At 42.7% G+C, this 72,089-nt stretch overlaps 1 protein-coding gene across 1 annotated transcript; it reads left to right on the forward strand.

The window, feature by feature from the left end:
* Positions 1 to 10,718: 10,718 nt before the first annotated feature.
* TNFSF11 (TNF superfamily member 11) lies at positions 10,719 to 47,239 on the forward strand. Its single transcript, XM_066235645.1, has 5 exons — positions 10,719 to 11,065; positions 19,463 to 19,630; positions 39,940 to 39,985; positions 40,066 to 40,164; positions 45,795 to 47,239. The coding sequence occupies exons 1-5, from the start codon at positions 10,844 to 10,846 to the stop codon at positions 46,214 to 46,216; spliced, it is 957 nt and encodes a 318-aa protein (XP_066091742.1). The 5' UTR covers positions 10,719 to 10,843; the 3' UTR covers positions 46,217 to 47,239.
* The last annotated feature ends 24,850 nt before the right edge of the window (positions 47,240 to 72,089 follow it).

Consider the following 72,089-nt stretch of genomic DNA (forward strand, 5'->3'; position numbering starts at 1 on the left):
GTATGGGTATGTGAGTATATATATATATATATAATATTAAATATTTCTTTACTTCAAAGATAGCACACACACACACACACACACACACACTTAAGTAATGCAATAAAAAGAAGGAAGAATAGGCCCTGGCTAGTTAGGTCAGTGGTAGAGCATTGGCCCGGTATGTGGAAGTTTGGGGTTCAATTCCCAGTCAGGGCACACAGGAGAAGTGCCCATCTGCTTCTCCACCCTTCCACCTCTCCTTCTTCTCTCTCTCTTCCCCTCCTTCAGCCAAGGCTCCATTGGAGCAAAGTTGGCCTGGGCACTGAGGATGGCTCCATGGCCTCTGCCTCAGGTGCTAGAAGGGCTCCTGTTGCAATGGAGCAATACCCCAGATGGGCAGAGAATTGCCCTGTGGTGCACATGCCAGGTGGATCCTGGTTGAGTGCATGAGGTAGTCTGTCTGATTGCCTCCCCCTTCTAACTTTAGAAAAAATACAAAAAAAAAAAAAGAGAAGAAGGAAGAGCAAAGACTTTTAAAAATAAATAAATATACAGAGGTAGTAAGATAAATAGATTAAACTACAAGTAAGGTGACATTTGAAATAGCAAGTTCAACTCTGATCTTTTTTTTCTTGTGACAGAGACAGAGAGAGACAAAGAGAGGGACAGACATGCAGGGAAGGAGAGAGATGAGAAGCATCAATTCTTCGTTGCAGTTCCTTAATCCCCTTAGTTGTTCATTGATTGCTTTCTCATATGTACCTTGACTGGGGGCTACAGCAAGGGGAGCAAGTCACATCTTGCTCAAGCAGTGACCTCAGACTCAAGCCAGCATCCTTGGGCTTCAAGCCAGCAACCTTGGGCTCAAGCCAGTGACCATGGGGTCATGTTTATGATACCAGCTCAAGCCAGTGACCCTGCGCTCAAGCTGGTGAGCCTGCACTCAAGTTGGATGAGCCCGCACTCAAGATGAGCCTGCACTCAAACCGGATGAGCCCATGCTCAAGCCAGCGACATCAGGGTTTTGAACCTGGGTCCTCCACATCCCAGTCTGATGCTCTATCCACTGCGCCACCATCTGGTCAGGCAAATGTGATCTTGATTCACAATGACTTCATCCTCTGTGGCATCAACAAAACCTTCCATGTTCTTTATCTGGATTCATGGTACCATCATCCACCCAGTCACTAAGCTGGAGGTTTGGGCATTAATTCTTCCACTAGCCACCTCTTATGTCCAGTCATCATTTCTATCTATTTTATCTCTTAAATATTTAAAAAAAAATAACCAATAATATAGTGTCCACTGTCTGTTAAGTACTATTCTAAATACTTTATCTAGATTAACTTATTTAACCCTACCCATAACCTTATAGTGTGGGCACTCCTAGTATCATTCTTATTTTATAAATGAGTGTTTAGAGAGGCCAGGTAAATTGCTCGTGGTTGCACAAACAGGAAGTAGTTTGTGTTACTGAGAGTTACTGTTTGAACTCAGACAAATTAGCTCAAGTCAGTGTGCTTAACTAACTCAGCACTTAACTGTGTCCTCTTAGGCCTCCCGCAAGCAGTCAGAAAAAGCTCTTCCCTCCCTACCTAGCACTCACCACCCCTCACTTAGGTGCCTACACCTTCTTCTCACAGGTCTACCTGCCTGCAGTCAGTCACATCGCAACTCCAACCTCAACTAAACCCCCAGAACCAGATATTTAAATTTTCCATCTAATACCACTTCCATACTTAAAATCCAACAGTGGCTTCCTATTTTTTTACTTTTGCTGTTACTGGAAATAGTATGCTTGTTGACTTTAACCATAGAACTGTTTCTTTGAGTGAAAGTTTTTCAGAAAACAATAAAATACTTAACTCGACCAGTTCCAATTGAAGCTCAAGCCTTGCGATGATCTGATGGTTCAAGAAGGGGCTCTAAGGAACCTCTTGGTAGAGATTTGGAAGCAGCATGAGAGATGTCCGAGAAAGCCACAGCTCTAGTCCCACATCAGCCAGCCGTGTGAGAAACAGTCCTGGAGGCCCAGGTGGCTAACAGAAGAGGTTGCTGAAGTGTGTGGGGCTGGGCATGTTGGGATCCCTAGTACTGTCCCAAAACTCAGTGTTTTTCCATTTGAGGATCCCTCCTTTCCTTTCTCTGGGTCATAGGACTTTCTTCCTTGCATCATGATTCTTAGAAATGTCCCCAGATCTTCTTTTGAAGATCTTCATTTGCCATGCCCAGTGGAATCAGGGTGCACTATGTAGAGCCTTGCCAATCCAATAGACAGTGGTTCTCAGAAAGTGGTCCTTGAGCCCTGGGTGGTTGGCTCAGTGGTAGAGCATTGGCCTGGTGTGTGGAAGTCCTGGGTTCAATTCCTGGTCAGGGCACAGAGGAGAAGCGCCCATCTACTTCTCCACCCTTCCCACTCTCCTTCCTCTCTGTCTCTCTCTTCCCCTCCTGCATCCAAAGCTCCATTGGTGCAAAGTTGGCTCGGGCTCTGAGGATGGCTTGATAGCCTCTGCCTCAGGCATGAGAATGGCTCCGGTTGCAGTGGAGCAACGCCCCAGATGGGCAGAGGATCGCCCCTAGTGCGCATGCCGGGTGGATCCCGGTTGGGTACATGTGAGATTCTGTCTCTCTACCTCCAAGCTTCTCATTTCAGAAAAATACAAAAAAAAAGGGATCTTTGGACCCAGGGGTCTCTGAGACCAGTTCAAAGAGATCCTCAAGATGGACTCTATATAATAATATTAATATTACAATCTTTTTTTTTTTTTATTGTGTAGACATTAGCACCAATGGGTAAAATCCTGGGACCATAGCACAGCTGGCACCAAATCAAATATAGTTGATATGAAAACCATGTTGGTAGTCATTTTATTTTTCACAGTTACACACGTCATGGTTTAAAAAAAAGTCAGTTTCACTTAAGAATATCCTCAATGAAACAGTAAAAATTATTATTTAAAATAATTTAACACTACAGTGTACATCCTTTTAGTATTATGTGAAGCACCTCTGCTACTTAACTAAGTCGCGAGGAAAAGCACACACGAAGGGAGAGCAAGATGAACACATGCAGACAGATGATGCTTTTCAGACCTGGGTGTTCGGGGAACAGCGTCTGGGAAACGAACAAAGCGAGCCTGTCTATTTGAGGAAAACAATTGGTAGCTTTTGTTGCCAATGATATAATTCAAGCTTTCGAGGAAAAAAATAGAATTTTTCAAAACTCCTGACACCGTGAACTTAGCTTCCCAATTAAAAACTTTCCTGATAAAATCAGTGGGGATCCTAACAAATGCAGGTTTTTCTTGTTATGTAATAAATACTGTCAACATCTGGAAGATCTGTGAAACTCAGTGGAAAAAAATTTTTTTAAGTGACCAATGCCTGATGCTAGATGATCTCTGAGTAAGAGATCCATTCAAAGAAAATAACAGACCAATGAGTATTCTTATGATAGAGAAGGAAAACTTCCCTGATGGTTTTAGATTCCACAGGACAGCTAATGGTTAAGAAACGACCACTTGCTGTGCTTTGGTGTAATAGAAAAGGAGAACTCCACCATTATCCGGAAAGGCTACTGAACTATTCCGTCCTTCTCAAACCATAGAGTTATGTGAGGCTAGATTTTCTTCACAAAACTCAAGAAAAAAGCAATGTCTAACATCAGAGAGCATACAGAGCAGAGAAAACAACTGTCTATTCAAGAAATTTGCAAAAAAACCCAGTGCAACTCTTACCACTAATATTTTTATTTTTATTGTTTTTCATAAACTGTATTACATTATCTCAAGTGAGTAAAAAATGTTAAGTTTGAATATCTAATATGGTAAATATTTGATTGGTATAGTCCACAATTAAAAAGCTTTGGGGGGGGGTCTTTGATTTTTAAGAGTACATAAAGGTCCTGTGACTAAAATGTTTGAGAACTGCTGATACATAGATAATTATATAAGGTCTGAAAATTCACTTAAGTTCAAGGTTTTTTAAGTTCTATAAGCTTGATATTAAAATTCTATAATATTAGTATTAAAAGTACATATATTTGGCCCTGGCTGGCTGACTCAGTGGATAGAGCATCAGCTCGGAATACAGACGTCCCAAAGTAGAGTTTTGAAAGATTCTATTTTTTTTCCTTGAAAGCTTGAGTTATGTCATTGGCAACTCATGGTCAGGGCACACATAAGAAGCAACTATCTGCTTCTCTTTCCCTTTTCTCTCACTCTTTTTCTTCTCATAGTCAGTGGCTCGATTGGTCCTAGCGTCAGCCCCAGATGCTAAGGATAGTTTGGTTGGTCTGAGTATCAGCCCCAGACGGGTTGCTGGGTGAATCCTGGTTGGGGTGCAAGTGGGAGTCTATCTCTTCCTCTAACTTAAAAAGTAAAATAAAATAAAATAAAATAAAATAAATACATATATTTATTTCTCCAAATTGTTTGGGTATATTATGCCCTTAAGTTTGCTGTCTGCTTTCTTAGTTTAATTAGGCTATTGCTATATTTCAAGAGTGATATTATTTGGGGTCCTTTCCTCTCTAACACTTAGCTTTCTACTCAGCTCAGCTCCCTATTACTAGAATGCCAGAAATATGTGAATATTCTTTTCTTTTACTTGTTTATTTTAAAAACATTCATTAAGGCAGTAGTGCAAAGGTAACGACTTTCTTCAGGGAGCTTACTGTCCAGTAGGTGAGACAGAGAAGTACATTAAAAACTGTAAATAGAAGTTTCCAAGCTATGATCAACATAAGCACATGGTGTAATAAGAATCATAAAGCCCAACCTAGGGAGCATAAGGACTTGGGGCTTTAACTGAATAAAGGTAAGCCAGTGATCAGGTGAAAAAGTCAAGGAAGGCCAATCCTGGCAGAAGAGTTTGGATGACCAAAGGTATAGAGGTAAAAAAAAGTGGGAGGATGCAAGTAGTTTTGTGTTGCTGGGGCATAAAGTGTGAGGCTGGAGGGGGAAAATGAGGTCATAAAGGAAGTAGGAACCAGAAGATGATATAAGACATGATAAAGGAGGTTGAGAGTAACCTGGTCAATCGGTGCAGTTTAAGGGATCTTCATGAAGCCCTAGCCAGGACTGAACACTGCAGGTCTGTGGAAATGCTTTGTATGGCCAAGCAAGATGCTTAAAATGGATTTGACTGCATTTCCCCAGTTTGCCACAGTGTTAAACATGTTCCATGGTCTTGTCTCTTCTCTTCCAGTTCCTTCAGTCCCCGTTATGTCCCTTGGTTACTATTTTACTGACAAGCCATCTGTATTGAACTATCCATTGTGTTTTTCAGGTGTCTCTCATCTAGTTTACCAAATCTTGTTGCTTAACCCTTGATATGTATAGTCTGTCTCCCCCAGGCCCCCCCAATTTTTTTTTCAGAAAACAGTGAATACCAAATCTCTTTTCAGGAGATTTACAATATATATTTGTAATTAATGTCACTGATAAGGTCTGCATTAAACATAAAACAACTAATGTTCCTTAACACAGTATTGTTCAAGCTGGTCTGACCAGGGGATTAGCCCTTCTATTAAGTGAATGTCAAATAAAATCTTGAATAGCCATGTTCAGTGTGGTCTGGGAATGCCTAAGAGTGTCTGAGATCCTCATAGGGCTTCTGTGAAGTCAAAGTATCTCATAATGCTAAGGAATGATTTCCTCTTTTCATTCTCAACCTTTCAAGAGTCTACAGGGGAGAATTCCAGAGGCTTCACGATATGTAATGTTATAACATTAAATGCAGAAGTGGATATGAGAATGTATTAAGGCAGATAGTAAAGAGATTTTAAAAAATATAAAACAGTGTCACTTTTCTTCCTACTTTAAAAAATGTGTTTTAAAAAAATAAATCTGTACTATGTTAACACGCTAGTCAATTAGAAAAGCTCTTAGCTTAGATTTTTAATACCCCAAATATTTACAAATACTACTTACATAAACAAAAGCTCTTTGGAGTCCTCATTACTTTTAAGACTGCAAAGAAGTCCTGAGACCACAGTTTGAACACAGCTGACTTAGCAGAATCGCCAGCAGCACAACATCAGCTCCTTATCTTTCTGATATTTGCACTTTAATTTTCCTTTGGGAATAATCTCTTCCCTCCTTTCAGCCTGTACAGTTCAGATTGGGTTAACTCAGTCCTCTGTCTGGCTAAGGGAAAGACATATGATTTAGGCCTGTATCCAGCTATGCTTGAATCTATACCTAACCTCACATTTTTCAAATGCATGAACCAATCGTCACTTGAATCTGAAAGAATCCTGTCTTAATACACGAGGGTACCAGGAAATATAGTTTGAGAAATGTTAATCTAATTATGTGTTGTCTGTAGCTGAGTAGTGAAATAAATTTGAATCTTCAATTGTGTTCTTGGTCTTGGCATCTCATATATTAATTTACTAAGACCTTTACTGAATTATTTTGATTTTAACAAGTTAACTGATTAATTTACATATAATATAATGATAAATACATTAATGAATTCACAGTAAGACATACAAGTCCAACAGGGAAGATATATTAAACAAATAATTACAATAACACAATCATTCTCTGTTTAAGATAGCCCCCTGGTCATTTTCTTCTTGGTTAGCTATTACTTAGAGAATAATTTTAATCATTATCTTTGCCCAAAATGCCTTTGCTGACTCTCCAGAATAAGTTAGGCCCATTATTATTAAAATGTTTTCATTGTTCTTGTACTGGCCTTCAAAATAGTTGTTGTGGTTTAAGTTATTTATTTGTTAAGTGATTTGTTCAACATAACTTTTTCCCCCACTAGAGTGTAACCCTCCTGTTCTATTTTGACTAGCACTCTGTCGCAAGGGTCCAGCTTGGGGCTTGAATATAGTAGGTCCCACTAATGTAGCTGTATAGTGAATAAATGAATGCATGAATGTCATAATAGCAGAGGTTAAGGTTGCTATGAGTGCATAAAACAGAGGGAGCCAACTGGGCTGGGAGAACAGAGAGGGACTTCTGGAGGAAGGATGTGAGCTGAGAGAGGAGGGACGGTAGGGGAGTCACCCAGGCATGGGGAGATGGGAGAGAAGTATACTTTAGCTCAGGGTGTGGTATTTGAAGCTGATGTAGAAAAGGAGTCTTGAGCCACATTTGTGAAGGACTACTTGAGGTTTCTATCTCAAGAGTTTAGACTTTATACTTAGAAGTCATTGAAAGTTTGGAAATAGGAAAATGATAGATCTTTTTGCCTTAAAAGGAAATCATAATCCCTGTGTACAAAATGGTTCAGGAGCAAACAAGACTGGAGGTAGAGGGGCCAGTTAGGCAATGTGATTAATTCAGGTAAAAAGCAGTGTGGCTTTGACTGGGATAGTGGCAGAGGCTCTGTGGATCCCTTCAGTCACTTTTTTTTTTTTTTTTGCATTTTTCTAAAGCTGGAAACAGGGAGAGACAGTCAGACAGACTCCCGCAAGCGCCCGACCGGGATCCACCCGGCACGCCCACCAGGGGGCGATGCTCTGCCCACCAGGGGGCGATGCTCTGCCCATCCTGGGCGTCGCCATGTTGCGACCCTCCTGGGCGTCGCCATGTTGCGACCAGAGCCACTCTAGCGCCTGGGGCAGAGGCCACAGAGCCATCCCCAGCGCCCGGGCCATCTTTGCTCCAATGGAGCCTTGGCTGCGGGAGGGGAAGAGAGAGACAGAGAGGAAGGCGCGGCAGAGGGGTGGAGAAGCAAATGGGCGCTTCTCCTATGTGCCCTGGCCGGGAATTGAACCCGGGTCCTCCGCACGCTAGGCCGACGCTCTACCACTGAGCCAACCGGCCAGGGCTCCTTCAGTCACTTTTCATTCAACACATCTTTACTTTGTACTACCACATACCAGGCAACAATCTGGGACATGAGGATATAGTGGTGAGTAATAAAGGTAAAATCCTTGAAAATATGGCATTTATATATTAATTGGGGAATAGACTATTGACAAATGAGTATGCAAATAAATAGGCAGAAAGGCTTTTTTCCTTTGAAGGAGCAACAAATAGAGAAAGTGTAGCTTCCAATTTAGCCTCTGGATACTGGAATGCAATGGGAGGACGTCTTCAGGGAAGTAAAGGAAAATAATTGCTAAGCGGTAGGAGAGTCACCAGAAGAACTCTGTAGAAATCTAATATATAAATACAGTCCTAGAGATGAAGTTACTGGATCAAACATACACGAACATGACTCTTAGAGATCTGGGGAGCGTTCCTGCAACATCAGTATCAAGATGTCAGGGAGTAAAAACCATGTAGCGTCACACACTGGGGAAAATGGAAGGGGCTGCAGTAGTCATTGTGGGTTAGCTGCTACAACACATTCGATACTTTATCTAGAGATTTAGAAAAAGTTCAAAATATAGAATTCTTTCCCAAAGGAAGAAGGACAAGAAGGAGGAGGAAAACAACCCCTATTTCCCAAAGTTAACAAGCAGAAAGTAGGAGGAGGCCCAGGACTGCAGGCAGGGGTCCCCAAACTTTTTACACAGAGGGCCAGTTCACTGTCCCTCAGACCATTGGAGGGCTGCCACATACAGTGCTCCTCTCACTGACCACCAATGAAAGAGGTGACCTTCCGGAAGTGCGGTGGGGGGGCCGGATAAATGGCCTCAGGGGGCTGCATGCGGCCCGCGGGGCCGTAGTTTGAATTATTTCTGTTACTAGAGTTAGAAGTTCCTTCCCATCTTTCCCTATCAAACTGCTATACATATAAGTGCTAAAAGCACTTTTAAATTTGAATAAGTAATTTAATTTGTACAGGTGCTTTTTTTTTTTTTAATGATTTCAGTGAGAGAGGAAGAGAGAGAGATAGGAACATTGAACTGTTTCTGTACACGCCTTGATTGAGGATCAAACCTGTGTGCTTCTGGACGATGCTCTAACCTACAGAGCTATATGGCCAGGGCTTTACTGTTGCCTTTTCATCCACCCTGGTTGCTCCTCCTCACTGTGTGCTGAGTTCTGAGTGTTCAATTAAGGTCACCAGCTTTAATAACTTAAGAGACGCAGTGGATAAAGCGTTAACCTGGAAATGATGAGGTCGTCGGTTCGAAACCCTGGGCTTGCCTGGTCAAGGCACATATGGGAGTTGATGCTTCCAGCTCCTCCCCTCCTTCTCTCTCTCTCTCTCCTCTCTCTCTCTCTGTCTGTCTCTTCTCTAAAATGAATTAAAAAATAAAAAAAATAACAAGAGATGTGTAATTTGTGATAAATCTTGCCTATAGAAGTGTCCATTAGAAAACTATGCAGAGGCCCTGGCTGGTTGGCTTAGCGGTAGAGCATCGGCCTGGCATGCGGGGGACCCGGGTTCGATTCCCAGCCAGGGCACATAGGAGAAGCGCCCATTTGCTTCTCCACCGCCCCCCTCCCCTCCCACAGCCAAGGCTCCAATGGAGCAAAGATGGCCCGGGCGCTGGGGATGGCTCCTTGGCCTCTGCCTCAGGTGCTAGAGTGGCTCTGGTCTCGGCAAAGCGACCCCCCGGAGGGGCAGAGCATCGCCCCCTGGTGGGCAGAGCATCGCCCCTGGTGGGCGTGCCGGGTGGATCCCTGTCCAGCGCATGTGGGAGTCTGTCTGACTGTCTCTCCCCGTTTCTAGCTTCAGAAAAATACAAAAAAAAAAGAAAAAAGAAAAGAAAACTATGCAGAAAGAGCACACAACATTAAAAATCATTAATAGAAAGTGGAAATATCCTAAGTTTCGTAGGTGTTTAATTTGATCAGAACCTCCTTTATTTCCTACTGAAGATGTATCAGCAATGTTCATATTTTCATTTTTCTCACCAAGGGGCACAATTCTGAATAGAGGCTTTTAAAAGCTCCGAAAAGTGTTCTTCAGCAACGAAATGAACATTTAACCACACCACCAGCTTTGTGTAATGTCCCTCTTCTTTGGTTGCCAGTTGGATGAGCCCTCCTGTGGAGGCCTACCCCGGTGGCCATACATTAGAGGTGGCATGTGACCGGCTTTGTAAGAACATAACATGATTCCATATATGAAGCTACTGGGTCCTACCCCTCTCCCTGTACCCTTTCCCTTTTTAAAGTTAAGAGTTGGTGCCGATAGGCTCTCTGCTGCCACATTCAAAACCTGCCCCACTCAAAGCCACTTTGGGGGTGTGGAAGCAGGGATTTGGGAAGGAGGGTTCTGGTTGTTAAGTCTCCCAAAAGACTAAGGGCCTATGTTTGGAACCATGATAGAGACTGCACTCTCGGACCCTGAGGTGGTCCTTGCTGACTTTTTCTGGGGGCTGGGGAGGTCAGAGAGGAGACACAGGTGGGAAGGGCCTGCAGAGATCAAGTCTAACCTTCTAAATCCCATAGGGGAGACTGGAGCTCAGGAATGCAAACTACCTGAGGAAGGTTCATGACCCTTAAACAAGACATGTATTTGCATCCACGCCTCGTCCACCCCGGGCTGCCTCGTCCACCCCGGGCCACCCCCATCTTCTGGACTTCCAAAACGCAGCTAAGGATGGATAAGTGGTGTCTGTAACTGCTGGAGCAACCCACAGTCTCCTCCTCTGAGGGCCCGATGGGGAGGAGGCTGTGAGTGGGAGAGTGAGAAAGAGAGGGCAAAAGGAAGGAAGGGGAGCCAGAGGTGGGAGTGGAAGAGGCAGCCTGGCCCAGGGCTGATTGGCTCGCGAGGCCAGCCTTCTCGAAGCGGTTTATAAGAGTTGGGGTGGCCAAGCGCCCTGCCCGCTCGCCCGCGCGCCCAGGAGCAGCGCCCGGCTCTGTGCGCCCCACGTCGAGGACCGCCTGGTCCCGCGCCGGCTTCGACTTCACGCTACCTTTGGACTTGGCAGTGGGCAGATCAGCAAGGGAAAAGCTCGAAGGAGGCGTGCGCCCGGGAGAGCGGGCGGAGTGCCATGCGCCGGGCCAGCCGAGACTACACCAAGTACCTGCGCGGCGCGGAGGAGATGGGCAGCGGCGGCTCCGGCGCCCCGCACGAGGGCCCCCTGCACGCTCCACCGCCGCCCGCGCCGCCTGCGCCCGCCGCCACCTCCCGTTTCATGTTCGTGGCCCTGCTGGGGCTGGGGCTGGGCCAGGTCGTCTGCAGCGTCGCCCTGTTCCTCTACTTCCGAGCGCAGGTGAGTGCTCGCCTCCCGGGGGGCGCGCAGGCCGAGCACACTCACTGTTCCCACTTCTCGCACTGGTGGGAAACTGAGTCTGGCTGCCCGGCTCGGTTCCCCAGATCGTGAATATTCAGGAGGAGACAGTGACTAACGAGGGAGCGTGTCGCTGGGGGGTAGTCTCTCGCGGGCCGGACTCGCGGGGCTCCGGGTCAGCGTACGCACCGCCTCGCAGCGCGCGGAGCCTGGGCTCGCCTAGCCCGGTGCGTTTGAATTTCCCCCGGCGAGACCGCATTGGCCGCTCACCTCTTCTGGAAATGACTGCACGCTTCCCCTTCTATTTTTCACTGATAACTTAGAATTACCTTATGAACATTTAGGGAAAAAACGAGACCCTTTACTTATCTATCGAGCTTTTTTCCCCTGCCCACCCACCGGAGGGTTTGGGTGGCCGGGGCGGGCTGCTGTGTAAGTGTGTTCGGCTGCGGGCAGCCCCTGGAGCCTCAGCTGGTGCTGCCCGAGCCACCAGAAGGGCCGAATGACAGCGCAACCAGACAAGTCTTGTCTCGCTACCAAGGATCCGCTTGCTCGGGGTTTGAAAAAGAGGGAAGGACCCACGTGCCTCCCCACTAAGGTGAGCAGAGAAGGAAGCAAGGTGTGTGTGTTGGCGGTGAAGTTCTCTCCCCTGACACAGCCTTGCTACAATCTAGCAAATGACCGACCTTTTACAAGATGAGGATGACGGCTTGGAACTGCAGAGAGATAGAAAGGAAAGGGTAGATTTGTAATAGTATGCTTTCTGGTGGTTTATGCGCTTGTGTTTTCTTGGAAATTGCAGTGCAGATGGTTGGATTCATTCAAATATTCTTGTCTGGTGTTATGAACTCTTTCTCAGAGGAAGTGGAGGGCTGACTGTGCATTTTTTTTTTTATGGGAAAAGAGAGTTGGTTTTGGACTTCATTGGTTTTCAGATTCAAAGGTGATTACTAAACCCAACTGGATGTATTGGAACGTGGCGTTGCTTGGGCTGTATGGGTTTTGACATGTCCAGAGTCTTGAACCCCATTACTTGGTATCATATGCTTTTTGTTGTTTTCATTATCCACTAGTTTACATTTTATGGAACTAGTTTCACTATGTACTAAAGCAAAAGTAGAAATAATATGAGCAATACTTTAGAAAATTTGTATTTGTATAGTAATAAAAATACTCTGTTGATAGAACTCTTTTCTAAAAAACAATTTTGAGTGGTTTGTTTGCAACACAAATCTATATAAAAGTGATGAAATGTTTTTATTTTTAAAAAAGTTTTATTTATTAATTTGAGGGGGGTGGGAGAGAAAGAGAGTGAGAGACAGAGACAGGAACATCGATCTGTTCCTGTATGTACCCTGACCAGGGATCAAACTGGCAACCTCTGAGCCTCAGGATTACGCTAAGCTATGTGGCCAGGGCTGAGATGTTTTTCTTTCATTGGAGTAGGCTGCAGTCAAGAATGAGTGGTTTACCCGCTTTCCCATCCGGCATGTTGTGCCCCGCCCCCCATTTAATGCTTGTGTATGCAGTGCCTGTATTGCACATGGCACTAGTAAGTGCTGTGGAATATTAGTTAAAAATCATTTATTCAACATACAGTGCCCACCGACTATGTGCATGGCATGGCGCCCAGTACTGGAGAAGCCTACAACAAGAGACTTAAGATTCTTAGACAAGAGAGCAGCATTCAGAAGAGGGTCAGAAAGTACACTAGTTCTCAACCTGTATCTTTTGTAACACCTTTACAATTTTTTTCTTAATTTATTAATTTTTAGAGAGAGAAAGGGACAGAAAGAGAGAGAGAGAGAAACATAGATTTGTTTTTCGACTTATTTATGCATTCATTGGTTGATTCCTGTATGTGCCCTGACTGGAATCTAACCTGCAACCTTGGCGTATGGGAACAAGGCTGTAAGCAACTGAGCTATTGGGCCAGGGCTGGTATAGGACGTCTTCACAACTGTAATGGTGAAGTAAGTTTTCAGCGTTGAAAGAGCAGTAGGGAATAAAGGATTTCTAGGGACCATGAGCAACTTAGATGGGCAGGAACCGTAGAAATTGGTGTGGCCACATAAGAAAGAGTGATCTGCTGGGCTCTTGTTACAGTTCAGCTTTTTGGTAGCAGTTGTCAATGTTAGTGGTTTGGTGGGATGATGGGTATTTTCTTCTGATGATCACCTGTCATAACTTAGCAGTCTTAATGTCACATGGATAAGAGTGAAACTCTCAAACCCTTTTCCAAAGTAAGCATATAAGTTAGTCGGACTAGCTAGAAATTTTTTGTTTGGAGAATGTAATGTCATGGTATTTCTGGGTACAGTTTTGCTAAATGGCATGAAAAATGTTTTTTTCCAAGACTTATGCAAAATATATTAGCCATTATTCTGAACCCAATTTTGTACTTTTTAAAAGATCATCTCCTTCAGTAAAGAAATAATATTAGGAGCAATGTGTTCATAAGAATACACCACTAGACCTGGTTGCATTTTGTTGAAAATGCTATCTAAGTTTGATACCTACAGTAGGCCTAATCATTTAGAGATTCGTTTTGAAGTAGTTACAAATGAAATGCCACGCTGTCTGGCGCTTGTTTCAGAACAGTGGCAGCGATGGTGGGGGAAGGGAAGTGGTTATTTAGAGGGGAAACAAGATTGGCCATGCAGTTGCTGAAGCTCAGGATGGGTATGTGGGAGTTCACTCTACAGTTTTTTCCACTTTTGTATATGCTGGAGGCCTTCTTTCAAAGCTCTAGTTAAGAGAATAAACTCAATTTGTCCTGTCAATGATCTAACATTTTCACTTGTATCGGCATGTTTGAATTAGAACCTGGTACCAAAGAAGAGGTAGATTTTTGACTTCCATAAAAGTTGTGGGTCAACTACTTGGGGTTTCTGAAAGCATTTGAATTATAATGAAATAATCTAGTATCGGGTAACATTGCAGTTTACAGTATAAAAAAATGAGAAAAAGGGGCCAGTTTTATTGCTTTTGTTTAAAAGGGAGGGGGAGGAGAAGCCATACAAATCCTTAACAAAATAGTTTAATTTAGTTTAAATACATTTAGAAGAATGCCCAGAATAGTGTAAAAATTATAGTGACTTAAAAAGTTTTTTTTTCTTCTCAACTCATATTTGAATAGTTAAAAATGAATCAGCTTCCTTAATATTTGCGGATCGCCAGTTCATAGATGAAGAAAAAAGAGTTCGAGATTCAGTGTAGATTGGCTTTTCCCCTACCAGCCTTGCCAAAGAAAAAATAGCGTGTGGCTTGTGCTATATACTTACCACATAGTATTCATACTTTGGTTTACCAAAAAAATAAAAAAAGAGGCTTTCAAAACGTTGTTTGTAAAATGTATGTGCACTTTTGAAACATCCCTACAAACCGTATTCAAAGTTTAGAGATAAGCTTTTCAGAAAACTCAATCTCTGTTGCCCTTTCAACTCCTTCGCCCCAGTCCCCCAATCTGCACACCATCCTCTCTTGCTATTTGCTACCCAAACAGGAGAGCAGTCACTACTGAGAATCTGATGTAGAGGTGTGCAGCTGACTGTAGAAACAGATAACGAAGTAGTTCAAATGTCAAGCATCCTGCCTCATTTAACCCTACAGATGATTAAATTTCAGGGAAGTGTTGTTTTTTTTTTTTGTTTTTTTTTTGAAACAATTTGAGTTCATTTCATATGAACATATCTGATAAATGCATTTTAAAAATCCATTTTAAATCAGATAGTCAAGATTTATTTAATCTTTTTAGACGTTTCTACATAAAATGAATTCTTTGGTAGCTAAGTTTACTGTGATTTTTTTTTATTAATTTCTGTGTTTCTCTGTCGAGAATAAGTTTCATGAGGGAAAGCACTGTCTGTTTTGCTCACTACTTTATTGTCACCGTCTAGCACAGTATCTGGCATGTTTAATTTACTGAACAAGCTTTTCTTTCTTTCTTTTTTAAAATTTATTTAAAAATTTAAATTTAACAGGGTGACATTGATCAACAAGAGTACATAGATTTTGGGTAATTTCCCTTCTCCACATCATTTGAACAGTTGATTATGTTTGTATACCTATCACCCAAAGTCAAGTCATCCTCTGTCACCTTATACTTGTCCCTTTTTATACCCTTCCCCAAACCCTTCCTGCCTCCCCCACATCCCCTCTCTCTGGTACACTGCACTTTTATCTATGTCCATGAACCTCAGTTTTATATCCTATCTGTGTGGAATCATACAGTTTTTAGCTTTTTCTGATTTACTTATTTCACTCAGTATAATGTTATCAAGGTCCATTCATGTTGTCGTAAATGATACTATGTCATTGTTTCTTATGGCTGAGTAGTATTCCATTAATATATGTACCACATCTTCTTTATACAATCTTTTATCAAAGGGCACTTTAGTTGTTTCCATGTCTTGGCCACTGTGAACAATGCTGCGATGATCATGGGGCTGCATGTGTCTTTATGTACCAATGTTTTCAGGTTTTGGGCGTATATACTCAGTTGAGGGATTGCTGGGTCATATGGTAATTCTATTCTTAATATTTGATGAACCACCATACTTTCTTCCATAATGGCTGTACTAATTTCATTCCCACCAGCAGTGAATGAGGGAGCAAGCTTTTCAGATGATTTGCAACACTGGAAATATATTCATTTCTAATTTGCAATATGTAGATTATCTAATTAGTGACTGAAATTGATTCAAAAGTATTATTTTTAGTTATGTAAATTTTCTTTATTTCTTTTTTTATTAATTAATTTATTTATTCTTAAGTGAGAAGCAGGAAGACAGAGAGATAGATTCTTGCATGCACCCCAACTAGGATCCACCTGGCAAGCCCCCTGTGGGGTGATGCTTTGCCCATCTGGGGCCATTGCTCTATTGCTTGACAACTGAGCCACTGTAGTGCCTGAGACAAGACCATGGAGCCAATCCTTAGTGCCCAGGACCAACTTGCTCAGTTGAGTCATGACTGAAGAAGGGGAAGAGAGAGATAGAGTGAGAGAGAGAGATGGGAGAGAGTGAGGGGTGGAGAAGCAGATGGTCGCTTCTCCTGTGTGCCCCGAGCAGAATCAAACCCTGGACATGCACGCAAGGGGTAGTGCTCTACCACTGAGCCAACAGGCCAGGGCCAAGCACAGATTTTCTATCAAGACTGCTTTGTTAGGTGATTGCTTGCGGGGTAGGAGATACATTCTGAAATCTGAACTGCACATTTGAAACACTTGTGGAGGGATTCCGTTGACCCCTACCCTTAGAGATGTTGATTAAATTGGAGGGGCATCTGGACATGGAGATCTTTTATTAGAGAGAAGACAAAGTCTTTGCATTATATTTCTTTGCATCAAATCATTAACTATTATTAAGTGCTGCAGTATTTTGATACTAATTGATTTTACTTGTGAAAACATTTTAAAATTGATGTTCAAGGAAATTTGAAGTCACTTTAATAGCAGAAAGACCTATATTTGTATACTTGATATTTAAAAGCATTACTTGTTAAACTTTAATGTGCATCCGAATCACCTGGGATGTAGTTAGAATGCAGATTTCCAGGCAGTGAGCTGAGGGGGAGGGATGACTGTGAGATTCTGCATTTCTAACAAGCTCCCCCTGAGCCCTTGATGCTGCAGGCCTTTGGGTTCTCCTTTCAGTAGTAAGGTATTGGGGACTGCTGTCTCTGTTAGATGATGCTTAGCTTGTTGGCGGGACTTTAGCTGAACCAATTTTAAGGTGACTAGGCATTTCCCTGTTGACATCATATTGTTCCTTCAGCTCAGCAGTTTTCTGGTGGTGAGCCTCCCCAGATCCTTGACTGTTTCTTCTTTCCCGAGGTCTGAACTCAATGACCCTTCATATCAGTTGCCCAAGGCTTTCTGGTTTTGTGGGAAACTTATTGGCATAAGTGAGCTTTTTGTTTTATTTATTTATTTATCTATCTATTTATTTATTTATTTGAGAGAAAGAGGAAGGGTGAGAGATGAGAAGCATCAACTCATAATTGCATCACTTTAGTTGTTCATTGATTGGTTCTCATACGTGTTTTTTTTTTTCTTCTTTTTTTTATACAGGGACAGAGATAGAGTCAGAGAAAGGGATAGATAGAGACAGATAGACAAGAATGGAGAGATGAGAAGCATGAATCATCAGTTTTTCGTTTTTGACACCTTAGTTGTTCATTGATTGCTTTCTCATATGTGCCTTGACCACGGGCCTTCAGCAGACTGAGTAACCCCTTGCTCGAGCCAGAGACCTTGGGTCCAAGCTGGTGAGCTTTTGCTCAAGCCAGATGAGCCCACACTCAAGCTGGCGACCTTGGGGTCTCGAACCTGGGTCCTCGGCATCCCAGTCCGATGCTCTATCCACTGCGCCACCGCCTGGTCAGGCTCTCATACATGTTTTGACTGGGGTCTCCAGCTGAGCCAGTGACCCCTTGCTCAAGCCAGAGGCCTTTGGTCTGAGGCCAGCAACCATGAGATCATGTTGATGATCCCCTTCTCAAGCTGGTGACCCTGCACTCAATCTGGTGACCCTGGAATTTCAAACTTGGGACTTCAATGTCCCAGGTCGGTGCTCTATCCACTATGCCACCACCAGTCAAGCCTTCTTTTTTTTTAGAGAGAGAGAGAGAGGGAGAGAGAGAGAGAGATAAAGATAAAAGTGAGCCTTCTTGCCTGACCAGGCAGTGTCACAGTAGATAGAGCGACGACCTTGGATGCAGAGGACCCAGGTTCGAAACGCTGAGGTCCCCGGCTTGAGCGCGGACTCATCTGGTTTGAGCAAGGCTCACCAGCTTTGAGCCCAAGGTCTCTGGCTCGAGCAAGGGGTCACTCGGTCTGCTGTAGCCCCACGGTCAAGGCACATATGAGAAAGCAATCAATGAACAACTAAGGTGTGCAACGAAGAATTGATACTTCTTATCTCTCCCCCTTCCTGTCTGTCTGTCCTTATCTGTCCCTCTCTCTGACTCTCTGTCACAAAAAAAGTGAGCCCTCCCTTTTTTTCTTTTTTTTAAAGCATGTGATTGAAATCTTTCCTTATATAAAAACTGACATATTCTGATTTGTACTAATTATTTTAAAGAAAATGTAAAAGTAAATATGGATTGCAAATAGTTTTGCTTTATGAGTGATATATTTCCACTGATTATAGAGAAAAGCTATATTTTGCTAGACTGGAATAATAAAATTCGTATTTGTGGATGCACATTGTTGAAAGACTATCATTTCATCTTGAAAATTTTAGATATGTATAGGGAAATTTTCAGTTTATATTTGATGGTTCATTAATAAATTTGAATATCTCTTTGATTCCTTTTAAAAAAATAATTAAACCTGGGAGTGGAGACTTGGTATTATTGGCTAAGCTTTGGTTACTGTAAACTTATGTAATTTTTTTCTCTCCTCTCCCCTTTTTTTTTTTTTATCTAGTCTGTACCTACTAATAAGTAAATGAACATGAAGCATTTTGAATTTTTTAAATAAAAGGACAATTTAAAGTATTGCTATTATAAACATTGAAAGCTGATTTTCTCTACACTTGGCAGTTGAAACCACTGCAAAGGCTTGTCAGAGCCCTGGAAGGAGTGGGCAGAGAATTTTAAGAAAAGAGCAATACTTAAATGCTTATGCTGCTACAAACTAGTAACTCTATGAGGATATTTTGGATGGGCCAATCCCTTACATTACAAGAGTGTTAGCATCCCCTCAGTACATACCCACATAGCCTGCTGGCCCCTCGCAGCCCTCCGCCTCCCCAACGATGCCAAGTCTGACCCGCACACAGTCCCAGGCACCCCTAACAGCCGAGCCACTCCCGGCTGAGAAATACTGGTAAGAGGTGGAAGAAGAAGGAAATTTATGCTCTGGCTTCAGGTTTTCTTTGGGACTAGGAAATGTATTTCTCTTGCCCTATTTTTGCTGATTAGATTACATGTTATTTTAGGAAAGAGGCCAGGCAATCATTGTGGCTAAAGATGATGTTAAATTTCACCTGATTTATGTAGGCTTCGTGCTTTGAATGTCTAAGTGGGCTTCATAATTCCCCTCTAGCATACTACATATGACTTAAAGACAAAAAGCTTTCTCCACCTGCACTGACCACTGATTTCCTCTATGAGGACTTCTACCTATCAGCCTGTTTTGACAATTCCCTAATAACACGTGTATACACTTGTGTTGAGGATAATAGTCAGCTATTCATAAAAATGAATTAGAAATCGATGTTTTTACCAATTTGAGGGTAATTGTGTTAACTATTAATTATTGGGACATAAAACTCTTGCAAAAATGAAATTTTTGTTCTCAAGTCACACTTTATTAAATAGCAGAATGATTAATGGCAAACACTTTAATGTCCTTACCCTTTTGTTTCTCAGATGGATCCCAATAGAATATCAGAAGATGACACTCACTGCATTAATAGAATTTTCAAACTCCATGAAAACACAGATTTGCAAGACACAGGTCTGGAGAGTCAAGACACAAAATTAATACCTGATTCATGTAAGAGAATTAAACAGGCTTTTCAAGCAGCTGTGGAAAAGGTGAGTCCACGTCAAGGTTATAAGTCAAGGGCTCTCGTTGAGTCTACTAATACTGAAATTAGAACTGGCTGAGTGCTGTTGACTTCGTTCCTTTTTATTTTAATCATTTGTAAAAGAGCTAAAGAGAATTGTTTCCAGGGATTAACTGAATTGTTTTGAAGTTGTTGGTTGAATTTGGTGATCAGAGACATTCATATTCATGGAAATATATATATATATGTTTAGAGGAGAGGTTTAAATTCATACTTCAAAGGAGGACTAAAGTGGTTTGTGGCAGTCAGTGGGTCAGTTTGCTAGTTTGAATTCCCCGCCCTATAGCCATTCCCTCAGTTCACAGGACTCTGCTAGCTATTTCCTTTGCATTTTGTTTGGTCATGACAGGATCCCCTATTCTATATCTGTTGATTAGGGCTCTGTGGAGAGTAATTGTAACGGGTCCATTGCTGTCATCTATGGTGACTAGGTAAGCAAGCGAAACAGGAAATAATGTGATGGGCAAGATGTTCTGTGTCCATTCTCTCATTTTCAGGGAGAGCTGGGTGAGGAGAGAGGACATGGGGACAGAGAAGACCTGTGAGTTCTCTTATGCCAGCAGCTCTAATTGAGAAAGAAACACTGTAATAACAACTGCCTGATTTACTTTCCTGGATAAGGCCACTTGAGAATGATTTTACCAACTCCACCCAAAGTCAGGTAGAGCCCAGAGACTCCAGTGCACGCACACCTGCATCGACTCCTGCACTTACCATCATATCCTAACCTCTAGTTAAAAATGTCAAATTTCTTAAATCTAAGTTGAATTTTAACTTAGTTTATTCTTTAAAAATCCATATATAGTAATAATATTTTTATTTGTTTATTTTCTTTTTTTTTTTGAAAAAGAGAGAGAGAGAAAAACACAAGAAAGGAGAGATGAGAAGCATTAACTCATAGTTGCATGACTTTAGTTGTTCATTGATGGCTTCTCATACATTCCTTAACTAGGGGGGCTCCAGCTGAGCCAGTGACCCTTTGTTCAAGCCAGCAACCTTGGGTGTTAAGCCAGTGGCCTTTGGGCTCAAGCCAGCTCTCATGGGATCATTTTGATGACCCCACGCTCAAGCCAAAGACCCCATACTCAAGCTGTTTCGCTTGTGCTCAAGCCAGGGACCTCAGGGTTTCAAATCTGGGATCTTAGCATCCCAGGTCAACACTCTATCCACTGTACCACCACCGATCAGCCTAGTAATAGTATTCTTAAAAAAGAGGATTTATGTTAGAGGCAGAGGTAGGGAGATGAAGTTGTTTATATAACCTTTATAATTGATATTAGCTGTATTTGACCAAATCTAAGATACTACCAATTTTCAACTGACTTTGTATTTCATGCAACACACACACACAAAAATGTAGACTAAGAAATTAAACACAATCATCATATATAGATTCTAGTTACATTTTAATTTCAGATTACATCTAAAATGTAAAAAAAGTACATCATAGAATCAATAAAGTGCAGATTGCTTTTATTTCTTTGAGAACCCATTGCTTATAACTATTATGTTTTCACTATAATTAATGTGTAGGTGCTTAGTCTTATGCAGTAGATGTATTTTTTTTTCTTTCAGAGAGAGGGACAGATAGGGACAGACAGGAACGGAGAGAGATGAGAAGCATCAATCATCAGTTTTTTGTTGCGACACCTTAGTTGTTCATTGATCGCTGTCTCATATGTGCTTTGACCGTGGGCTTTCAGCAGACCGAGTAACCCCTTGCTCGAGCCAGAGACCTTGGGTTCATTTTTATTGTTTAGTTTTATTTCATTTTAAAATCAGTCTGCTTTTTATTCCATTTCCCAAATACTTAGTAATTGATTGACAAATAATTATTTACATATACTAGAAGTAATCTATACATTCAAAACTGAACCCATAATTAAGGTAATTCTGGTTAGGTAAATGATCATTTTCTAAGATTTTTTTTTAGATCATTGCAGATTGTATATCCTTACAATGAAGGAGAACATTTAATTCCATTGGCTTGGTCTTAAATATTATTCATTGTGTTTCTTCTGGAATAATAAGTTTGCAAGATCATCCCACATGATTTTGAAAATAAATAATGTTAAGAAGAACAGATGCCATGAGCATTTATCTGAGAATACAAGAATGGTTCATCTTAACAGATCAAAGGAGGAAAAGATTATCATCTCATAAGTACTAAAAAGTGGTTGACAGAATTAAAAATTTTTTTTTGATGTTTGAAATCCATTTGAAAATAAAGCTACATGGATTCTTGATGTTATCTGAAATTGCTAAGACAAAAGTTAGCCAATGGTGGTAAACAGAGGCATTTCTCTTAAAGTCAGGAACACAGTGAAGATGCCCAGGGTCCCATGTGATTCACCATTTCTTAGAACATATTAGCTAGGGAAATTACACAAAAGAATGAAATGAAATAAGAAGGCAGAATTTGTATGCAATGTGATTGTTTTCATGAGAAAATGCAATAGAAACTAAAAGGCTACCAAGTGAAACAGCTTGTAAAAATTAGTAAATGATAATCACCAGCTACCCCCATCTCAAACAATGATTAGAAAAATGAATGAAAGAGTCCATTCATAACTTTAAAAAATCCCTAAAAATAAACTTCATAAGGAATGTACAAAGCTTATGTAAATAAAACTAAGGACCTCTAGAGAAGCTTTTAACATTGGATTGGACAATGTAAGGATGTGAAAGACAACATCCTTAGAGGAGAACTTATTGTGTGTGTGTACATAACTTAATATGATATCAAGTTATTTTAAATAACTGGGGATAGTTTGAATTGTTCAAAAGTGGGAGGACAGTTTATTTACAATTTTAAATGATGTTAATATTTAATAAGTTTACAATTAGCCCTGGCCGGTTGGCTCAGCGGTAGAGCGTCGGCCTAGCATGCGGAGGACCCGGGTTCGATTCCCGGCCAGGGCACACAGGAGAAGCGCCCATTTGCTTCTCCACCCCTCCGCCGCGCCTTCCTCTCTGTCTCTCTCTTCCCCTCCCGCAGCCAAGGCTCCATTGGAGCAAAGATGGCCTGGGCGCTGGGGATGGCTCTGTGGCCTCTGCCCCAGGCGCTAGAGTGGCTCTGGTCGCAACATGGCGACGCCCAGGATGGGCAGAGCATTGCCCCCTGGTGGGCAGAGCATTGCCCCATGGTGGGCGTGCCGGGTGGATCCCGGTCGGGCGCATGCGGGAGTCTGTCTGACTGTCTCTCCCTGTTTCCAGCTTCAGAAAAATGCAAAAAAAAAAAAAAAAAAAGTTTACAATTTATTTGAAAGCAATAATAGCCTTATCTCCTGTCTTACGGGGAAACAAATCCCAGAGCACTTGGTAGCTAAACACTGCTCCCTGGCAGTCCGGCGACAACTTCTGTTGCTTCGATGAACCTTTCTGCCTTACCTTTCCCATCAGAACACACCTGTTCACTGTCCCATTTCCTCCGAGTTTTCTAGGCACTGCCAAGATAGTATGACAAACCAGTTTGTACTTCATGATGTTGATGAGCAATGGTGGCAGAACTTTTACTATTTTAAGAGTCTTTTGGAGACATGGTGCCTCATTCCAAATGAGTAACATTAATTTTAAGAGACTCAGTACCTGGCAAGCCGGAAGGAGAAAGACTTGTGGGCAGACAAGAACAGTCAACTGCTCTTATTAAGGGCACAGAGTCTTAATTATACTAATAAATAGGTTAGTATGACTTACAAGATGAGTAGAACTTTATTTCATTGATCTTACTTTTTCCCCCTCTTTTTGGTATTGTTACAGGACTTTACCTATTAAGCACATGTATATAATAATAGTGCATGAGTAATACTTTTTAAAGAATGAGGACTGTCACACTATATCAATGTGTATTTGGAGGTAGATTTCTTCTCCCAGACAGGAAGATCTTTAGGAATGAGACGATTGTTATCCATATCTTATCATAAGAATCAACCAGTGTTTATTAAGTGCACATACTGAGCTAGGCACTGTGCCATAGCTTCTCTGCCTAATGACTTATGTTTCTCTTACCCTTGCCAAATAATGACTTTCCAAATGTGTTCTCCTTTGATAAGGATTATTGGCTAATGTGACATTCTACACATCTTGCCAAAATAATCAAATTTCTCATCTCTCTTGCCAATGCTGAAAATAGGAGGGATGCATCAGGCATTTAGAAGTAGGTTTGTATCTCCGTTTTAGTTCTAATATAGATATTGAGTGAACCCGTGAAATAAAATTACATATGTGGCTACAATCATTATTGAGAGATCAGCCCATCCAGTGGTGACGAATGCTAGACATAAGCACAAAATCACATTGTATGTGTGCATAAAGTGGTGTTTACCCAGCCCAGCTTTGGTCAGACAAGTAATGCTGTTCTTTCCCCCTTTTTTGTTTGTGGCTGGGTTTTCTTGGCTTTTTTCCCCTGTAGCACAGAACTCAAAAGCCTCTTAGTGATCCAGCCCTACCAACCACAATTTTCGAAGTCTATCATAACAGTCTATGACAATAAAGAAAACACTAGTACAAATATGGTATCTGATTTATAAAGCAGTTCTTGTTTCCAGCTCTGGCGGTCCCTGCGGCCTCTGCAGCCTGAGGGGCAGAGTGGTGAGCTCAGCCCGAGCATGGGCCCGGCCACATGACCAGGGAGGGCACTTGGCCTCAGACCCCCTGGCCAGGCTTTGTGAAAGCCATCTGTCTGTGACTAACTATACATTCTGAGCCTTTGGGGCTGTGATGCTACTTGATTTTAGTATGCCAGAGTGTTGACGTCACATTGGATACCTATGTGTGAGGAACTTCCTGAAACTTACTTTCAAAGGCATTTGAAAGAAGGATATGCAAGAGAGAGATCAGTGTACTAATTACACAATCACTTTTGTCTTCAAAGTAAGATGTTCAGGATATTCGAAGTGGTCCACCTCGGACATGGAAAGGAAGCGTGGGGATTTACCTGTATATGTGTTTGGTTTTTTTTGCATTAGTTTTTTCAAAAGCTATGTTTTTGTGACTATTTTATAATGTTCCTAATATAAAGGGGTGGGCAAAAGTAGATTTACAGTTGTTTGTGTGGAAAAATAATAAATAGTAATACAGGAATAAAGTGTTTTGCACACTCACAACTCTAAACCTACTTTTGCCCCTGTACAGAAATGTTTTTTTATTTAATATTTAAATAAATAAATAAATACATTTGGAAGTGTTGAATTTTTTTTTCCCTGAAGAGCTGCACAATCAAATCTTTAGAGGTCACCAAATAAAGCTGCAGACTCCATCATGACAAGAATGACAACCATTCTGCTCATATTTTAGTAGTTTTGAGAATGAAGTGAAACAAACAAATAAATGTTTGATAACTTATTGAACTCGGTAAACTAATATTTTGAAACAAAACAGACGTCAGTCAACTCATAAAGCCATTCAGTATGTTATAAACTTGGTTCTCATTTATCTGATGTCTTTCCAAAGTTGCAATCAATGATTATTAATATTAGAGCCTTAGGCAATGCAGGTTGATCTTGTTGGAAGTTACCTTCATCCTGATTTCTCCCTTTTGTCACATTTTTCTCAGAACTCTTCACCTCTTTATGGCCTGTAAACAATATAGAAACAGATTTATAATGTGAACTAAAAACAGGTCTCTGGTTTCTTTTATGAGTACAATTTTATGAAATCTCCACTTTCACTTCAGAATATGAAAAGCCAATAATGAAAACAACCTCTAGGAAGTTACTCTGTTGGCATAGTCTTGATTAAATACAGCTGACCCCTGAACAACAGGTTTGAACTCCACAGGTCCACTTCTACGTGAATTGTTTTCAATAGACACTGAATGTATCTTCTCTTCTTTATGATTTTCTTTTTAATAGCTAACTTTATTGTAAGGATATATAATTCATATAATGTGCAAAATGTGTTAACTGTTTTTGTTTTAGGTAAGGCCTCTCATTAACAGTGGGCCATTAGTAGTTAAGTTTTGAGGGAGTCAAAAGTTATATCTGGGGTCTCAATTGCTCAGCGGCTGGTGTCCCAAGCCCCTACTTTTTTCAAACCCCCACATTTTTAAGGATCTTCTGTATTTCTCAGAGTCAGTAAGCCTCTGAGCTCCAAATACATAGTATAAAATGAAGAATAAAGCAAAAGAGCCATCATTATTGAACAATCAAGTCTTACTTGAAATTCTTTTTTACTTCCTTGATACCAGAACATATTTAACCTCATCTCCTACAGGACTCACAGTGTAAATGCAAAATCTCCCCTGGTTTTAAAAACAGTGAGCCCAGTGAATCACAGGCTTTGATCCTCAATGAAACAGTCACTGTTATTTGGTATCATCCATGCTGTTGTAACAAAGAGGCCCATCATTCAGTGAACTAAATAAAATAGAGATTTTTTCTCTAGCATGCAGTAATCTAGAGGGGAGCAGTTCAGGGCTAGTGGGAAGACTCTTCCATCTTTAACAAGTATCTTCCACATCTGGCACCAAGCTGGCTTCCTTATTTCTTGTCATTTCCAGGCAGAGGAAAGGGAGAAAGAGAAACTGAGGGCAGTACCTGGGAATGGAGACATCCTCAACTCTAACAGTAGTCTATTGGTGGAACTTATGCATAAGACCACATCTGGCTGCCAGGTAGGACGCACAGTGTTGCCCACCAAAGCTTGAGGAAGGAGATGGCCTACAACTAATTGGGAAAAGGAGTCAATGAGCAGTCTTTGACATTCACTAAACCCTGTTTAGGCAAGAAAGTGGGTTCACTCTATGAGCAAGTGTTCATTAATTCTGAAAATACACAAATCTATGAAAAAAGTTGAATGATCAAGATTTTATTTTCTAAAGTTTAAAATACTTCAGAATTATTTAGATTTCAGGAAAGGAGAATTTAAAAGTACATTTAACAGCATGCATCATTTGGAGGAACTTTCAAAAGTCTGTGCAGGCATGTGCGTCTGTGACCTTTGAATAAACCTTGACCATCATCTGCAGTTTTCAGTAGGGTTTGTGGATTCAAGAATATTTATTTAAAACCAGAAAGTTCATTAGATAAAGTGTTTGTTTTTTTCTGTACGTAAAGCTGATCCCTTAGAATCCAATGACAGTTTTTACAAGAAGCTTATTTTCATTTTTAAAATTAAAGTATGTAAGAAATCAGTTAGAATTTGAGTAGATCTTAGCTGCTTATTAAATTACAATCATTGGAGGTGTTATAGAGACATTATTTCTTGTTTGCTTTCTTTCTAGTTAAGTGCACAAATATACACACATACACCAAAAACAAAGGGAAAAATTAAACACTATTATCTCTTTGTCTTTGTATATAAGAATATTGCCCCAAGAAAGTTTCTTGTAAACCCACAAGGAAACTTGGGGTTTGGGGCATTGATGTTCCCAAATCAAGATGTTAGTCATGTAGTGGTTTTCCAATGGGATTTCATCTCTGTTTGCCATAACAGTTTTGGGAACTGCAATTCAATCAACCCCAGTCATATCTAGCATTTATAAAAGCTGTCTTTGTGGGAAAGCTGAAGTAAGTCCCACGGAATTTTCCTACAATTTTAAGGTCACCTACTGTCTTTGCCCAACCGTGGACTCAATCTCGGGGAGGATGGGGGGCAAAAGGTGGAATGGTTTGCCAGAGGGAAGTAACCCGCGAGTGGTGTCTCAGAGGTGGGCTTATCTTCCTGCTAGAAGTACTCTGGGGTAGAAGAGAAGATAGTCTGGATTGACATTTTCAAAGAAACAGAGAAGAGGAGGGCATGCCGGAATGAGGGGCATCTAATTTTGTGGTCGGGAATCCTGGGCTGAGATTGCAGAAGCAAACCAAAGTGAGGGTCCTGGGCTGGAGAAGGTAGTAAAAGATGGAATGGATCACTCCATCCTGAGTGGCTTATCCTAGAAGGACAGCCTATGACACTGGAGAGAAGGCCGCCCTAGAGCAGTGTTTCCCAAACCTGCTGACCTTAATCACTTGGCCCTTGTTTATAAAAAACGAAGAGGCTCTCAGATCTGTCACAAAGACTCTGATTTGGAAATCCGGGCCTAGTTTCTATGATTGTGGAAACACTTTGCTAGTAAGGATGGCCTGTCTTTAGAGAGGGCTTTATGTAGCCCCTGGAACTAAGAGAGTGTAAGCACCCTAAGAAGAGGCGAGAGCCGCCGCAGGACAGGGAAACCACTGGGAAACGAAGTGACTGTCTGAGAAGGACGATCAAGCCTGTGTGGTGTGAAAAGGTGGTCTTGGAGGTTGCAGAGAGCAGTCTGTATCTGAGACAATCGGACAACCAGTGTTTGCTTGCACTTTTTGAAGTTCAGGGTCCAGGAGAGTTCTGTTCCCACATAGCATCACGAGGCCGCTACCCCAGTCCTCAATCTTTGCTCCCACAAACGCTAGGTGGCGGTGGTGGTGGCAGCAACAGCAGCAATAGTGACATCAATAATGATAAGTGTAAACCGCCAGGCTCATGTTCATCAGAAATTTTTGGTGAACTCAGAATCTCTTCTCCTCGGCGCTTCTCATCTGACCTACCTTTCATGGTGAGTGACAGTCCCACCTCTCCGTCGCCCCAAACCAGAAGCCAGAAGATGGTCTGACATTCTTCCTCACTAACTCTTCATTCCAACCCCATCCTGCGACTTCCACCTTGTCACAAAACCTGCAGATCCTTGTCTCTGCTCTGTGTCACTACTCTGGTCATCTTAATGAGGTGTTGCCATCACTTCTTGCCTGGATCGGTGCAGTGACCACCCTGTCCATGGTCTCACAGGCTCTAGTCCGTTTCTCCACAGCTCAGTGACCTCTAGAAGGCAAATCTGAACATGTTGCTTCCTTTCCTGCTTAAAAATTCTTTGATGGACCCCTAGAGTCATCAGGATATGTTCTGAGCTGTGGGACACGGAATACAAAGTCCTCTGTGTTCTGAAACCCTCATGCCAATGTGTGAGTCTGCAGGCTCATAGCCTGGGCTTCGTCTATCCCCACCTTGGCCGTGCTCAGTGGTCCCACCAGTGGGAAGTGCCTCAAGCTCCCTAGCCTGGCTGTGTACCCGCCCCCTGCTTCCCTGCGGCGATCCTGGAAACACGGCATCCTTAGCACCCCACAGGAGTCCTGGCCCCTAGCAGCCGCCAGGACATTTTGTGAAATGGATAGTTGAATGAATTATGGGTCTCTGTGCATGGTCCTTTTTATGCCATTCTGGGCCATTCATTATGTAGTCAGTTTTATAATTATTTTGTCAAAATTCAGTTCAAGCATCACTTCCTGACGGAAGCCCACACTGATGCCCCGCTGCCCACCTTTGGCATTAGGAGCCCCTTCTGTGCACGCCCAGGGCTCCTTGTGTTCGCCCATCATGACATCAGCGGCACAAGTCTGGCATCGGTCTGGCTTATGCAGTTGTGAGCTTTTCAAGGTCAGGGACTGTGCGATGTTTCATTTCTCCTCCCATTGACAGGCACGCAATAGGCGCTCAAAGAAAGTTTAAAAAACCAGTTTAATGAATAAGTAAGTGATCTCTGCTCGTCTCTCTGTTTGATGTCATCAAGTGGATGGTGGTTTAATATTGCCAGAAGTAGCCATATTACAAATTCCCAGAAAGATGCATAAAAGGCTAGAGTCCATTCCCAAGCATGGTGCTTTTCCTGCTTCTTTGAGAGGGGAGCTTCTTCGCTCTTTGGAGCATGAACACATTAGGAATCTTGAGTCTGGAGGCCCTTTCGCGGTCACTCTGGCCCTGCCCTTGCTGGCTTCACTTGTCCACAGTGGCTGGCCTGGCCCCTCTGTGTCTCCCCGAGTCTCATCCTGCAGTCAGAAGCACTCTTGGGGTGTGTGTGTGAGTGCACCTTCTGCAGAGGAGTCGGGGCTTTGTGAATGACAGCTCTGCCAGTGTGAGGATGCCTGCTTGTGTTCCCAGTGGCAGAAGAAAGCCAAGACGTGTCACACTGCAGTCACTCTGCCAGGCCCTCACGGATGGTGCTTTTTAAACAAGTACCGTAACACCAGGCATTTTAAAATCGGCTGTTTATAAAGACTAATATTGCTGTCATAAGGCTGCTTTATGAAAACCCAAGGGGACCTTTAACTCTAGCAGAAGCTTCCTCATTTAAACCATGAAGGTTAAACAATAAAAACTAATTTTCTATTCCCAGCATAGCCATCGCACTGCCGGGAAAACATCGCTCTGCTTCAGGAGAACAAAGGCCGTCTCTTCCTCAGCCCTGGGATGGCTGGAGCACATCACCCGTCTGCAGAGACGGTCTTTCCCAATCAGCAGACCTCTCCGGAGAGGACTGAGCCCGCCGACTGTGCTGGGTGGGCTAGGAGGCCAGTCCGCCTTGGGCCGAAGGCCTGGGCTGAGGGTTTCCAGAGATGGCTGTGAGATGGTAGCAGCGGTTCAGTTTGGGGGTGAAGAGAGTCGGAGGTTAAGAGGGGGTAATGAGTGGGAGGGAGGGAGAAGGCACGTTGAGAAGTCTTTGTCCTTTGGGAGAATTCTTTAAATCAGTAATTTATATTAAGAAGTAAAGTATTTAGAGATCAAAATGTAAAGTTACCAGTTTAAGTCGGAGATGACTCTCACCTTCAGGGTGGGCAGGGCCTGTGCCCTGTCCATCCTCCCCCCTCCCCGGCGCCCCACGGGGAGGGGGAGGCCCCTCGGAGGGGACTGGGAGGAGCTGCCCTCCGTCTGCCCCGTGCTCCTGCCCTCTCCAGTCCTGAGACCTGGTGGGGCTCTGCTCCAGGGGGTCTGGGCTGAGAAGCACAGGCTTCACTCTACTGATCATAACATGTACGTAAGTGACAGGTCACGTTGGTTTTCAGGTATTTTTGAACGATCGCCATTGTCTCTTCATGTGGAGCTGGGGGAGCTCCAGCTCCATGCAGGTGCATGTGGAATGTCCCCCATGCTCTGTAAATCTGAAGGTCAGTGTGAGCATCAGGGGAGGAGGAAAGTGAGAGGCTGACACGTTGATTCTCATCCTGTCTCTTTAGTTTCTTCATGACCCCTGGTGAGTGTTCTGTGTGCCTCATACACCAAAACACCATAGAAACAAAATCTCTGCGATTAAATCAGAGCTCTCTGAGGGAGCGGCTGTATGCAGTCTGCGTGAACCAGAGAACAGGAGACTTGCAGGGAAAACTGACTATAAGTAGCTCCGTGTGGCTGGTGCCTTTGGGGTCCAGGGGTCTCCTTAGGGGTGGTGGGGTCTGGATGCATAAGGGAGAAATAGCAGGAGAGCCTAGCAAGTAACCAGCCTAGTCATGCAGGGCTTGTCAGAGAAAACAAAACAAAAAACCAAACAATACAAACACTTTCAAGGCTGAAAGTCTTTTTAAGGATTTATTAAGCCATTACTAGGAAAAAAAAAAAGGCCTGTCTTGGTGCATGGAGTCCATACCCCCAGCAGCATGGCTAGGTAGGAATGACATGTCCATCTTCTCAGAGTTTGCAAACGTTTCTGTACATCAAACAGAAGTAGTGGGAGGGGAGAGGAAGCTGTAAGTCCTCTGAAAGAATTTACATGAGCTTTAGGCAAAGGAGTGGGAGAGAGGGGGGGGTCAGTGCTGGGATAGGCAGACCCTCCCCCACGATGGACGTCCGCTCCTGTGGAGCCGTTGTGGGCAGTATCCGGGAAGCGCTTGTGTAACTGTTGGCGGTGATAACGGCACTGGGTGTTAGACCGGGGGAGTCAAACTGGACCTCGGTTCAGCAACCTCAGTCTTGTTCTTGTTAAGAAAGAATTCAGAGCCAAGACCCAAACTATATGAAAAAGCTCATTTAGAAAGGAAACAAGTTACAGAGGCAAAAGAAGGGCCCTTGGAACTTTGGAAAAAGAGAGAGGCAAGGTGTATGGCTAGTAGCCGCCACCATCATCACGGCCGTTCACATGCAGGTTCTCATTGAATTCAGGCAGACGGTAATGAAACTGCAGAGCCAAGAACTCGCAGGCCATACTTTTTACTCGAGCCTCACAACCTGCTGGCAAGTCAATACACACAGTGGGGAAACACTTCCCTTTCCATTCAGGGCTCCCAAAGCCACTGACTTTCTGCAGGTTTTCCTAGAACCCGAGGCTCCCCCCAGTTCAGAGAGCTCACAAAGCCTCTCACTCTGTGCCCCTTCAGCACCCGCCATCTTGGCTGCTTCCTCCCCCTTGCAACCATGTGGCCTGTGCAAAAATGGCCTCCTAGCTCCTCCTGCACACATTAGCATAACCGAGCCCCTTCCCAAGCATGAAGGTAATTAACAGTATCACCTGGGCAACACAATCACTTGGTAAGCGACCATTTTTGACAATAAAAGTGAGCAAAACCAGAAAATACAGATTTTACAAACTCATTTGCCCAACACAAGGAAAACATGCTTGGGATAAGGAGAAGGTGTGTGGGGGACCCGGGGAGGTGTGGGCATGCTCCTTAGACCTGCTGGGTCCTCATCTGAGGGTATTTATCTGGAGGTCTCAGGGAAGGATCCCAACAGCTTTTCAGATGTGTCCTTTCAATGTCATGGTCCCCATTAACTGATAAGAACCAGGGCAGAGGGTCAATGCAGCTTTTCTGGCCTGGAGCTGAAACACAATTGAGGCCTTGATGCGGTCAGAACCTCATCGTCCTGGGGGCTTATTGCTTAAGGGCTCTTCCCCAGCCCCTCTGTTTGTTCCTCCTCTGAGGGGGTCTGACCCTCATGACTAGCAACAGGGGAGGAAAGGTCACCCTGGGGGTGGGGGAGATCCTTGTTTTGCCCTTTGCTAGGCACCTGGGGCTTCCTGCCCTTCTGTGCCTGGCCCATCGTCCTTGCTCTGCTCATGTCTGTCTGTCTGACTGCCTACAACGTAGCAAAAAGCAGCGGTTTTCTCAATTAGCCACTACACATTAATCCAAAGTTCCAACAGACATACAGGGATGTGGGCAGTCTTGTGTGTGAGCTGGTCCACAGCTATTAACAAGGCTAACTGTTCTCTCTTTTACTCTCTGCCTATTGTCATTTTAATTTAGAACATCTCAGTATTTTCTCCTCATCAGGCCATGTAGGCTCTGTAAGGGCTGTAGACTTGTTCCTGAGGTCTGCAGGCAGTCCCTCCGGCCCCGGGAAATTTTCAGGAGATAAGGGGCGTGCTCCCATGTGTGCTCTTGTCCGAGAGAAGCAGGAGACCGGGCAAGGAAGGAGAGGGCTGTTCCTGTCATGCTATGAGAAATGCTGGACGCTGGAAGGAAGGCAGGGGTCCTCTGGCTGGAGAGAGGGGAAGGATTTCTGAGCTCTCTACAAAGTGGAAATCTGAAGTACTTCTCGGCAGGAACAGGAAACTGGCTACTCATTTGCAGAAACAACCCATGTGCGACATTTCTGCATTAACTCGGCTGATGAATACTCTATTCTCCCAACTCTGTTGGAGAAGAATTCCATGAAGGATATCATTAAGATGTTGAAATAAATGCATTACATATGTTAACAAGTGTATGAACCCTGTATTATATCTGGCAAACAGGGTGTTCCATCCTTGTTCAACCAGCCAGATGTCCCTGCAGCTGCTGCTAGAACTGTGGAGGGAGGCAGCCACCTGAGACCCTGGCTAAGAGCTGGTGCCAGTGGTTTCCGAAGCATCTGGCCATACAAATGGCCTCTTCTGTGTTTGGATCGACAGGTACCATGCAGAGCACATGATTCACATCACAACGCACAGATGACATGTCTAGTGATAAACCCAGGCTCCAGAGGTTTTGACCTTCACAGGGAAGTTTTACAACTGGAGATGTCCTCAGTAGGAGTTTCAATCTATTTATACCATTTTGTAAGACACACAAAAAACAAACAAATAAAAAATTCTACTGCGGTCAAACATATTAAAGACCAATTTAATCATATCACTCTTGAGTTGGAATGTTATCAAAGCCTCCTCTTGGACAGTCTGAGTTGGCAAAGGCAGGCTTAGTTACCATTTGTTGGAAATGTTGAAATTACCTGGAGCAAAATTCCCATAACTTCTTAAAGAAGCTGGAAGTACTCCCAGGTGTTTATGTTTATTCTTACAGTACAATCTTTCCTCAGTGGCTCAGACTTAAGACTGAGCTGGTTCTGAGATGTCTCTCCAACCCCTGTGTTTGGCAAAAGATCCTAAAACATTTAAAAAGATGAACATCAGCCAGGCGGGTCCCAGCAGACCTAAGACATGTTTTCTCCTCTTCAAGTCTTCCCCGCACGCCCCCGGGGATGGCACTTCTTGGATGTTGAGTTCAGGAGAAGTTGAAGAAAAGCAATGTTAGAGACCACAGTTACCCAATCATATTGATCTTTTGTGTACTTCCTTTCCTGGAGGAGAAATTGTGAAATCCCAACAATTTTTCTGTGAGTGAAATAAAAGTTGAGATTAAAAAAAAAAAAATCATTATCATTTGTTTTCCTGTCTGTTCAGATGTACTCTGACCGCAAAGATGAAAAGTTAATGCAGTCAAATTGGAAAAACCACAATGGGAAGATTTAAAAAAATGTGACATTTCCTCTTTTCCGTTGTTTTTAGACTTCAGAGTAGTTGTGGAGGGCAGTTTCAAATCAGGCCTGTCAGTATTGGACAGTGTCCACTAGGTGGCAGTATGTCAGAGGATTTCTTTTATCCTAGAATTGGCAGCGATTTCTTTGGCTACCTACCAATGGTTCAGTTTTCCTTTTTGTCCTGTTTTTAAAGGGTGAAATGAAGCTATCACAATTTAGACCCAAATTATGCTTATCTAAAAATGCATGAATTTTCTGAAAAGCCTACGTGTTAACAGGATGACCATAAATAAGTTCATTCATTCATCTGAAATTTCTTAGTAACTTGTAAGTAGTAATCCTAGGTTGTCAAGGGTAGTTTATAAAGCCCAGAGGCAATTTATGTTTTTTTTGTCCCTTGCATGTAATAGATAATGAACATGCTGTATTCTGAGAAGGCAGATCTCTGGCCTTCCTGGGGAGTGGCTCTGAGCCAAGAGAAGATTACAGGGAGGGCCTTCTGCCCAGCTTCCTCACCTCAGAGACTGTTCCTAGCTTCTGCTAGAAGCTGTTTTCTGGGAGGTGTGTCCAAGCTTTCTAGACTTCTGTGCAAATCCGTGGGCGTTCTGATAGTGTAGACAACATATAATTGCTTTGGATGTTTATCCAGAGAGTTAACTAACTGGTTTTTGAAAATTAATGTGCAGCTGGATTTCATATAAGATAAAACAGTTTTTATAGAGATTTCTCACATCTGAATAATTTGTTCAGAGGAGAGGAGTTAGGCTGTTCTTTGTAGTGCTTTCCCCAGATTAGATGATCAGAACTTTCAGAATTGAAAGGAACCAGAAACAGTGTCTGAATGGTAGGATCTGGGGAATGAAGAACTCTGCAAATTTTAAAACACTCCAGTTAATGGGACAGAAGTAGAGGACTAACGTGGGTGAAAGGAAGTGTAAATCCAAAGCTTACGAAGTAAAGGGAGTTGTCAGGTGCAGTGAATTTGGATTCTCCTTAAAAAGGGTCTCCTATAATTTGGAAAATGAAAAATATTAATTAGGAAGGAATTAAAAAGGATTCATGCTTGGGTGTTCATAGAAATGTGTAACAGAGTTTCTTCTGCTCCGTGGAGTGGACGTGGAGGCGTGGTGCCCCTCGAGCCCAGGATCAGCGTCACTGAGGCCGGGGCTTTACCAGCCGAGCCCGGCCAGTCCTGAGCCGCTGTTTTCTGGAGCCTCTGGGAGTTCTGAGACCACACATCCTGAGGTGGAGCCCTTTTTGTCAGACCCCCAGTCAAGCTGTGCTTCTGTCAGAGTGATGACTTCAGGGAGGGGACTCCCTCTTGACGGGTGTAGGGAATGGAAAGACCTTTTCCCTCCTAGGTTCTCCAGATGGAGCCCTGGAGATTAGACTGATGAGGGACAGATGAAAAGAGAAGAGTGTCCAAATCTATATGTTTTAGGTGACATGGAAACCTTCATGAGGAAATGAAAGTCTAAGGAAACGGTCAACCTCAAAGCATATACTAGGTTTGACGAAGAGTGGAAAGGCGTGGAAACATGGAAGGACGTAGCGCGTGAGCTAAGGCAGTACCGGGGAAACTTAGCCAGGCCTGTTTACTCTGATTTTTCTCATCTTCTTCTGCTCTTAAAGATAAGGGTGTTCCAGTGGACGAGTGGATTGAAAAGCTTTGGTACATATATACTATGGAATACTACTCAGCCATAAGAAATGATGACATCAGATTATTTACAACAACATGGATGGACCTTGATAACATTATACTGAGTGAAATAAGTAAATCAGAAAAAACTAAGAACTATATGATTCCATACATAGGTGGGACATAAAAATGAGACTCAGAGACATGGACAAGAGTGTGGGGGTTACAGGGGGGGGAGAGGAGGGAGGGGGTTGGGGAGGGGAGGGGCACAAAGAAAACTAGTTAGAAGGTGATGGAAGACAATTGGACTTTGGGTGATGGGTATGCTGCATAATCAAATGTCATAATAACCTAGAGATGTTCTCTCTGAACATATGTACCCTGATTTATCAATGTCACCCCATTAAAATTAATTTTTAAAAAAAGAAAAAAAAAGACAAGAATGTTTCTTTCCTCCAGTTTGGAGAGGGCACCTCTCACACAAGGGTCTATGACCTGTTTCATGGGAGAAGGAGAAGTTCGGGCAGCCCTTCTGGCACCTGCTGTCTCTCAGATTCTTTCAGCTTAGAGTGTTCAATATACCAAGCTACCGTTTTTGGGAGTAGCGTGTTCTGAAGGCCATCACTGGCCATTGATGCTTTTCTCCCAACTTTGAGGAGCACATTTGATGACAATGTCTTAAAAAGAGGTATAGACTTTTAGCTCTAGAAGAAGGGTCAGGAGGCATAGGTTCCACTCCTAGTTTTCTAAGGTGGATTCGTCTTCTCGCTCTGCCTTCATTTCCCACTCTGAAAAATGAGGTTAGTTATAGTCACCCAGCCTCTGATTCTAGTAAGAATCAAATATGATAATATAAGAGAAGACACTTTGTTGGTTATGAATGTAAGAGGTTGTTTAATTTTCACTATGTCGAATATATACAAATTGTGAAGGTATAATAAATCTATGACTAAGTAGAGATGCCACCAAACAACTGTTCATGGGAACACTCTGTAATAATGTTTCTTACTATCTGGTACATTTTGGAATCACTGGGGGAGCTTCTTTTAAAAACTACCAAGTCAGTATCTGCTTGAGTTAGACTGGCTGGGTTTGGGGCCAGGGCAAGTGTCGTCTTAGAAGAATGTTGACTGTGGTTATCTTATGCAGATAACAATGATCTTAGAGTGAAAGAAAAAATTGAGGATAGAGTTACAGGAACAGATATTGAGTGTACACTTATTCTGTGACCTGAGGTTAAGGAAACGTCATTTGCCCCCTTTATGCATGGAACTTCCCTGTCGAGTTTCTGAGAGCAGCTGCAATCCATGGATACGGCAGAAACCGCGTGAAAGCAACATTACCTCATCCTCACGGGCCTCAGGCTAGAGTTTTAATTCATCCTTGGTTATGACATAGTTTTTATTTTTTTATAACACACATTGAAAGTGCTTCTGAGTGGTGCTGCTTATTGAATTTTCTTGTAACAGAAAGGTTCAGTGACAGCTCTGACCTAGAAACCGCTGATTAAATGGGCCGGAGACGCTCCTTGCCAGGCGGGAGAGAAAGAACAGACCTTCCTGCCCGCGTGGTCAGTGACCAAAGCCTGCTGCTTCTTTGGCCTCGGTCTCATGCTTCAAGAAGGTCTCAGAATTGCCCACCCCAACGTCTTTTGGGATGTGAGAGGACATGCTGTTCTCACACCGAGGGCAGCACCAGCTCACCTCTTACAAATGCAAGTTCTCAGGCCTTCTGCCCCAGACGGACTGGGTCGGGAACTCCGTTTCACCGTGACCTCCAAGAGGTGGATGATTGTCAAGTCTGAGCACCACTGAGCTAGCACGAAGGTTCTTTTCTGGTTTTCTCTAAAATCAATGTGTACCTGACCAGGCAGTGCACAATGGATAGAGCGTCGGACTGGGATGCAGGTTCACAACCCCTAGGTCACTGGTGTGAGCATGGGATCATAGACATGACCCCATGTTTATTGGCTTGAGCCTAAAGGTTTCTGGCTTGAAGCCCAAGGTCGCTGGCTTGAGCAAGGAGTCACTCACTCTGCTGTAGCCGCCCCCCCCCCCCCCCCCCCGTCAAGGCACCTATGAGAAAGAAAGCAATCAATAAACAACTAAGGAGCCGCAATGAAAAATTGATGCTTTTCATCTCTCTCCCTTCCTGTTTGTCTGTCCTTATCTGTCCCTGTCTCTATCTCTATCACACACGTGTGCATGCACATGTGCGCACGCACACACACACACACACATATACACACGTATGTTTTCTCAGTGGAAAAGCATGAAGCAGGGACCTGTGGGCAGTGGCCAGAGCTGACTGGCAGCATCCCCGCTCCTCCTCCGTCCCTCTGATGAGAGAGAGAGCAGGCAGGAACCCAGAGAGGGGCGGCGAGGAGGGGCGGGAAGTCTCTGAGTCACTCCGCCATCAAGGTTCCCGCTCCCACCTTTTAAAAGACAGTAATCAGTTCAACATATATTATATATAAAGATATGTTATATTATAGCTATATAAAGTATATAAGTATGTATTTATATGTCCATTACATATTACACATGTTATATGTAATATAACACACAATACATATCTCTATATTATACGTAGACATATAAATTTTATAAAGATGCATTGAGCATATATAAAATCTCCATCATAAATGCAGGAGAGACCAAACCAGGAAATCCCCAAAATCAGGATACCATTGGGAATCCAATTTCATGAGAAGAGACGTGGGAGATAGGAGGCCAGCAGGGGGAGATGAAACTTGGACAGCAGGAGAAGAAGAGTGCCCGTAAGGCCCACGCCTTGCGCAGTGAAAGGGACTACTGCTTGCCTAGGGCTTCCTGCAGCGGCGCTCCCACTGTGCAGACGGTGCCCTGGCTCACAGGGCTGGAGGTGGCCCTGGTGAGCCTCTCAGGTTTCCTTCTAACAGTCAGACACACTGGATTTCTTCAGGACTGTAGAATAGGTCATTGAAGATGGCTGTGCTGTCTCTCTCGAGGGTCTTTAGAAATGGAATTGATTCTCATCTCTCTTGGGGGTCCTAAAGGTAGAGAAAAGAATCAGTGTTGTCTTACCTCTAGAACCCCTCCAAATATGAACAGTTGAAGTTGTGTTATTGGATCTATCTATCAATCTATCTACCTCTATTGTCTATTATCTATCATCTTTCTCAAAGCAGTTCTCTCCAGATACTCAAAGAACTTAAGTTCTATTTCTTATCTTTTATAAATCGGAGTGCGGAGGGTGTTAGCATGCATGGTCATCCCAGTAAGAGAAGTTAGGAATCACTCCAGAGTGATTCTAGGATTTAGATATATGAACTTGCAGACACTCTGCTAAGAGCCTATGTATGCTATCTCATTGAATCTTCACAATCATCTTATGACAGAGTTGATAATAATGGTTTCAGTGTAAGTAGGTGGCTGAACAGGGATTTGAACCAAGGTCAAAGCCCAAGGTTTTGCTGAATCCACCTATTTAATGGTAGCTATGGTCTTGATGCAGGTGAGCATGCAATTGGAGCTTTGATTTGCAGAGCTCATATTGAGATATGCAATTATCTACACTCTTTATATAATTGTGTTCTTTCCTTTCCTTTTCTGACTCATGCTTATACACCTCAGTTTGCAGCAACATTTTGGGTTAATTATTGGTACTCTAAAAGCTCTTAGACTTCCATGTAGTACTTTGAACATACTGTGACTTTTTAAAATTAAAGGAACTAACCACTGAGAGGAAGACATCATTCTCTTTCCTGTAGTGTTATAACAGAAATTTACTAATAAAATAGACTTTAAAAGAGCCTCCCTAAAGATTTAAGAGGATCCTGAATTCTGTAGTAATTGTTAATTTTCTAGTTAACTTCCTCACCATTTGTGTATACACTAAATTTTTAATTACGTATGTTCAGTTTTTCTGTTTTCTAATTTATGTTGTCTTTTATTTCCTCTCATAGTCCAAAGTATTTTGCTAGACAGTAGGTATGCAGTCTGCTTCTTAAGCACATTAACATAATTCGTTGGAGTGGCCATCCCTTGTTAGCTACCTAGAGCATCAAGGAACTTACTCCCTGTGTATTGCTGGCATATTTGAAAGCAAAAAGGATTCATTTGTGGCACGTCCAACAGGCTTGAATTCTTACTGCTTTAAAACTGTATAAATAAGATCCTTTCTTTTTATTTCAGGAATTACAGCATATTGTTAGATCTCAACACATCAGAGCAGAAAAACGTAAGTATGGATTAGTCTGAATATTTGAAATCTCCCAAGGTTAGTACTCTTTGGGCTAACATGGTTTCTCTCATATCCAGCTATGGTGGAAGGTTCGTGGGTAGATCTGGCCAGGAGGAGCAAGCCCGATACTCAACCTTATGCTCATCTCACTATTAATGCCACGGACATCCCATCAGGTAACTTTTATTTGTACCCAGTTTGAAAAATATTTCAAGAATAACTTATCAGCCCGATTTGAATACTCAAAGTTATTATTAGCCTTTTACTAAAATTTTGAGAGCCTGTAACTTCTAAATCAGAAGAGAGATCATTTTGTCTTTAGTTGGTGATCCACACTGTGGAAACAGTGATTCTCAATCCTGTCAGAACGGACATTGTAACTATATATATTCGTTTCAGATTGTTAGAGTGTATTTATTTTAAATATTGCCAGTTGAGATTGCATGACTGGGAGGGACAATCTCTTATTATGCTCATCTATGTTTACTCAAGCTTAAATTGACACGGTCCCATGCCGACCTGTGAGGTGCATAAATTCATCCAGGTAAGTGATATACTCAGCCATCTCCTGCCCAGTTCAAGGTGGGGGCTTGACAGAGTGATATGCAATAGGGAGCAGCCCTCTAGAAAATGGAACACACTCCTCCTTCAAGAGCTTATCATTTTCTGCCTAGCTTGTGGTGGCACAGGGGATAGTGTCGACCTAGAACGCTGAGGTGAGCTCACGGGTTTGAGACCCTGGGCCTGCCCAGGATGGCACACACGACAAGCAGCCAATGGACAACTAAGGTGAAGCAACTGTGGGTTGGTATTTCCCATTCCCCATCCCCTCCTCTTGAAAATCAATAAATAAAATCCTTAAAAATGAGAGGTTAGCATTTTCTCTGGGTGAAAATTTAGCTCAATGCCTGGAGATCAGGTCACCGTTGGGTGGTAGGAACCCAGCGTGCCGCGCCCGCGTTGGCCTGAGTGCCCAGCGGGCTCGACATGCCGTCCGCACCGCTTACTCCATCTCGGGCTAGCTGGGCATCAAAAAGATTACGAAGAACTTTACAGTAGAATGATAATTGAACATTATTGTTATTATTATTATACCATTTATTCAACACACACTATATACCAGGCATTTTGCTCTGAATTTTTTATCTCTAATCCTTACTACAACTCTGCAAGGTGATAGTTATCACTCAGATCCTGCAGGCAGAGAAACTGAGGTGCACGTAGTTTACCTGCACAAGGTCGCAGTGGTGGCCAGGTTAGAAGTTGAACTCTGCTCTCGTTGATGCCCAAGCATATGCTATTTACACACAGGTCACCATCTAAGTACCTCGTGGCCATTTGAATTTATCAGAGGGAAATAAATCCAGAGCTCTTATGCCTCTCTTTTTCTGTAAGAAGTAGCTTCATGCAGTTCTAATGGGCACGGGCTCTACAGTCTGCCTGCCTGAGTCTGTGGCCCCGCTGCACTATTTACTGGCTGTGTCACATGGTACAAATGATTGGGACCCCTTTCTGCCCCCACTTCCTCCCTGGGATGGAGATAGCGTCTACCTCCTGCGGTAGCTGTGAAGGCTTACCGCGGTAGTAATGTGCTAACAGTCCTATGTGGAAGCTGACATTTAGTAAGTACCCTGGGAACCCAACTTGTTATTATTTGAGTTTAATTAAATAATTATACACATTCCACTTTGTTCTAAAAATTACTTAAGGCAGATATTTCTTGGAGGTTTAAAAAAAATATCCAGGTTCTAGTGAACAATTTTGAAGCCCTTATCATCATAGCATGAGCCATGGTGGGATTTTTTCTGGAATGTAGACATAGAAAGGGAGAAACCAACTCTAGTTTTTAGAAGATTCTCCTAAACTATCTATCCTGTCACAGAGACATGCTTCATAAACATATTTTCTCTCTGTGTGTGTGTGAATGTGTGTGTGCGCCTTCCTGTGGAGCTACACTGATTTTCTGAGTGTAAAACTATTTTGCATGTTAGCATGGGCAATCAGATTAGTGCTGATGTGTCAGCTGTGTGTGCTGGGAATGTACTCGGCATTTATCTCTTCATTCATTTTAAAGGGTGTATGATAAATATTGCCTTCGAGTGGGTGCCAAAGTCTGTTTGGCAATCGCAAGCATGTTTTTGTTTCAAAACGCTCTCTCCAGGCACCTCTCATCAAATCATTGCCAAAAAACAAGGCGAAATTTCTAGTTATTTTCTGATGGTTATTGGGTTAGAGACTGAGTGGAATGAGTCAGTGCACACTTCTGTTTAAGAAAACAGAATTTGCTGCTCTGGCTGCGCCCACAGCCCCGGGAGTCCGTCTGTCCCCTGTTTTGGCCCATACTGGACACGTCAGAAGAAGAGCGCTTTAATTTTTCATGTTTATTTTGGGCTTCTGCTTTATACTTATTTACACATAAGAAAAGTCAGAATCTGTCTTATATAGATGGTTAGCTGTGCATTGGCAGAGCTTCTTAAATAAAATGTGTTGGGAAGTATTTTGTGAGGTCAGAATATGTGGCTTTCTTTAGGGGTGTCCTTAGGCTAAATATTTTGTAAGAGGCCTCTTTTCTTGACCATGGTAATGGGATGGGGCTGGGATAAGCCGTCATCAGCACGTCTCATTAATGATGGAAACCCTGATTTGCCAGGAGAGGCCCTTCACCCTCATCCCAGCATAACCCCATCCTGTCTCCCACTGTGTCTGAGCAGGAGTCATCCTGTCTCCTCTGTGTGCTCTGTGTCCCCGCCCTGTGCTCGAGCACTGTCCCCACGGACGGTACTCTCCCTCTTCGCAGCCCATCTGTGTTTGACCGACGTCCTCTCTGTCCTCCTTGTCCTCATCTCTTTGGTTTCCTCACTGGGCTGAGCTCTCCTGATGACTGTCAGTTTCTGTAGGTTTCACTTTCAGTTGCTGTAACTGAACCTCAGCCATGTTCCATGTGACACGCAGGAAGGGAAATGTTATATTCCTCATTATCTATGCCCGTTTCTCCTCTACTCCACTACTAATGGTTAGTGCCTTGAGCAGGGGTCCCCAAACTACGGCCCGCGGGCCACATGCGGCCCCCTGAGGCCATTTATCCGCCCCTGCCACACTTCCGGAAGGGGCACCTCTTTCATTGGTGGTCAGTGAGAGGAGCACATTGACCATCTCATTAGCCAAAAGCAGGCCCATAGTTCCCATTGAAATACTGGTCAGTTTGTTGATTTAAATTTACTTGTTCTTCATTTTAAATATTGTATTTGTTCCTGTTTTGTTTTTTTACTTTAAAATAAGATATGTGCAGTGTGCATAGGGATTTGTTCATAGTTTTTTTTATAGTCCGGCCCTCCAACGGTCTGAGTGACAGTGAACTGGCCCCCTGTGTAAAAAGTTTGGGGACCCCTGGCCTTGAGCGTCCACTGCTTGATAGAATTCTCAATTATGGGCAGAAGAAATGCCCATAGAAAGCACAATAGGCATTTGTTGAATGACTGATCAACTGAACTGATCAGTGAATGGATGAGTGAGGGAATAAAAATGGAGATATGTTTGGTAGGAGATGATGCTCCTTCCTCCTGACTTTAGCTGACGGTGGGAGTGGTATGCAATTGGGGGTCTGGTCTTCTGCCCTCTCAGGTACATACTCCTCCTTGTCTTCCAGGCCGTATCTCTGAGCCCTTGGTTTACCACTAGCTGGTCTGTCCCACTGAGAGGGTAGCCTTCGCCTTTGTCGTTCTGCTCCTCCCTAACAGCCATTATAGGAGACAAACTGTAAGACAAGTAATTGATTGTGTAAGTATTCAATTCAGGAGTCAGGTAGGTAGGAAGGAAATAGTTTGAGAGGGGAAACATCTTGAATCTTATTAGCTCTGTCAGTGAGTTGCCTAGCTATTTATGATTAGACACAGTGGGAGACAGGATGGGATTATCATGGAATTACTCTACTAGTATTTATGAGGATGTAATGAATAGTCTTGTAGTCCCATCTTGACTGGCTTGGGGCCATGGATGGCTCTTACACGTGGGATGTTTTAATCGGGGATGATCTGAGGTAGGACCTCCAGTGAAAAAGGACGTGTGCTGTGGTGGGTCCTGGAGGCGGCAGTGCATGTAAGGTCTAATCAGGCTCATCCTAGTGCCCTCCTGTGAGTGAGATATAGATTTCAGCGTGTCTGTACTGTCCCTGGACAGAAGGATTGGAACACTGGCCTTCACTTCACAGGCCTAAATATGGGTTGCCCCGCTGTGCCTTGACCTCTATGTATTTTTTTCCCATTTGCCCCACCACCTGCCTGGTTCTTGAAATAGCCTGCTATTGAGGTCTCCACACTGTGGTCCGGGCGGCCTCATGGTTTTCCAGAAGCAACAGAACTTTCTCGTTTTGTAGCTTTCTAGGGAGAGCTGCAGGTGCCCAGACGCCGGGGATGCAGACTAGTCTGGGCAGATGGCTGGTACGGGTGTTTGATTCCACAAGCCCCTCCCCAGGAGCCACCGTACCCAGGCTGTCAGCTCTGGTAGATCCGTGAAGTCTACTTTAAGCTTGAGTCCCATCCTAGACGGGTCTTCTGTGGGTGGAAAGCAGCGTGACCTTTGCCTCAGTTGCCTTGACTGCAGAGGCTAACCCCAACCCCAGTCTTAGACTCCCAGCTCTGTTTTGCCTTATTGAAATCTTAACAGATGACAATGAACCTTTATTTAGCATAAGTATGATATTTACAAGATCTTCTGAAAGAAAAATGTGTTTTTGGATTTTCCACAATATAACAACGTTTCCCCCACTAGTTAATACCTAGTTGAATAATAGGTGTCCACGTAAGCACAACAATTGATTAACTGCATTTATCATAAAAGTATTGACAATTTTTAGAGACCTAATAAGATATGCTAAAGACTTAAAGTTTTAAAAGCATTGGACACACTGCTGATTTAGAAGTTTCTTTAGAAACTTCCGCCGCTCCACAACAGTAGCTTGAGGATACTTACCACTACATTTCAGGGTGAGGAAGGGCTAAGAAAAGAATTCTGATCAATCAGGACAGCTTTTGTGACACTTTGGTCACAGGATCCTGGGAGCTTGTGAAGCTGGGGAGCGCAGTACCGGGAGTACTTTGTTCAAGAACTTCCCTGGGAGCAGCTTCGCCGCTCCGTGAGCCTGGGAGGCATTTGAGCTGTTGGAAGAGGGGAAAGTAGGTGATGAGAACAGGGCTTTAGGAATCTGACCTTTCAAAGTTTCTGTGACCCAGACTTTCACCTCCCTTTGCAGACCCTTCTCCGCGAGTGTAGACAGGTGGCGCCCCGGGCAGCACGGCAGTTCTCCACCTGCGCTCAGCTCCTGCTTCCTGTCTGGGCTGCCTTTGGCTCATTCTCTTCCTTCAGCCTCGAGTGACTTTCTGCTCCTGTTGGCTGCCTCCTGTTTCTCCTTTGGCTTGGTAGCAACTCACCAAAATCACTCTTGGTGCCTCTGGGGGATCACTCTCCTTTCTTTGAGTTCCATAGCAAATAGCAACACCGTTCCTATCCAGTTCCTGACTTGCTGCTTACCTGAATGCATGCCACACTTACCTCGGTGTACTGTAGGCTCCGTGAGGGCAGGAAGGAGGAGTTTTTGTCGTTATACCCTCTCAGGTGCCTCGCAGAGAGCACTAGAGTCCCTCTTAATGTATCTCTCCCCATTTAGAAAATAAATTCTGAAGTTATTCTTCTGTTGGAACAATGACTGTTATGCTAGGTTGTTGTTTTTTTTCAACCTCATAGAAGTGTGATGATGTCCCTGCCATTGAAGGGGTGGCTTTTCAATCACGTGCCTCTCCTCTCCTCTCAGGTTCCCACAAAGTGAGCCTGTCCTCCTGGTACCATGACCGAGGTTGGGCCAAGATCTCCAACATGACTTTCAGCAATGGAAAACTAATAGTCAACCAAGATGGCTTTTATTATCTGTACGCCAACATTTGCTTCCGGCACCACGAGACTTCGGGGGACCTGGACACGGAGTACCTGCAGCTGATGGTGTATGTCTCCAAAACCAGCATCAAAATCCCAAGCTCTCACACCCTGATGAAAGGCGGAAGCACCAAATACTGGTCAGGGAACTCTGAATTCCATTTTTACTCCATAAACGTTGGAGGATTCTTTAAGTTACGATCCGGTGAGGAAATAAGCATCGAGGTATCCAACCCTTCGCTGCTGGATCCAGACCAAGATGCAACGTACTTTGGGGCCTTTAAAGTCCGAGATATAGATTGACCTCCATTTTGTGGAGCATTATCATGTATTTCCTAGGATGCATGGGAACTTTTCTTTTTAAACAAGCCAAGAAAGATGTATATAGGTGTGTGAGACTACTAAGAGATATGGCCCACAAGTTATAAGAAGATTCTATCCAAGCTTTTGACTCTGTAGAGAGCACGTGTATTTACAGCCAAACAGAGATATTGGACTCTAGGTGTGTGACAGTCTGAAGACTTTCTTACACAATGGTTTTTAAATTTTGTAATGAATTCCTAGAATTAAACCATATTGGAGCGGTTACGGTTGCCTTATGGAAAACTGCATTTGGGCCACAAGAGGGGTTAATTCTCTGGATCTCGCTCTCGGTTATGTGCCACGAGGCAGCTGAAGTAGGGAGGGTGTTATCTGATTGCAAATAGGTGATCATCTGAAGGGTTGTGTTCTTTTGAATTGTTACATCATGCTGGAACCTGCAAATAAATACTTTTTTTTTCTAATAAGGAGAGAAAATATATGTATTTTTATATTATATCTAAAGTTATATTTCAGATGTAATGTTTTCTGTGCAAAATATTGTAAATTATATTTGTGCTATAGTATTTGATTCAAAATATTTAAAAAATGTCTCACTGATGACATATTTAATGTTTTAAATGTACAGACATATTTAACTGGTGCACTTTGTAAATCCCCTGGGGAAAACTTGCAGCTACAGGGAAAAATGTTGTTTGTTAATATCATCTGTATTATATTTCTTCATTCTTTTTAACTTAATAGATTTTTCAGACTTGTCTAGTCTGTGCAAAAAAAAAAAAAACACCAAAAAATTAAAATGAATGCCCTGAATAATAAGCAGGATGTTGGTCACCAGGTGCCTTTCAAATTTAGAAGCTAATTGACTTTAGAAAGCTGACAGTGACAAAAAGGATACATAATGGGTGACTGGAATCTGTCAAGAGTATTTATATTATATAATTATCGAACAGGTGTTTTTTCTACAAGTGCTGCAAATTGTAAATTTTGTTTTTATTTTAGATAGAAAAGTTCTCAGTGGCTTATCAGCAAAAGATCCCATTTCTAATTTAGTGGAAGTTATTTTATACTGTACGGTAAAACAATTGCCTCTGAATGTTAGTGTTTTTGGTACGAAAATAAATTTATGAGAAAATCTGCCTTGTGATTTTGTGCTTCTCTTTTATATCAGTTTTGCTTTGTGATCTCATCCTCTCCATCATGGTAATGTGCCTTCCATCTTTCCAAAGGTTCCGAAGAAATACAGATTTAATTAAAAATTAGGAACCGATTCAATTAAATTAACGAACCTTGGAATTTGAAAAATAATTTGCAAGGGATTTGTACGCCAAGAATGTAGCCAGATAGAAAAACGGAGGCTTCTTTGCTCATAAAAGACAATTTTATGTTATGCTTATGAAGGAAAAATGGTGCTTTGCACAAGTTCATAATACCTTTGTTAAGAACTGTTTGATCTGAAGGAAGCCCTAAACATTTCATACCTTTACCACAGTCAAGATGGATTCGGATTCACAGAAGACAGGATGCTCATCCTCATGGAAATTTATGTGAGTGAGCTACTCAACCCAAGTTAGTTACCCACATGAGAGAGATCTAGGAAAATGAGCAGCTTGGGGCCGCGTGAGAAGCCGTAAGTTAAGGCATTTGGCTATATGTGGATCAATGTTTCTTGATGGTTGCAAAGGGATGGAGGGAGAGAAGAAACAGCAGACATTACAAAGAAGAACTTGTAAATTTTAAAAGCAGTGCTTTTTTTTTATGACTGAGTAATATTCTATTGTATATATGTACCACATCTTCTTCTTTTTTTTTTTTTTTAATAAATTTTTATTAATGGTAATGGGATGACATTAATAAATCAGGGTACATATATTCAAAGAAAACATGTCTAGGTTATTTTGTCATCAAATTATGTTGCAAACCCCTCGCCCAAAGTCAGATTGTCCTCCGTCACCCTCTATCTAGTTCTCTGTGCCCCTCCCCCTCCCCCTAACTCTCTCCCTCCCTCCCTCCCATGTCCTCCCTCCCCCCCACCCTTGGTAACCACCACACTCTTGTCCATGTCTCTTAGACTCATTTTTATGTTCCACCAATGTATGGAATCATGTAGTTCTTGTTTTTTTCTGATTTGCTTATTTCACTCCTTATAATGTTATCAAGATCCCACCATTTTGAAAAGCAGTGCTTTGACAGAAGTACTCAGCCATTGCCCAAAAGATAACTCTTGTTTTAAACTGTTAGTAAACCTAAGGTACTTTGGTACAGATTATGATTTCAGTATTGCATAAGCCAATGACTGAGCCTTGGTTTAAGGAAAATTAATTTTAATAAACCATCAGAGAATTTCTCTACTCTCCACTGACACCAAGTTTTGAACAGGAAGCCTTGTTAGTGCCCTGTCTTCTATAATACGATTCTGTTGTTTCCAAAGGTGAATAACATTCCATCATTGATTCTGTGTCATTTATTGAGCACCAGCTATGTGCGAGGCACTGTACCAGGCACTGGTGATACTGTAGCACTCTTTCGGACCTTGAGTGGTTTCTGTGCTGGTGTGGTAAGCGCCAGGGTATGGGCATGTATAGCGTGTTGTGGGAGCAGGGAGGAGGCCATGGAACCCACTCTAGGGGATCAAGCCGGATAGAAAGTGTGCTGAAAGGCTCCAAAAGTGAAGACAGAGTCCTGGCCTGTCTGCTCAGTGGTAGAGTGTCAGCCAGGTGTGTGGATGTCCTGGGTTCGATTCCTGGTCAGGGCACACAGGAGAAGTGACCATATGCTTCTCCACCTCTCCTTCTCTCTCACTCTGTCTCTCTCTCTCCCTTCTGCAGCCATGGCTAGATTGATTTCAGTGAGTTGGTCCAAGGTGCTGAGGATGGGTCCCTCTATGGCCTCTGCCTCAGGAGCTAATAATAGCTCAGTTGGAGCAATGCTCCAAATGGACAGAGCATCGCCCTTAGGGGGCTTGCTGGGTAGGGACACATGCAGAGTCTGTCTCTCTGACTCCCCTGCTCTCACTTAATTATAAACACAAACAAACAAAGAAAACCCTCAGAAAACTGAAGACAGAATATCCATTACTATTTTAACATATTGCAGTTAACATGGAATCTCTCAAAGATGAGCTGAAACTGAAAGACTAGGGATGAAAAGAACCTGGGATCTAGTGAGATGGCACATAGTGGCACCCACCAAACTTGGGAACTGACAAAGGGAACTGACTTGGGAACTGCAATGTGAAAGGAGACCCACATTGGAAGACCTTGACTGTGAGGTGAATTTTTATGTACATTAAAGGGATTTTTAGAGCTTTGCTGGAGTGAATCTATGACAATGAAATGGTGTACCCTGGCTTGCGACTCAAAGGCGGCAACTGTCTTAAGTGGATGTGTGAGGAGGTGTGGAAAGGCTTTCTCCCTTTCCCGGTGATGTTCTACGCTTTCCTGGGTCTGAGTACAAGGATCCAGACCCCACTTTCCCCACAGACGTGCTCCTTTGTGCTCCTGCCTTTTTCTTCTCACTCATCCTTTTTCCATTTCCACTCTCTCTATATTTTAATCCTTTCATTTTACTTTTTCCCTTTCCCCATGATCCCTAGCACTTGCCTCAAAGGACCAGTGAGTCTCTCCGGTGGCCCTTGGGGAGAAGGAGGCTGCTGCCTTCCAGTGAGATGGAAGCAGATCGTGTCCACCCTTGGCAACAGCTCACTACCTGTGTTGAGGAGTGACAAGCTTGTGTCAGCAAACCACACACTGGATGCTAGGGCAAATTGAAGTGTGTGCTCATTTTAATGACTCCATCCATTTCAATCATCCCAACACATACCAAATCTGAGAAGAGGAAAGCATGAAAATTTAAAGTCATCCATCTTCTTGAGTCAACTTACACAACTATCCCAGAAGCAGGCACCTCTGCATCTTTCTGAAATGCCACATGCGCGGCAATTCTTGTTTAGCAAGGTTGCTTCTCCTCTTCTACACCCATTTCTCCTGATTTCTCTTGTGTCATCGCTGCCCCTCAGGCCATCCTAGCAAAATGTCCAGAGAAAGTGACCTATTTCCCCAGGGACGCCGGTGGGAAAGCCTCACCCTTTCTCTGTGTCCAATTCCTGCTTTGGTTTGAGATAGTGACATTTGAAGGTTATATTTGTACATTTTAGGGACACAACTCTGATTCCACTAGCAGTCCCTCGTTTAACCTGTGGCGTCATTCTGAACACACTAAGCACATTCTTGCTTCGCTTTTGGCTTTGTTAATCCATTCTTCAGCTTCCTGGTTATGAAATTGAAATATGTTTCTCTGGAGCTACATTTATAAATGCTAATTAGTTATCGATTCACATTATGATGATTTAGCCTTATGTCACTTTTTACAATAAAAAATTTGTACACCTCGAATGTTATATTGTAGGGTATAAAACAGAAATCTATCCTTTTGATTAATAACACATTTATGATACTTTTACTCTTCTATTCTTGTAATTTAAATTTTCTATTTTCTAATCATGACTCCCCTCCCCTCTCCTTGTTGACTGATTTTCTTTGCAGGAGCTTGTTTTATTGCATCTGGACCAACACTTAAGCTATTTGTGGTGATGATTTTTTTTATTTTTATCAGATGTGATTAGTTATAACATTGTTTATATTGCTAATAGTTTTCAACATCTGTAGAAAAATTCTGTAATTATTTTTAAAACAATTAAAGTACAGTTACATTAGTTGCAGTATACAGCATAGTTATTTAACATTTATATTCTTTATAAAGTGATCTCCACACTAATAACTCTAGTAACTATCTATTACCGTACATGAACGGACCTTGACTGTATTATGTTAAGTGAGATAAATTAGACAGTGAAGGACAAAACCCATGTGATTTCACTTATATGTGACAAACAAACCAAAACAGAACCTTTGTTTTAAAAACTCCAAGAGGCATTCCTTCCTATTGACAAAGAAATGAGCTAGAAGTTACTTACTCCATTAGTAGCACCAGAGATAACTGGGGACCAGGGGTGATTTCAAAAACAATAACTATATTTCTCCATGTATAAGACGCACTTTTATTTTGGGGCCAGAAATTTGAAAAAAAAGAAGTATTACATAGTTATTGAACTCAAGTTTTACTCATCATAAAATTTATACAACTCCTCATTCACGTGAAAAGCAAGTAAAAAAACTACAACCACTGTATAAGATGCACCCAGTTTCTAGACCCCAAAATTTTTGAAAAAGAGTGCATCTTATACATGGGGAAATATGGTAAGTTCTCTTCAAAAATTAATGAATATTTTATATATGAGGGTCCTAAAATCATGGGATGTCACTCTCTTGGGCAAAAACCATTGTTTTCCTTTTGCTGTCGATTCTGCAGAAATTTCCTGTTCTCACAAGCCTCACCTGACCAATGTTAGGTTGGTGAAACAGACACTCCCCATGAGACATGGACACCTTTGGGAAGAATAACCATAGATCATGGCATCAACTGGGGTTGGAAGCTGAGCTCCTCTGTGTGGTAAACCTTGGGCAGCTTGCCATCATTTGGATTTTACTTGTCTGCTTTGTGAAGCAGGAATGACCCTATTTGTGCTGAAGGATTGTGTGAGGATAGATTAGCATTTGGGTGGGACTCAACAGATAAGTGGGTCCGTTCATTATTATCCATTCTTTCCATTTGCTACACCCTCAGTCCTGAGGCATGAGCATGTGGCTTGGCCTCTCTTTCTGCAGCCTCTATGCAGGGCCTGTATTGAGCGGAGCACTGTGCTCTGCCTTGTGCAAGACACCAGGACAGATACTGTATTCATTTCCTGGGGCTTCCTAGGTAAAATGATCACAAACTTAGGTAAAATTATCATAAACTTGGGGGCTTAAGACAACAGAAATTTATTCTTTCATAGTTCTGGAGGCTAGAAGTCTGAGATCAAGGTATCAGTAGGACCACACTCCTTCTGAAGGCTCCAGGGGAGAATCCTCCCTTGTATCTCTCAGCTTCTGGTGGCTGCTGCCAATCTCGGGTGGTCCTAGCTTATACCTGCATCACATCAGGCTCTGCTACTGCTGTCATGTAGCTGTTTCCCTGTGTCTTCACACGGGCCTTCTTTGTAAGTCTGTGTCTCCAGATCTTCCTCTTTCCATAAAAACAGCAGTCCTTGGATTTAGGGTTTATCCTAATCCAGTATGGCCTCTCATACCTAGATTACATTTGTAAAATTCCTGTTTCCAAATCATGTCATAGGTTCTGGGTGGACATGGAGTATTGGACAACATTGTTCAACCCAGTATAGATATCAGGGACTTAGAATCCAAGAATAAAGTAAGTATCTACAAATCAAACCATAACTAAATAGAATAAAATTAATGCCACAATGAAACTATAAACAATGTGTTGTACTTTGCTTATACCCACCTAACAAAGTGAGGGCCTTTTATTTATTTAAAACAATTTTTGGCTAGAGAGAAAGAGAAACAGACAGCCAGAAAGGGCTAGCGATGAGAAACATCAACTCATAGTTGTGTCACTTTAGTAGTTCATTGATCACTTCTCATATGTGCTTTGACCAAGGGGGCTCAAGCCAAGCCAGTGAACCCTTGCTCAAGCCAGTGACCTTGGGCTTCAAGCCAACAACCTTTGGACTCCAGCCAGTGACCATGAGATCATGTTGATGATACCATGCTCAAGCTAGTGACCCTGCACTCAAGCCAGTAACCAAGGGATTTTGAACCTAGATCTCAGCACTCCAGATCGATGCTCTATCTACTGTGCCACCACTTGGTCAGGCATAAGGGCTTATTTTCATTGAAATATGAATAAAATGATATTTGGATTTGAATAACTCTGATGTGTTTGTATTGGCTGTGTATTTTCTTGAGATGATGCTGGGATTAGGACAAGGCTGTTATGCACTTGTTTGTACCCTTCTTCCCTGAAAAGTCTCCCTCTCACCTCCCCAGCCCACCTTTCCCACACCAGGGGTCCTGGTTCTGCTGATGGCCACTGCCAGGATTTGTACGGGCTCCTCATTTCTGATGGTGAATGTGGTTTTGCTCGAGGATTAGAAGTTAAAAAGAATAGATTTGGAAGAGTTTATGTCTCCAATAAATTAGTAACAACATAAAGGAAATGCTATTCTCCTGACGATGCAGAGTGCAGAGGAGGGCAGACCAGCTAGATGGAGCTTTTCCCAGGGATACCTAACCTGTAGGGTGGGCACTAGCAAGGAGCTCTGCCCGTGTGCCGGGCGGCTGCAGGGTGATCGTGGGGGTTTGTTATTATCATATTTTGGTGGCAGCCAGTGGAAGGGAAGCCTTTACTCGGACACCGTGAGATGCAGAACAGAGCAGCCTTCAGGGACGTGCAAGGCTCCGGCCATGACCTCGGTACAGAGCTTGTGCTTTGAGGCGGCATCCTTAAACCCTATCTGTGTGGAAAAGTCTGCAATGAGGGCATTGGTCAGGTTGAAAGTAGCTTATTCAAATTTTGAAGGAAAACATCCTAGACCAGGGATCTCCAAATTATTGACTGCGGGCCACATGCGGCCCCCTGAGGCCATTTATCCGGCCCCCGCCACACTTCCAGAAGGGGCACCTCTTTCATTAGTGGGCAGTGAGAGGAGCATAGTTCCCTATGAAATACTGGTCAGTTTGTTGATTTAAATTTACTTTATTTTAAATATTGTATTTGTTACCGTTTTGTTTTTTTACTTTAAAATAAGATATGTGCTGGAAACAACCAAAAAGCCCTTCAATAGAAGACCGGATAAAGAAGATGTGGAACATATACACTATGGAATACTACTCAGCCATAAGAAATGATGACATCGGATCATTTACAACAAAATGGTGGGATCTTGATAACATTATACAGAGTGAAATAAGTAAATCAGAAAAAACCAAGAACTACATGATTCCATATATTGGTGGGACATAAAAACGAGACTAAGAGACATGGACAAGAGTGTGGTGGTTGGGGTGTGGGAGGGAAGGAGGGAGAGGGGAAGAGGAGGGGGAGAGGCACAAAGAAAACTAGATAGAAGGTGATGGAGGACAATCTGACTTTGGGTGATGGGTATGCAACATAATTGAATGACAAGAAAACCTGGACATGTTTTCTTTGAATATATGTACCCTGATTTATTGATGTCACCTCATTAACATTAATAAAAATTTATTTATAAAAAAAGAAGAAAAAAATAGAATAGTTTCATAAGCTAGGGATAAGTGAATATTTCTTTTAAAAGAGAAAGCAGCGGCCCTGGCCGGTTGGCTCAGCGGTAGAGCGTCGGCCTGGCATGCGGGGGACCCGGGTTCGATTCCTGGCCAGGGCACATAGGAGAAGCGCCCATTTGCTTCTCCACCCCCCCTCCTTCCTCTCTTTCTCTTTTTTCCCCTCCCTCAGCCAAGGCTCCATTGGAGCAAAGATGGCCTGGGCGCTGGGGATGGCTCCTTGGCCTCTGCCCCAGGCGCTAGAGTGGCTCTGGTCACAACAGAGCGAGGCCCCGGAGGGGCAGAGCATCGCCCCCTGGTGGGCAGAGCATCGCCCCTGGTGGGCGTGCCGGGTGGATCCCGGTCGGGCGCATGCGGGAGTCTGTCTGGCTGTCTCTCCCCGTTTCCAGCTTCAGAAAAAAAAAAAAAGAGAGAGAGAGAAAGCAGTAACCAAAAAAGAAAGTATCTGATAAGTTATTCACTATCAAAATTAAAAACTTCTGCTCATGAGGGAAAAAAGCACTGTTAAGACAATGACCCGACAGTTCATAGGCTGGAGAAAAATATTCACAAAACTTATATCTGACAAAGGCCTTGTGTGCAGAATAGTTAAAGAATTTGACTTTTAAAATGGGAAAAGACAGTTACTTCACAAAAGAAGCTATCAGTAAGCACACAAAAAAGTATTTATCATCGTTGTCATAGAGGAAAAGTAGATGAAACCACAATGAGATACTATTATGCACCCACTACAATGATTGAAATTTAAAAGACAGGCAAATACCAAATATGAACAAGGCTATAGAGCAATAATAGTGCTCAAACATTGCTGGGCCGAATGTGAAATGGTATAACCCCTTTGGAAAACTGTTTGAAAGTTGCTTATAAAGTTGTATGTACACCTACCTATCTTTCGATTTCATGATTCTATTCCTCATTATTTGTCAAACTGAAATTAAGGCAAATATCTACTAAAGGACATGTACAGGAATATTTAGTGCAGCTTTTTTTTCACAATTGCTGACAACTAGCAAGAGCCCAAGTGTCCATCAAGAAAAGAATGTATAAACAAACTGTGGTATATTCATGCAATAAAATAGTACTCAGCCAAAAAAAAAAAAAAAAAGTAATGAACTACACATACATGCAGGAATAATGAATTATGCAAAGTGAAGGAAAAAGACAAAAAATAAAAAATATACACTTTATGATTCCATTTATATGATGTTTTAAAACAAGCAAATATATCTAAGATAACTTATAAGTATCATGAGGGAATTTTCTGAAGAGATAAAAATGTATTTATAATAGGTATAAGAGTTTAATAGTATATCTATTCATTAAAATTGTACAGCTGCCTGACCTGTGGTGGCACAGTGGATAAAGCGTTGACCTGGAAATGCTGAGGTCGCCGGTTCAAAACCCTGGGCTTGCCTGGTCAAGGCACATATGGGAGTTGATGCTTCCAGCTCCTCCCCCATCTCTCTCTCTCTCTCTCTCTCCTCTCTAAAAATGAATAAATAAAAAAATAAATAAATAAAATTGTACAGCTAAGATTTGTGCATTTCAGTGTGCATAAGTTTTAGCAGAAATGGTAACTAATACTAGTCATAACCAAGTGAAGTGTAAGGAATAGGTACAGATATAGATGATACAAAAATACTGCTGTTTTGATCATTAATAAGACTAAATGATGGGCATACAGAGATTCAGTATTTGATTTTATTTTGTTTGTGGTTGAAATTTGCTGTAAAATTGTTTTTTAAAATGTTTAAAAGCCAGTAAATTCATAATTAGACTCTAAAAAAAAAAGATATGTGCAGTGTGCATAGAGATTTGTTCATAGGTTTTTTTTTTGTTTTTTTTTTTGTATTTTTCTGAAGTTGGAAATGGGGAGGCAGTCAGACTCCTGCATGTGCCCGACTGGAATCCACTGGGCATGCCCACCAGGGGGCAATGCTCTGCCCATCTGGGGTGTTGCTCTGTTGCAACCAGAGCCATTCTAGCGCCTGAGGCAGAGGCCACAGAGCCATTCTCAGCGCCCGGGCCAACTTTGCTCCAATGTAGCCTCGGCTGCGGGAGAGGAAGAGAGAGACAGAGAGGAAGGAGAGGGGTAGGGGTGGAGAAGCAAATGGGTGCTTCTCCTGTGTGCCCTGGCAGGAAATCAAACCCAGGACTCCTGCACACCAGGCTGACGCTCAACCACTGAGCCAATCAGCCAGGGCCCATAGTTTTTTTTATAGTCCGGCCCTCCAACAGTCTGAGGGACAGTGAACTAGCCCCCTGTGTAAAAAGTTTGGGGACCCCTGTCCTAGACCCATGATGGTGAACCTATGACACGCGTGTCAGCACTGACACGCACAGCCATTTTCAATGACCCGTGGCCGCATACCAGAGAAGTATGGGGCTGCATGCCAAGAAGGATGTTTCATCCTTGACTGTAGAGCCAGGTGCAGTAGCTGAGGATAAAAGATTTGCTATAGTGTAGACACTCTGTGCCGGACATCTGTACGCCAAAACAACAGGACTCCAGCACAGAGCATCTAGTTCTGGGACTTCCGGTTAGGCCGTTAGGGGATCTTTGACCTCACTTCCGGCTGGCGGAGCAGGGAGCAGTGGAATGCTGTGGGGGACACATCTCTGGGGGCCCTGTGATCACTATTACCAGCAACCACATAACCACAGCAACCATCATCCAATCTACTGTTCTGGGGTGTCATGGGTTTCTAATTGACTGTCATTACTGAGATAAGTGAGGGGGAGGCTGGAAGAGGCGAGGGCCTGTGCTATGGGTGCCTTTTCCCACCATTAGAAATAGCAGCAGTCAGCTTCATTAGTTATTAGAGAAATGCAAATCAAAACTACAATGAGATACCACCTCACCCCTGTTAGATTAGCTATTATCAACAAGACAGGTAATAGCAAATGTTGGAGAGGCTGTGGAGAAAAAGGAACCCTCATTCACTGTTGGTGGGAATGTAAAGTAGTACAACCATTATGGAGGAAAGTATGGTGGTTCCTCAAAAAACTGCAAATAGAACTACCTTATGACCCAGCAATCCCTCTACTGGGTATATACCCCAAAACCTCAGAAACATTGATACGTGAAGACACATGTAGCCCCATGTTCATTGCAGCACTGTTCACAGTGGCCAAGACATGGAAACAACCAAAAAGCCCTTCAATAGAAGACTGGATAAAGAAGATGTGGCACATATACACTATGGAATACTACTCAGCCATAAGAAATGATGACATCAGATCATTTACAGCAAAATGGTGGGATCTTGATAACATTATCAGGAGTGAAATGAGTAAATCAGAAAAAAACAAGAACTACATGATTCCATACATTGGTGGAACATAAAAAATGAGATTAAGAGACATGAACAAGAGTGTGGTGGTTACCAGGGGTGGGGGGAGGGAGGACATAGGAGGGAGGGAGGGAGAGAGTTAGGGGGAGGGGGAGGGGCACAGAGAACTAGATAGAGGGTGGCGGAGGACAATCTGACTTTGGGCGAGGGGTACGCAACATAATTTAATGACAAAATAACCTAGACATGTTTTCTTTGAATATATGTACCCTGATTTATTAATGTCATTCCATTACCATTAATAAAAATTTATTAAAAAAAAAAAAAAAAAAAAAAGAAATAGCAGCAGCCATCTTAATTTACATAAGATGCAACTTGCAGAATTTCAAGACAGCATCTGGGCTCAGGTGTTTGTCGACTTGAGGTCAAAGCTTGAGAATCTAGAAAGGTGCCACTTGGAGAATTAAGAGGAGTGCCACTACGAACAGGAAATTTGGAGTGCCTGGAACCGATTACCAGACACTTTTAGCACCCTAAAAAATATAGCAATGGCTTTACTCACAATTTTTCCCTCAACATACTTTTGTGAGACCTTATTCTCAGCGTTAAATAATATCAAAACCAACAAAAGAAACAGATTGACAGATGAAGTTAGTAGCACTTGCTTGGGCTTGAAGTGTACAAAATACCAACCTTCAATTGAAGATTTAGCCAATAAAATTCAGCAACAAAAAAGTCACTAATAGGCAGGTTAGTTAAAGAATTTCCCTTCCCCCTCACTTATCTTAGTTCACAGCACCCCACACAAGTTCAATAATATCAAGACCAACAAAAGAAACCGACTGACAGATGAACAAAGAAGTCACTAAGTAGGTAAGTTAAATAATTAGTTTTGGTTTATTAAATACAGTTATATATTACAATTATATATTTTTGTTATCTAAACTATAAATTTCGTGAAATTATGGTGTTTTTTTCTTGAAGTGACATACCACCTGAGTTATGCTCGGTTTTTGGTGAATTTTGACACACCAAGCTCAAAAGATTGCCCATCACTGTCCCAGACCCTAATAAGTAAAAGGAGAAAAGTTCACCCTCAATTCTAGGGAAACATAATTAAAAAACAAGACTTATCGAAAATATCTAAATTAGGAAACAAGTCACGAAATAGGAGAGGGGTGTCTGGAGACGTCCTCCTAAATCTCAAGGTTCAGAGACACTATGCACAATGGCAGGCGAAGAGAGACACCACAGAGCACCAGACAGACATCAGGGCCAGGAGCAGCATCTTCCGTTCCCTTCTCTTCCACAAAATTGCCAACACAGGCAGCCCATCATCCAAAGGCCAGTCCCATTCAAGCCGAGGCTCAGGTTAAGAGTGCAGGAAGGGTGAGGAGAGTAAGGCCCGTGGGAACTGTGACAGGACGTCACTTGGAGGTGAGATTCCCTGGCAGTTCAGGGATGGGATGTAGTGTGTCTAGGGGCTCAAGAACGGTTTGGCTCTGGAAGGAGACTGACCAGACCCACAGCAATGGGTCAGAGACCAGCTGCCTGGGGGTGTGGGTAGAGCCCCTGCCAAGACACAGGGAGCCCCAGGAGGGGAAGGAACCCAGGTGCCTATGACTCGGGGCTGAATGGGCCACACGGGAGGAATGGGCTGGACTGGCAGACAGCTCTCATGTGGGGTAGAATCAGGAGGCTACCATGCAATTCTGTCCTTGAGACTAGGAAAGGCTGCCCCCCTCCTGTCCTGGAGCTGCTGAAACAAATGATCACAAACATGGTGGCTTAAAAAGAAAATAATAAATTTTATTCTCTCAGAATTCTGGAGCTGAAAATCTGAAATCAATTCATCAGCAGGGGGCTCTAGGAGAGAATCGCTCTGCCTCTTCCGCTTCTGGGGGCTTCAGAGTTCCATGTGTGTGCTTCCTGCCATCCTCTGCTCTGTCCCTGGCCACCTCCTCTTCTCCCTGTGTCTTCTTGGCTTCTGTTTCTTGTAAAGACGCTTGTCATTAAATTGAGGGCCCAACTGGATTGTCCAGGAGGATCTTACCCCGAGATCTTCAATTACATCTGCAATGACCCATTTCCTGGACAAGGTCACATGCACAGGCTCGGGGGCTTAGGCCCTGGACACATTTTTTGGAGTCACCATTCACTACACCTTCTGAGTGGCCATTTCCAAATCCCAGCTGTTAACGGGGCCAGTCACACTGATATCCTCCTTTTTGGGACAATGGCTTCCAGAGAGGAACAGGGGAGCCCAGGAGAAAAGGCTGAGATTCAGAAAATGATGAATAAAGAGAGGACTAAAGGATGTAAGACCGTCGGATCTGTGACTTTCTAGGACTGTGGATGACCGGAGACAGATACCAGAGGGGAGACAAATACGAGAACGTTGCTGTGTCAGGAGGTGGGATTATGGGTGTTTTCTTCTCAAAAATTTCCTGCCTGTTGTTTCTGCCATTGAATTCAATAATAAAGAGCATTAAAACTGATTTTTTTTTCCCATAGAGATGACATTGCAGCTTTGGGCGACCAGTGAATCTAGGACCCGGTGGCGTAAGGCCTACGTGCTCTCCAGTTAGAGGCAGAGAAGGCGCATCAGCCCAGGAGTGAGGGGCCTGCCCCTCAGACAAGGACGCAGTGGCTCCTCTCCAGGGTGCCGCCCTCCCGGGTGCAGCCTCGGACTCAGCTTGTGTCCCAAAGTCGGGGCCGGGGGCGGGGGGGGGGGGGGAGCAGCCCTGCAGGCACCAGGCTTCCCAGCCAGCATTTCCTCATTTCCTCCTCACTGGTTTTTCACCGTCTGTCTAGGCGAAGAGATAAAGGACAGTTTCAGACTAGGAGAATGTGTTCTTGAACACCCTAAACAAACCCAAGAGGCTCCAAGTTAATTTTTTAAAGATGACTTGACAACTTGTTCCTCTTGTCTTCTGCCCTCAACAAAGGAGTGAGCTTGACAGAGACAAGTTAATTGAAATATCTCCTTAGCATGCAAGCTGTTTGGGTAGAGATAGTATCCTTTGGCATAGCTATTGCATAAGGGGTGTATTGTGTGTGTGTGTGTGTGTGTGTTTATTTAGTTGTGAAAGGAGCTCAAAATCAGCTGAACATATTTGTTTGTAATATAACAAGGGTTGGTAATAAAATCTTTCTTTTAAAACAGAAATTTATTGTTTAAAAACCTAAAGATTCTTATTTAAGCCTGAGGTAATGGCCTATAGAAGTCTAACCCTGCAATCTACAATGTCTGTAGGAACATCAGCTGGCCTGAGAAGAGGGTGAAGCTTCTGGCCCAACACCATGGCAAGAATTCTGGTTTTCTATCAGTAAGAGCTGGCAGAAGGGAGGGAAATAAGGAAACATAATTAGAAAGCTTTTTTTTTTTTTTCCCTGAGCTTTACAGTAAATCCTTTGGAATTTGCTGTGCACTGTTAATACTAATGTCTACAGCCTTTAACTTACTTTCATGGGGTCTTAGGGAGATTCCTGCAGTCACTGGTGACCCTAAAGGGAAAGAGTCATTCTTGTGCTGGGTCTACCGGAATGCAGATGCTGAACCACGAAGGGTGTAGCAGTTTAGTCCATTTTAGCATGTGAAGTGACTCGAAGGAACCGCTGAGCTAAAGCCAGCCCCAGTTTAGTCCATTTTAAATGAATACTTTAAAGTATCTGTTCAAGATTTCTTTGAGGAGAGGAGAGGATGCACATGGAAGGAAGCGAAGGAGGCTGGTGGGGCAGTAGTACGTCGCCTTTCCGCTGCCCAGAGCAGTTCGGATCTGGCCCGGTCTGACCCAAACTTGTGTATCCCACTGAGGAAAAGTTCATCGGAATGCCGCTGCAGAGTTCCTTCTGTTAGAGGAACGTGTTTAGGAGACTGACCCCTATGGATGGCCACAGGGGCCAAAAATTAATTCCTTCCTGGTACACAGAGAATCAAATATTCTCTCTGCCTCTGTCTTCCACTTCAAGTGCCCACGGCACCAGCCCTTCCAACTTCCCAGCTTGGCTCTGTAGGACAAAGCACTGCAGCTAGCAGTCCTTCCACAGAAGAGCGTATCCTTTCTCATTGTTGAAAAGGACTCTATTACATCAGATTGTCAAAAATTATCAACAGACTATTTTTGCATTTCCATGCATTTTACTTTGCCTGGATTGATCATTAAGAAAAAACTGTATCTGTTTTTCTCTTTCAGGAGATACGTGCCAGCATTCGTCTCGTGGTTGAAACTGTGGGCTAGTCAGTAGCGAGACATGCTTCTTTCCTTGTCCGGTGTAGCGGAAAGTATCAAGCACCTCCCATGTACTGATCACTCTGCGAGGCTGTTTTTATCCGTAATCTCATTTAACCCTCACTACAAGTCTACACAGTGACTTTTTCTAACTCATTTTATAGACTCATAAGTATTAAATAATATCTGGGGGGAGAGAGAGAGTATTTGGGATTTGAATGTAAGCGTACCAGGCTTCCTTCTGCACTCTTATCGCCACAGACAACGTGGCTGGTGCAGTTCCTTCCTGGAATGCTCTCCCACTTCTCACCTAATCAGATTCTCATCGTCCTTTAAACCTTGTGTAAGCCCCTCGCCCCCACGAACCCATCAGTCACTGTTTCCCTGTGAACTCCTATGCTCCTTTGTGCTTTAACCACACAATGTAAGGCTCAGTTATCTCGTCTTCTCCTGTCTTTTGATTGTTTTCTAAGTCTCGGTCTTGCTTTCCAAGAGGAGTGTGAGCTGCTTTATTTTGAGGAGAGTCTGTTCTCCCTGCTTCTCCTGTGTTCCCAGTGGGGCTGAGTCGCTGATGGGGGAGAGAAGAACGCGATACCGGCTTATGGAACACGTGTCTGATGAAGTCACCAGTGTCTTCTATCAATTGTGGGAATCCTCCGCTCGCCTTTTGTTGTGTGGCTTCTGAGGAACCCTTGAATTTTTGCCCCATTTTTTTGCTGGGGCTACAAAGATTTGAGTGAGAAGTGAATGAGAGGGGCAATGAAGCCGAAGGGGCCACTTTGGTATTGTAGGCTTTTTCAGGTGTGGTGCCTTTACATAGAACCCCATGGCAAGGAACAGGTCAGAACGATGAGCGGATTTGATGTTGAGAAATCGGAGATCTAGTCTCGTCTCGTCAATAATTCTTTCATAACTTTGGATACAACACTTAACTTTTTGTAACTCTACCTTTTATTCATAAAATTGAAATAATAATTGCCACATCACTTATCTTGTGTTGTTGAGTGTCTAAGTAAATAAGTGTACAAACATGCCAGGAAGATGTAATATGGATTGAATAGTGTCATTGCTCTCAGAGTCACCGAGAGCAGTGACACAGTGGGACCTGCCCGACATCTGGCAGCTTTCCTGAAGCTGCTGTCCATGGCAGCTCGTTCATACCTGCCCTGGTGCCACCCCCAAACCAGCAATCATTTCTGGAGAAGATCTTAGGGGTCAGTGACATCAACTCAGGTCCTGGTCTCTGGGTTGACCCAGTTCTTCCAATTAATTCTACTCTAACTTGACATCTCAAGCGGCTTTCTCCTGTTGAACTCTGTTTTCACATCCTATGGACTGAGCTCATGTCTTCCAAACTTCTTCTTTTCTAAAAGAGAAGACAAAGGGGAGAGGGGAGAGGATGTGCACTTCAAACCCGGTGGCAAGGGGTCACTTTCTCAAAGTAAAAGTGTCCTTGAAATAGCAATAATTTAGGGTCTCAGAGCCAAGCCTGTCTTCTTCTTCCCCGTCTCCACTGAGCATGTTGGTAACCTGCCTCTCCCAGCGGGCGAGCCACGCAGCTTGTGGTGACATGGGGTAAGTCCAAGAGGATGGTGGCCTGCAGAGCTCTTCCTCATCTTTAAAAAGAGCCCAGTCCTTAAAGACCACCCCGTCTATGGGCTCTTCCCTTTAACCTAAAATTCTCACAGTCTAGAGTGTCTAACACCTGGTAAGGATACAATAAAATATGGAATAAAATTTAAACCAATTTTCAGAAAAATGAAAAGACTTAAAGAGATATGTATGTTTTAGAAGAAAGAAAATTCTCCACTTAAAAAGATGGCCCATTAAGGAGAAAAATTTCAGACATCAAGGGTTGATTAGAGAAGAGATTTTATTTTGGGGTATTTGAGTGTGTGTGTGCTGTATTCATGTGTATTTGGGCAGTGTAACTTAGGATGTTTTTGTCTCTAACAGCCAACCTCACCTCCAAGTGGCTTATGCATTGAAGAAGTTAGGAAAAATTTCTTGCACAATAGGAAATTGAGAGCTCCATAAGGGCACAGATGTAATATGTCAGGGCTCTTGCTTTTTATTGTTTTCTTTCACCTGTTTTCCTTCTTGTGCGGGCTCCACCTTTTGGTGTTAGCCAAACAGTCACAGCAGTTCCGGGCATCACACCCAGATGCAACAGTGTTCAGCGGAAGAAGGGACTGTCCCTTCATATCACTTTCTCAGGAGCAGGGAAGCCTTTCCCAGAACATCCCAAGTGATAGCTTCCTACTGATCCGACTGCCCAGGGATTGGATCAAGGGTCCATTCTGAAATCCTGTGTAGTGCTGGCTATCAAAGATATGAATGTTTAAAGTGTAGGACAAGTTGCCAATACTTAAATCCTCTATTTCTAACACAGAGTCTCAGTTCTTTGGGACCAATCTGAATTTCAAAAGAAACATATCTCATGTTTGGATGTTCTCACATCCTTCTACCAAGTCACTTACTTAAAAGCCTGAGAGCTTTGAGTGAGAACTGAATTTTAAAAAGTTTCTCTATCTGACCCAGCTGTAGAGACACCTGTTAATTGTCCATTAGAAGTGCATGCCTCCATTTTCTGGGATTGTTTCTAGGAAGTGTCTGTCCAGTTTGTGACTATATTTCCTAATTCCCATGTCATGAAGCCACATGACAAGTTCTCATAAATGGCATGTGAGCAGAGTGAAATGTCACCACAAGCTTCAGTGGTTAAGAAGCACTTCTTCTCTGGGCCAGCTGAAAGCAAGACTATGCCAAGGCCTAAGGGGTCGGAGATTGACGAGGGGGAAGGACTCGGATCTGAGGCTTCACATGAAGGAAAGCCATCTGTCTGTCAGTGCACCTGCTCTCTGTGTGAGAAGGAAAATTCTATTGTGTTAAGCCATGATATTTTGGGATTTATGTGTTACTGTAGCCAAAAACATTACGTTAATTAACGTGCTGTATGCCAAAGCCAAATGAAGGAGTTAAGCTCCTTTTAAAGTTCTTGTCACGAGGACCCAAAATTGCAAAGTTATTTCTATGCTCTGAATGTCTAAGTGTCAGTGTTTCCTAATCCTAGTGATTATTTATGGAATGCCTATCAGCAACCTCCAAGCCTTCATACCAGCATCATGCTCACAAGAAATACACCTGTCTAGCTTGGGTAGCTGCCAGCAAGAAAGTTTTTAGTTGGTTTCTGGCCAAGTCCTTCAGAATAGTCTGGGACCAAGACCAGTCTCTTTTAAGATTTCTTCACTGTGGGGGTTGTAAACAACCCTCTTTAGTCAAATTCTTGTTCAGTGAATAACTGCTAATTAAGACACACACACACATACACACACACACACACTCCCCAAAACAAACATAAGTCATAGCCTTACATATTTTAGTATAAATCCATCATGAAGAACAGAAACGTATTACCAGCTGTGCAGATAGTTGGCGAGACTGCCCTTCTCACGAACAAGAGTTGAAATGCCCCATTTTGCAGAGCAGAGTAAACTTTTTTCTTCATACCCCTCTTCTTTCAAACAGTGTCATTTGTGGTCTGCTGGAAACAGTAAACTGGTTTACTGCTGATTTACATGTGACTTAATGGTGGCTGCCTTAACTAGTAAAAACCAAACAAACAAACCAACCTGAAGCTTTGACAAGTGGAGACACTGAATCTGCAGTGGGGACAGCTGTGCTCCATTGGGGGGTGGCATGAGAATTGAGGTGGGTAGGAGCTCTGGTTGGTTTCACTCTTTTAGCTGCAGGTTTCAAACTGGGACAGGTCAATTCTTCTGAGAGTCAGCATCTTTCTAACTTTATCTGTGAAGACAACTCATGTGACTGCATTGTAGTCTAAGAGCCCTTTGGACAGGTGTCACAGACTCTCCATTCCCTTTCTGTCTCCTCTCCCTACGCTCTCCTTACCATATGATTGATCAATACCAGAACAAGGGACCACGACAGAAGAAAAAATCTCGGTCAAGCTCAGAAAATTTCCAACTCCTAGACAGAAACAGCCAACTTGGCTCAGACACCTAGTTTGCAGCTCACCACTGTTGGAATGTTTGAATTTTCTATCTGGAGGAAAGGAGCATGATTGGGCCAGCAGAACATTTGCAGGCAACACCCCTAGCCAAAAGGCTTTGCAGCAAGTCACACCTCCATTTATTCAGCACCTGTTAGTGCCAGACAGACAGTGGGAACAAAAGAGCAAATGACAGAGTTCCTGACTTTTCGGAACTTTGAGAAAAGACTGAGAATGTTGTGTAAGGTAAAAGTGTTATTACAGAAATATGCCCATGCGGCGTTGAGGACAGAGAGGAGGGACACAGGGATCCAGCCCATGAGGTTTAGAGAGGGTTTCCTGGACAAGACAGCTAAGGCAGTCTTAAAATTGTGATTCGAGTGAAGCAGGTAAAGGATTGGAGAGAGAAGAAGTGGAGAGTAGAACTTAATTGGGAAAGATGGGAATAAAGTTGAAATAATAGACACATGGGTAGTTTCAACAAAGGAAGTGGCACCCATAAAGGTGGAATAATGAAGGACGGGTGGAGAATAGAGATAAAGAAATAAAGACCAAGAGTTGATTTCACTGTGTTTCCTTAGGTCTTCCTTGTCACACCAGGGAGCACATCTCCACCCTACTTAACAGTTCACTGTAGGGTCAGTAGAAATATTTTCCTGTAGGACAGCTTTCTCTGGATTTTAGTAGAGCTATTTACCCTCCATTCTTGGCTGGAGCCATGTGCCCCTTTAGAAAATGAGACTGAGGTCTAAAGAGGACAAGTCACAAAATAGAGCTATCCCATCTGAAGCCTCTGGGAACCAGCCCCTCCATGATCTGTCTTTTTTCATGGAGACATAAAGAGTTTTTCCCAGGAGCTCAGCTCACAAGGGGCCTGAATCTGCTTTTGAAAGTTGCGGTAGTAACGACTAGTCCTCATTTACACTCAGTTCCCCTCTCTTTTCCGTCCTCTGAACAAATTACAGACCTTTATTTCCTTGTAACTGGATGGAGTCACATCACTAGTTCTAGACAATAGGTTGTACGCTAAGTGACATGTGACACATCTAGGCAGGAACATGTAACTCCCAGTGCAAAGCCATCTGGAGGTCTCTTTCCTTCACTATCAAAACCAGTGGCATTCCATATGGCAAGGTTTCCAATATCTTGGGTCCTGGAGTGAGCACCACATGAATGAAGCAGAGCCTCCCACTGATAGACACTGCGCACACAGCACAGGCAAGATAGTAGTTTCTTCAAATTGCTTATTGGTGTGGCATAGCCAAGCCTGTCCTGACAGAGACAGAAGGTCTCTCTCTTCCCTTGGACTTGATGAGTGGACACCCTTCAAGGCTGTTCAGCAATAATATGCACAACTGGCCCAGACCCCTTGAGGGGCTCCCAGGGGTGAAGAAAGTAAGTTTCTCAATTCCCACAAATCAACTCTCATCAGAGTTCAAACACTAGCCGAGGGAGCTCTATGTTTAGCTTGAGAAAACCATACTGGTAAGGATTTTTATACCACTTTTGTATACAGAACACAAACTGGAAGATTTTTCTGCAGCAAAACCTCATTGAGCACTAATCCACTCATAGCTGTGTGACCGTCACCTGAACCTTCCTTCTGTGCTTGCTTAGCTTACAAGTAACGTTTGTGGCTGGATTTCCAGTATGCACATGCTTTTCTGAAATTCTCCTTAAATTTTACGCTTTGGCTGACACACTGAAAATGTCAATAAAAACTTTCTATTCTTTTAATGTTAGTTCTTTCTGGTTTGATAGAGCCTATTCTAGGCATGCTCTTCCAAACTTGTGTGACTGCTCAAAACATGAGATCACTAACCATTTTGTGCTTCTAGATGACTTCCCAACTGCTTTCGATCAACTGTACACTGGCCCAGTGACTGTAGAAGATGACTGAGAAACATATTCCTGACTGAACAACGCTGAATTTTTTCTCAGCACACTGATGTGGCCAAACTCTAGTGAGTGCTTCCTACCCAACCTTCTTGCATTGCTCCCCATCCCCCTTCACAGTGCTCTGCAGGGTAATTATCTAAAACATGGGGACAGTCATGTCACTCGCTTGTCTGAAAGCCTTTCATCATTTCTCAATGCCAACACATTAAGTGCAAAACATGTACCTCTTTCTGCAAGTCAGAGCAGGTGGGACCACAGATGAGCTAATACACTAACCCCCCACCCCATGCTTCATTGTCCTATCAGACTTCAGTTGTAAAATAAATTAATTCAAAGATAAGATTACTAATAACTTAAGTTGGTGTTGGCAGAGTCTTAGTCCCAAGCACGGTGTCTCTTTGGGTACAGGTTGTGCCTTGTTTCAGGCAGTGGCAGGGGTGGGTCCTCTGCGGCCAGGCACGGTTGGCTTGGTGGGGAAGGTGGGGTTGTCTCAGCCCTGTGATGTCTTCTAAAAGTTACATCAAAGCACGGATTCATAATGCAAAGCCCCAGAATAGAAAAGAACGCTATTAGATTCCCTGTTTGTCCTGTCCATCCTTTACAGGAAGACCAGATAGCTTTTTTTTAGTCATCACCCATTGGAAGAAGGGATTTGACACTGATGTTCTAGGGCTGAAATGGTTATAAGTGAAAGTAAACTAATAAATCCTGCCTTATGCACTGGAGTTACATGCTAGCTTTAGGGAACTATTTACATCTCTCTATATTTTTAACTGAGGCTTACAGTGGCCAAGTTACATGACTCACATGTCACTCTTAGACATGCATTTTTGTAGACAAAGCCTTCTAAAAAACATCACCCTTTGGCTTTAATTTGTCTACTGCCACAAAATTGCTGTTACTTCACCTGCAAGGAGTGCTATATTTAAAATAGCTCCTCAAAAATGAGGATAGGCCCTGGCTGATTGGCTCAGCAGTAGAGCGTTGGCCTGGTGTGTGGAAGTCCTGGGTTCAATTCCCAGCCAGGGCACACATGAGAAATGACCATCTGCTTCTCCACCCCTCCCCTCTCCTTCCTCTCTATCTCTCTCTTCCCCTCCCACAGCCAAGACTCCATTGAAGCAACGTTGGCCCGGGCACTGCGGACAGCTCCATGGCCTCCACCTCAGGTGCTAGAATGGCTCCAGCCACAACAGAGCAATGCTCCAGATGGACAGAGCGTTGTCCCCTCGTGGGCATGCTGGGTAGATCCCAGTTGAGCGCATGCGGGAGTCTGTCTGACTGCCTTCCTGCTTCTAACTTTGGAAAAATACAAAAAAAAAAAATTGAGGATAAATGCTTTAGAAGTGGGTTTGCATTTTTCCAGACATAAGAATCAACTTATATCTCACAACAGGGACAGTCAATGATATATAATATGAAAGTACAGATATATTGGATTTTGTGTCAAATTCCATGGCCATCTGCAATAGAAACATTCTTCATACAGTTTAAATTTTATAAACATTGTCTAAGAGTACATATGTTATGCATTGTATATTTTATCTAAAATTATAATGTTGACAACAGAACCTATACTTAAGCTCTTAATTAATTAATAGAATTTAGGGGGCTTATTTCATTGTATTTTTTCCAGCTTTTTTGATACATGTGTATGTTATAAAATGATTACTAATTTTTTTTAACCAAAGGAATTATTTGGATAATTCTTTTAAAAATTATATAGTCAAAATGCATCAAGTTCCTTAAAAGGTCCATATCCTTTGACAAAGAAACTATCCTAAAGAAATCAGAATGAGAGGTAGACATAAATATAAAAAAAAATGTTTACCAAAGAATTATTTGCAGTTACAAACTACAGAAAATAACTTAGCTATCCAACAGAAGAATGATTACACAAAAAATATTAGAAAAATACCATTGATTAGAACTATCTCAAGGTTAAGAATGGACCTTGGCGTCAACCAGTTCTGAGTTTGAAAACCAGCTCTTTGGCTATTGATGACCTGTAGCAAGTTAGATTTCTCATCTAATCTATTAATTAGCTACTGTTAAGTAAAGAACTGCTGTAAAACTCGGTGACTTAAAACAACAATCATTAATTATTATAGCTTCCTCATGTACAGACTGGCTGGGTGGCCTGGTGGTGGCTGCTCTGGGGTGGAGAGCTCTGCCCCTCGTGCAGGTCTGTGTGTCTGTGGGCAGCCCTGTCTCACATGCCTCTCCTCCTCCTCTTTTGTCCTGCTCGGATAGGTGAGCATGTTCTTTACATGGTGTTACAAGAGCCACAAGAGGGAAACTTGAAAATGTGTAAGACAACGTCACGTTATAATCTCCACTTCACTCTATTGGCTAAAGCAAGTCACATTAACCAAGCCTCAAGTCAAGGACTCAAGTCAAGGAATAGCAAAAATCACATAAAAGTTATGACTTGATCATGGGGATTCTCAATGTTGGCATTGGTGATTGTTTTTCGGCCAGGTTACTCCTTCTTGTGGGGCTGTCCTATGACTTATTAGATGTTGAGCAGCATGTGTGACTTCTACGTATTAGATGTCCATAGAACCTTCACAGTTGTGACAACCAAAAATGTCTCCAGACATTGTCAAATGTCCCCTATTGGAAAAAATGATCTCTGGTTGAGAACTAGTATTCTGGGGTGGGGGAGAGAATTAGGTACAATAATGAAGTCTTTCACTGTGAACGTTATATTATTATTAACCTTATACTGTTTTTCAAAGGATTCAATTCAATTGCTGCTATTTTAATATACTTAATAAATGCTAGCTTCTATTATGTTATAGCCAAATAACATTAAAAGTCAGATTTTTGAAAAATTTCTAATATTACGAGAAAATGTGTTAATGTGTTTTAAGTGAAGAAAAAATATAAACTAATATAATGAAGAAAATAAGTATGTAAATAATATAAATGTAAATATAAACAGGAAGAAGAAAAGATAGATAGTAAAATGTTAAAAGGTCATTTTCTATTCTGGTATAATTAGGTGGGATTTTCATTTTCTTTATATTTTTCTTTTACTTTATTCTTAATTTCTCCCAATGAGACTATTTACTTTATAAATTGGAAAACAAGTTTTACACACAAACACACGTTTAAAATTTGTTTAAGGTGCTTCAACCTGACTCTTCTCTCCTCCCCAAATATTTCCGTAACATAAAGAGATCCCTTGAAAAATCATTCTGTTTGCCTTGTCTTATGGAGAAAGTGTTGTTACAAGCAGTCAGTAAATATTTGTGGTTGATGATTTCATTTTTTTTTGCAGTAAAAAAACACTTCTAAAGGCATGAATATATTACCTTGGAGAATATTTTTAAAATATAAAAATATTAAGCATCAGAAACTATGTGGGGAGACAGATTTATAGACAGCAGCTGAGACTGCAAATGGCTGCAATCTTTCTGGGAGGCAATTAGTCAATCATTTAAAGTATTCATACATAACGTTTTCATTTCTAAGTATATACATCTCTCAATTAAATCATCAGCAATATATTAAAACTGCTAGAAAGAGGTTCTCAATAAAGAATTATATACTACAGTCTAAATTAGGAAACAATATCCAGGGATAGTAAGATATGATAAAATAGTCTATTGCCATGAAGGTTTTGTTTGCATCATCATTTAAGGATACTGGGAAATGTTCATAATTCAAGGGTGTGGGAGACCTTCTACCATATATGTAGTCATCTTGCATATACAATTGTAATAGATTCCCAGCCCTACTAAGTTTAGACAGGGCACATAATCTCCCACCAGCCTCACAATTCTGTGAACAGAAATGATGAGAGTCACATCCATAAAAAGAAAAGAACTGCTTGGCCTCTACCTCCTCGCTTCTCACAGATGTGAAATGCAGATGTGCTTGTGAGCAAGCCCAGACCATGCACCTAGGGCACGATTCCAGCAGATGAAGGAGCAACTAAGTCTGATCGTTAAAAACAAACAACATGCAGTTCTTAGTTTTTTCTGATTTACTTATTTCATTCCGTATAATACATAGGTGGGACATAAAAACGAGACTAAGAGACATGGACAAGAATGTGGTGGTTATGAGGGGGGGAGGAGAGGGAGGGGAGAGGGGGAGGGGCACAAAGAAAACCAGCTAGAAGGAAGACAATTTGACTTTGGCTGATGGGTATGCAACATAATTAAATGTCAAAATAACCTGGAGATG

The sequence above is a fragment of the Saccopteryx bilineata genome, chromosome 6, assembly GCF_036850765.1.
Source record: "Saccopteryx bilineata isolate mSacBil1 chromosome 6, mSacBil1_pri_phased_curated, whole genome shotgun sequence".
NCBI classification, from domain to species: Eukaryota; Metazoa; Chordata; class Mammalia; order Chiroptera; family Emballonuridae; genus Saccopteryx; species Saccopteryx bilineata.

Bases quoted from the DNA above. Each gene is read 5' to 3' on its own strand.
- TNFSF11 (XM_066235645.1), top strand. From the start codon at position 10,844: ATGCGCCGGGCCAGCCGAGACTACACCAAGTACCTGCGCGGCGCGGAG. The intron at 11,066-19,462 runs GTGAGTGCTCGC...TTTGTTTCTCAG, and splicing joins TCCTCTACTTCCGAGCGCAG to ATGGATCCCAATAGAATATC. The intron at 19,631-39,939 runs GTGAGTCCACGT...TTTTTATTTCAG, and splicing joins TTCAAGCAGCTGTGGAAAAG to GAATTACAGCATATTGTTAG.